Here is a 72,089-nt window from a genome sequence, read left to right as displayed (position 1 = left end):
GAGTGTCGTAATATCCCGAGAACAGGTAGGACAGTATATTAATGTATCTACATTACATTACAGGTATACTTGACTACTTGATACTGCTGTGGCCTGTCGGCGAGAAGAAGCGGAGGATAAGACGTGTTTGCGATGAGGTGTATTATCAACTTGAGCCGCCGTGAAATTGCGTTATAATATTATGCATCGAACATACCTATATTGTGTATACATAACGCAATAACATAATATAATATTATATTATATACGTTTATGCGCGAACCATATTCATATTATTATTGTGTCGACGTCGAGCAATAAAATAATATGATGTTATACATTTTTAGACACTTACAGCCGAGAGAAAGAGAAAAAGACGCCCACTCGAAATCGTTATATTATACGTAACTATATTATATATCCCTGTAATACGTCGTATTTCACGGGTAAACATCATCGGTGTACCATTTTAGGTTGTTATTTGTCTTGCCAAGTATATGTGATATACATGTAAAGGTTATACCTACCACGTCGTTTAATCGACACGATTTTGTTTTATTCGAAAAACGTATACAATATAATATACTCGAAGCTCATTCCTGTAATCATGTCTGAAATATGAGCGACGACTCGTCTTTCACGGGGATTGTCTCCAATCAAAAAACGCATACTCAATGATATTGTTTATTATATATGTAATATGTAGCTCGCGAGAATTACACTTTTTTCGTTGTATACTATTACGCACTATGCGTTTATTTGCGTGTCATTTATGTTATTATAACTATCGTAATTCTTAGAAAAATATAGTTTTATCAATTGGGATGTAACTCAATGAGACATACCGAGTGTATGTAATTTACACCAAGTTTTATCTAGAGAAAAAAAATAAAACTAACATATTAATCAAAACTATTGTAAAGTAGTTTTAATTTAATGCATTTTGTATGATGCATAACATAATTAATCATTAAAATGAAAAAACATGTTTTTAACAAATTATTATTAGTGTTTGACGTTTGTCGCTGTATTTATATATAAAAAAATATTATTATTCGATTGATACTCGTTTAGGTGTAATCAGTATCAAATCGGGTGCTTAAAAAACAAATGATTTCGTATTTTTTAATTTCAATAGTAATGGACTATACATAGGTGCCTGGAAATATTAATACTAATTATTGACGATTAGTTAGATTGTGACAGCGGATAAATCAGCAGTGGCTTTGAGTACATCGAGCTGACCGACTGCCACACCTATATGTCCATAATAATATAATACCTACAAAGATGTAGAGTTATCAATTAAAAAAAAAACCGATCACATCATATCGATTGCAAATCATAAATAATTATCGAATTAGAAAAGTGAACAAATACGCTTACTGCTGTAGGGTAGGTCATTATGATGGGCGGGACCTGCCAAAGGGGCAATCAAGTTTCATCACCGCGAGTATTATTAGTATTACTTATACATTTTAAAATGATTATTATAGAGCAATAGTGTTCTAAAAAAAATTAAGATAAACACTCACTATTTTGAAATATATTATCATTTCTGAAAAAACTTTTTTATTTAATTTGAAATTTGAAAAAAAAATCCAAAATATAACTTCTCATGATAATAAATAACTCAGAGTTAAAAATTGTCTTCAATTTTATTGTATAATGGAAATGATAATATAAACATTTGGTGAAAATTTCAAGTAGGTATCTAATGTTATTTTTTTTTATTATTTTTTTTTTTTAATACAATAAAATATCAAAAAAAAATTTAGGAGAATAAGTTATTTTACTATTGAATATCGAATATAGTAAATATTTGAACTTCAAATGCACATAAAATATAAATTTTCCTTTTCGGTTGAATTTTATAAATTTATAAGTTTAAAACTAATAAAGAATCGTATTAAGAATTGTAAGAATTGTACCTATTAAATGTTTAAATCTTACTTCTTAGGTATAAAAACAAAACATTTTATGAATGTCTAACAACAAAAAATTTACAAATTTTCTCAGTTTTTATGAATTCTATCAAAATTATAAAAAAACAATATCGTGATCACTAACTATAGATTTTTGATATTTTTTTATTTCAATAATTAACAACTCATGAGGTGCTTTGAATTAAATTTTCAAGCATTTCTATCTAACAAATCTAGCCAACTACATAGTATCATTGTTTAAAAAACAAATAAACATTTTTTATACCTATAAATAACTCTAAAATCGTCAAATAATTTTTAAAATTTTATTGTAGATAGAAAATAATAATATAAATATTTGGAAAAATTTCAAGTTTCTCCGGTTATTTGTTTTTGGATAACATCAAAAACACAATATCGATTTTGTCGAAAATCGGATTTGCGTAAAAATTCAAATTTTTTTCTTTAATTTTTTGTTTGTTTTTTCAAATTATAAAAATAATTACTGACAATTTTGTAATTTTACCTCTGTATAGAACAAGTTATAGATCCAATACTGTGCCACTACCCAACGGCCAATGTACAGCAGAACGGTACCCACTTGTTATTTTTTTTTTTAATTTGCACATGTTCATAAATCAGTAACGCTAGTTTTGCTAGATCGACTCGTGTGGTTGAAATTTTAAAGCAACATTGTAGGAACATTGTGGAAATATTGTGAAAATATTGTAATTAAATATATGTAACAGGAACGTATGCACTCTGCAGTAACGTTACTGTCGTCGTCGCCACTAATGTGGTACAGCCGCAGTACAGACGCAAGCCGCAGACGACACATAATTATGCAACCCTGGTACCATGGATTCGTTTTGTTAGTGACATAATACTTATATTGTACGTAAATGCATAGTGTTGCTCACAGGCAACAAACTAAAAATTCGGTTTTTTAGGCATTTAAAATACCAACAAAATTTTTTTTTAGTATTTTTTCCTTAATTAGGAGTTAACATCCCAAAAAAATCATGCATTTTAGGGTTAAATTTGTTTACCTAGTTTTTAGTTTCTCTGATTAACTGATTATATAGGCACACAACTGACCGTAAGCCGTTAAAAATATGAATAATATACCAATATTATACGCATAGGAATATTTTCGAGTCAGGGGACAAAATTAAATTATTTATAGGTTGGTTTTTATGTTGATTATGACTTATGAGAGACAAACTACGCTGTCAATAATAATATTATCTCGTAATATAATAAATAATAAGAACTCGTTAAGAGCCATACATAAGTCACACTTGTAGTATTGAATTAAATTTTACTAAATATAGTTACTAGATTCATCATTTATTTTTCTATCAATAAAACTAAGTAAACAATAATGTTTCTAAATAAAATAATAATATACAAAGTTGTCTCAACTTTCAAGTCCATACTATGATATATTTTGAATTAATTATGTACAACAAAGTAATTAAAATGATTAGAGGAAAAAATCATGTTTTTACATATTGTATCTATCCGATTTCATCAAAATTTGAACTTCAAACGACTATAAGAACAATTAAGAATAATTAATCTCAATATTAGTAAGAATCAAAACATCCAGTATATAGTTACAGAGTATAAGTTATAATTGATTTTTATTTTTTGTTGGTTTATGTTTGCCATATTTTATTATACTCCAGGCTGCAGTTGCATTATTATACTATAAGTGCTATATAGTGCGTGAGTAGATACGTACAAACAAATTTCAGTTATATCTAAATGTAAATATTACACTAATGCGCAGTGTACTCTGCAATTAGCCCTCAACAATAATTCACTCTGCTTATCTATTACACATAAGATGAATTTTAAATAGTTGGATGGACTGTTGCTAACTTGATATTTAGGTTTGGCGTCACTAGTTCTAATAGAACCTATAGTACCGTCTCATGAGTTATAAATTATAATAAATTATAATATATATTTACTGTTATCTGTTAGTAATAATAATAATTACCTATTTTACATTTCTAACATATTATATTACATTCGAGTAGATTATAATAAATTTAAATGTTTATATTACAAATATATTTAATATAGTACACTAACACTTTCTAAATCCTTAATATGAATAATTCAATAAACTATGATGTATTGATTACATACATTTGATATTTTAACAAAGATAAACAAATTACATAATAAAATATTGACAACTGATGAAGACCAGAAAACTGCGACTAATCAACTATAACGATCAATCAATAATATTTCTAACTAGACGAAATGTTGAAACATAAAAATGAACAGAGACAAATCTGTGCACATAAATCATATTTTATGTGAAAATGTCAGATGCCTATGATAGTCCAATACTGTTGGGTTAATAAATCATCGCACAAAACGATGACGCGAAATATCTAGGAATACACCTTAGCTCACGAGATTTGATAATAACTTCCGTTAAAATCGAGACAACTAGATTTGCCAGCAAAGATTGGATCAACTCATCAATCTAGCAGCAACCCAACTACTTGACAACTCTCAAGACATAAGATGTCTCAAACGTCGAAGATCATATGACTTACCTAGTATAAAATATAAGACTAAGACCGGTATACTTCTTTACTTGGAGTGTTAACCCAAACATTTTTTGTATGTATTTATCAAAATGTATTTATGTACACATTTGCAATGTATTGTTAAAGACCATTGATTGTTATAATAAAAATCGTTAGTATAAAATTTATAATATATATTTTAGGTATATATTATATTATAATCAAGTCAAATCTATTTTTTTTTTTTAAAAGCTTTTATTCGTTTTTAGAAAGGCATTTATACATTTTTAATTCCATATTCTGAAGTAAATTATATTTTAAGAATTTGTATGTATAACAATTAACAATCGAATTTCGAACAAGGACTTAATTAGTTACAATTTATAAGTTATATTATGTATTGAGCTTTGACTAATCTACTATTATAATTACCATAATATAAATTATTGACTTATGCTTTAAATATTACTTTACTATTAATGACTTTGCTTTTATTGAATAAAAAATAACAATAATATAAATATAAAGTTTAGCTATACGAAAACCATAGGACGTATAGAGTAGCTGTGAAGTCCTAAGAGGTAATCAATGTTTAACTCTGTTATGTTATAAGATTGAATTAACCAATTGTTAAATTAAAAAGTAAAAATATTACCTAGTAAATCGTTCAGACTTTTTCTATATCTTAATTTTAAAGCAAGTTGTTTTAAATTGATTTGTACATTTTAAAATGCTTATAACTTTTAATCAAATTTTCAAGCTCTTTTACACAGACTAATTATATTTTATTATAAGTACATAAATTTAAAATTATTTCAGTAAATATGAAATTCAGTGCAGATGAAAAGTCTGTGTGTTAATTAATTTATAAAAAAAATGACGTTTGAATTTAAATGATATAAAAAAATAATTTTCCAAATCTTTAATACTTCTCGAGATAATGAGCGTTGACTGATAAAATAATCATTAAGTAATATATAGATATTATATATTATTATTTTTATATATTATATTTGCTATCTACACTATGCTATCCATTATTTAATATAGTAATTAAATTTATCTAGATATTTATATAATACGCATTAGTAGATATTAATCGGTACATTTTTGCACATATATAGTATATAATCCTATATAAGGTATATAATGAATGTACCTATAGTAATATATTTAATTCACATCATAAAAACAATAACAAATAAAAATAGTTTAAAGGTGCACCCACACAGGTTCAGTGCTATATTTACTGCTGTGAACTTGTTTCATTTTATTCATACAGACGACAGATAACGGTGTACGTATAACGTATTTTGCGTAATGTTATTTAATTAGAAGCAAACAACAAATCAACTTGACAGAAAAATTTAAATATTGTGTTCAAAATCATGTTCAGTATTTATTGCCGTTTAAAAATATTTTTGATCTCTAAAAGTCTTAAAAATGTCTACAGATTTGTGTCGATTGTTGTTGTTGTTTTCTGTGAAACTATTTAACCAATCAAAACCTAACCTTAGTACAATCAAGAATTTATATCCGATATTTTAAGAAGCTATATTAAATTATTAAAAAAGTTTCACTAAAGAAACGATTAGCCAAATATCTAAATTATTAGAATTAAAAATATTATATTTATAAAATATATAAGATCAGCTAAGTGTGAATGACTAAAGTAAATATTGTCGAGTAGCCATAATTCTAAAACTTCATGTTTCGTCACATTGTTTAGGTCATGGCAATAATATCTCTGATGAATTAAAATTTTATTATCCGAGATCTTATGTACGATTTCAATATTTACAATATAGCAAACGAATAGTTGAATAATATTAGTCAAAGGAGTAGTAATGACCCTAATACAATAATACATAGTACATACATTCTGCAGAACTATTTATATGCCACATCAGTAGGTATGACTAGGTAATTAGTGCCTATATTCTAACGTGTATAACACAATCTAACCTAGCCATACAGGGCAGGGATAAATGTTTAGTACATTTGTATTGTTTTCTAATGCCATCAAAGCACAATAATCTTACCTACTTTTAAACTGCATTATGTAATATAGGTACATCGTAATTAATAATTATCTATCCCTACTATTGCAGCTAGTCTATACTTCTTGCATCTGTATTTTTTTCCTCTATGAAAAAAATGTATTAAAAAATAATAATGAAATTTGATTTATTTTTATTTTCATTTTAATCCTAATTTAATGCAGACCTATAGGAAACCTGTAGTAAAAACTGTGAACATTTTACAAAAAAAAATTACTCAACAAATCGCTTGCGATGAATAGACAATAAGACGATCCGAAATTCTATTGACTACCTTACAGTATTTGTATCTATTATACTATTATTACGTTCTAGTATCTCGTATACGAAGATGAATCGTCTTAGTTTATACCCTGGGGTATTCACTTTCAATTATTATACTATGAATTTACTTATAATGTATACATATAATATGATAGTAGATAGAGGTATATTATAGTCGTATAGATTATGTGATTTTTATTAGTGCATACAGGTTTTTGTAGACACACAGTTTCTCTGTACAGTGTACACTGTACAGGTACAATGCACTCACAAGTCTGCTGTGATCTACATAATAAAACATATTATAATAGAATAACTAATTTATTACTAAATAATTATAATTATTTTTAATTTAACCCTGTATATATACAGGATTAAATTAAAGAAAAATACATTTGATGGTGCCGAGTTAAACATAATAAAACTCATATAGATTTCTTTTTTCAATGTTAAATTATAATATACGAACAAAATTATTTAAATATGTTAATCATAAATAACTGCTTATAACATAAAAAATAAAAAAAATTATATAGTTTTTATTTGTAATTCATTATTTTTTTTATTAATTATTCTCATTATCTCATTTGGTTTTATTATCCTACTCGATCGGCACCTTATAACTATAGTTTTATTTTATAATTTATATTTTAAAATATTTCCCTTCGTATGATAATATTATTGTGTGTTTTTTAATGGCCTTAAAATATTTTATATACGTTAAAACCAGAATAAATTTTCATGATATAAGAAACCACGAAATACCTGTGTACCTAAATACCTAAATGCAAATATTAATTATTTAAATATTTTAAAAATCAACAAAATGTATATTGCCAAAAACCAAATAAGTCTAAAATATTATTGTAGTCTAAAAATTAGATTATCGTCATACTTTTTTATAATTTTTATTGAATTATTGTATTTGAATTTAATATTAATATACTATGCAGTATAAAAAAACAAGGTATACCTATAATTATTAATAAATGTAAATAGCGAACATTAAAAAAAAAAAATAAGATTCAAGGTTTAATTCGATAATAATGATAGCATAATATTTACTATGATAATAAAAACTAAAAAAATAAATTTAAAAGACTTAAATACTTATTATAATTTATAATTTATTGCTTGTGAAAATCATGAATGAAAAAAAAATAAACTTATACAACTCTCTACACCCATTGTGACATATTATGATATAACAATATTGCACTGGAATGAAATACACCTAATTTTCTATTACATATTATTCTCGGTCTGTCATTATAATTATATCATGATGAGTAATGATGACACACATCCTAACCAAATGCAATATTTTAAACAGGCTGAGACGATTTCTTTCCTTATTTATTAACGTTTTCTGTCTTCCTGAATCCATTTTGCACAAATAATCATAACCAAAAGAATAATATTTTGTTTGTTTTATTTTTTGTGCGGTGGTTGGGTCATCGAAATACAACATAGGTAATACTGTTGGCAGGAAAAAATCATTATGCTACCTGCTAGTAAAAAACTCGACGACCGGACGAAGAACAACGTCCACGTGTGTTGATGATAATTATTATATATGTCTTTTATTCAATACTATAAGGAATAAAATTATGTGCGTAGAAAAAGAAAAGAAACTCGCGGACGAAGCGCGCCATCGCGGTCGATAGTGCAGACGATTACGTGACTGCCGCCGACCGTATACAGAGCTGCACAGACGCACACTTCGAGCCGTCGTGGCCGGTGAAAGTTTACTGCCACTGCTAATTCTTCGTCTGTGCCCTCACAAACATCGAAAAAAATGACACGAAAACACACGTTCAACTGGTTAACCGCGAAACATTGCTGGAACATAATGAACAAAACAGAGTACAAATAAAACTTATTTTATGATTTAATTATTTAGTTTTGTTTCTGCGAGTATACCTATTTGTGAAAAAAGGCCAAAACCTAAGGATAATAAAATGTATATAATATTATATAGTAATCAAACGTGTTGATAATATTTTATTTATTTTTAATAAAAATAACAATGGATACAAATCAAAAATTGGTATTGCGTTTTAGAAAATAATATGATATATTTTATACGATGAGAATTTTAATTTTTGAGCATTAATCTACGATCGATGAAAACGAATTGTCTGAAAAGTCTAATTTAATCGATAAAACGAACAACATATTTTTTAAGCACATTTCATATAATATAATATAATTAAGAAATAATACAACATGTGTTATGTCATTTTATATTATATTTGTATAACAATTATTATAAGAAATTGTAATAAAAACAAATTTTAAAATAAATGAAACTTTTTAATCAAAAATATAAGAACAAGCAATATCAGTTTTAATATGAATTAAATGCCAGCTATCAAAATCAGTAATTCATTCACATAAAAAACGAGGTTATATATTATGTTGAATATTTTCGACGGAAAAGTTAATACGATAGATTTTTAAATATTTAAATATGATAGAAATAATCAGTTGTATTTTATTTAAACTATGTTATCGCAATCGTTTAGAATACAGGGTCATTCACAAAATAAAAAACAAGTATATAGTATACAATCGACTGTCGTATAAAAATAAGTGCGTTTGATCTAGCCATTTATCGACACTGGTAATGGCGTAATCGGATCTAACATTTTTGTAAACCTAAAATTATACAAAAAGCTTATGTTGATTACTTTATTTTTTTATCCACAATAGTTTTGATGATAATAATAAATACTTACATTTTAAGACTCTTAATAATTAACTATTTATATTCTATAGGTACATTAAAAAAATTGTTTTTAGTTAAAATGTATTACTAGTATTTTAAGTTTTAAATGATTTGTCAAATATTTTTCAATATTTAACCGTGTAAATTTGAAGATCGTTCTTGTGTCATGCTAATCCGTAGTCAATATTTTGTTCGTTACATTATAAAAAAAAAAAATAATACACTAGTTTAAGTATATTATAATCAATCAAGTTACATGGGATGCTAACGAGATACTTGACGATGCTATAAGAACTTCCATCTAGTACTGTTATCATAGAAACTGTGTAACTAGATAAATAATTGTACAGTGGTCAGTGACATCAACAGTTGACAGGCAGATAGTCGATAGACAACTGCAGATATAATTGAAGAGTACCTCTAGAAGAGGTAGTGGTTTAGATTAATAAGTTGCTCCAGATAATAATTATTACACGACTTCGCCATTTATATTATATTATATACTTTATACCTACGTATTTCTAGTAATTGTTTATTAGCCGATGAGTTGGCTGTTTACAATAATAAAATTCTTGATTCTTGATTTGATAGAATTTCGACGTTATGTTTAGTGAAAGTTTTGTACTGGAGACTATAATTGATCTTTTCGAAAACCTAGCTGGATAATCTTTCCCTGAACAGAGGATAAAAAAAAAACCGTTTGTCGATTTCCGACCCGCGTAGTTCTACAACTAGAATGGGTTAGTTGCGAGATTGCGTGTTATTGGCGTGTACATAATAATACTTGTCGCAATATCGTTATAATTGTGTGCGTCATTATATTTTCACTAACAATGGACCGCCACAGACCGATCAAAGGTCCGAAAAAAATTTTGCGACCATACGACATTGAGCACAACAATAATATGTTATGCAGAACTGGTAGCCATAATCCTTGCGACGGTTACGCTGTACGCGTGTGTATGAAAACGATGATGGGACGGCATTTTAAATTTATCACCGGATATTCGTCACACACGACTTGGGCAATATCGACATTATTGGCCGAATGCACATAAGTGCTTGTAGACAGCAGTATTCTATAATAGTGTGTAACGTATTTGTCACGAAGATATATACTCGTGACTATTGAATATATTATTATACTATTATTATTATTATTATTTATTAGTTATTACTTATTAACAAAATAATTACCTACATCGAACATAGGTATAAATATCAAATGATACTCTTAGTAAAAGTACGTACCTATATATTAATTATAGGATACATTTAACAAAATTGTTTTGATTATCAGCAGTAACTACGAGGAATATTATATTAGTTTTAGTAATTTTTTTTAAATTTGATGAAAATAAATATTGTACATCAGAAAGTATTTTATTTTTTGTCGATTTTCATATTTTTTTGCGCAAAGAAAACCAACTTCAATTTACGATGCATCAGTTTTTATTTTTCAATGATATCCTTTTTTTTTATTGTTGTTATAACTGTAATAGTAATTTAAAAAAAGTATCATTACTCATGGATTAAATATACTTTATAGTGTATTTAATCTATGCATTACTAGAGTTTTGAAACTCTCGCTTATTATTTACAATAGCATAATATTATATAATATTAATTGTATAGTAATATAATTGACCATTTTTAGTATACGTATAATAATTTAAAATGTTAAAAAAAAATTCATAGATATTTTTATATTCTATTGCGTTTTAAGTCAGAATCATTTTTTTTTTTTTATATACAAATCAAATCAATGATGAATTTTTATTTTTATTCTACAAAAACAACACTCATAATTTATAATGCAAATTTTTGAATAAATCCTACAAAAGATTAATAATAAAATAGACTATTTTATTTATAAACGTATAAATAAAACTTGTTTTTAACAACTTATACTCCATAAATCGTAAAAATGTACATAATATGAGCAAAATTGCATAATATACCTACAATGAATTGACTTGACTATATTTTATCATTTATTTCCTGATAATTAGTGATCACAACAGTCGCAATTAATAACAACACAACGCCGTATTTTATGGTGATGTTTACCATCATTATACTGTTATTGTAGCTGTTCTATGATCTACCGTATATGTTGTTGCCGAACTATACGGCAAACTATTATTGAATACGTATTATTCAGCATTATTTTTAATTTTGATAAATTTTTTTAATATTTAAATTTTAAACAGGTACTTATAAAAAAAGTCACGCTGTTAATTTTTAATATTTTTAAATGCTTATACAATAATATATATACTTCATTAAAATTAACATGAAACCTTGTATTTAATTTTAAGCTTTTTGACTGATCAAAAAAGGTTTAATCAACATTCATTAAAAACCAAAAATGTAAAATGTCTTTAATAGCTCAAACGTTAGAAATATTTTGATTACCTAATTATAATTTAAATATTTGATAAAAATTTTAAATACCTATTTAATATATGGTTTTTCATTTTTGAATTACAAAAAAAAAAAAAAAATCGAAAAGTTTATTAAAGATAACTTTTTATTTTATATGTGAATATCTAATTTCGAATTTTTATAGTTTTAATAAATTTTGTAAACTTAAACGCATAAATGTACTAAATTCTAAAGTTCATAAAATTATTTGTGACTGTATTTTCGATTCATTTTTTTTTAGTATACAAATAACTTGTCTTATATGAAGGCTCACATATTATATTTTCAAGCTTTCTTTTTTTTATATAAAAATATATATATATATATTATAATTAACCTTAAAAAAAAATCAAAAATTATTGGAAATTTTATGTAATAAGGAATAGTATATAACATATTATTTGTGAATAATTATATGTAGGTAATGACTTATATTTATAAATAGCTCAGTGTTCAAAAATGTCAGTTATTCTGTTATTCATTTTTGAATTACGATACAAAAACTTAATGTATTATATAGAGACTGATATTGCGTAAAAAATCCAGTTTTTCCTCTTCAGTATTTTTTTGCTTTCCCTGTTATTTTGAAAATTACATAATATATGGTATATTTTACTTTTGACCCTCTTCCTTCTCCACCCCAAAGTGATAACTTGATTTAATTTCTTGTTGTAAAAACTAAAATTTAACTTTAAAGTTAAATAGGTATCGAAACTTTTTTACACATACACAAATATATTTGTAAAATTAATACATTTATTGCTCTGCTCAGAATCTAAAAGACTAAAATCAAATGAATATATTTCTTGTATTTGGTATTTTTATTGTGCTCACTCTTTAAACATATTTTGGTTGTATCAGTATCTATTAGGCCTTAGGTTTTTTTTACATTAGGTCAGAATAATTATTCGTTTAATGTTCACAATGACTTATAATTGAATTCAAATTTATCACATCTATTACAGAGACTTATTTAATAAAAATGTACTTAGGTATAACAATTTTTTTATTAGTATTAAAAAATTACGTTTTTGTATTGATTTATAGTTTTACAGCATAATCTTCATTCCATAAACCCATAACCAATATATTATTTACTTTTTCAGATGTCTCTTTACGTAGGCATACTACCATACTACACAACAAATACATGTGTATACTATGTAGTATCTTAAATTCTTCAACACAATACAAATTTAAAATCCTGATACTTAAAATATTAAAATCATTCAACAATCACCATAAAATCACCACAGTCCTTAAGAATACTATCGATGAGTACTCATTTTTATAGTATAAGTAGTATAATTATATAAGTATTATTACATAGGACATCGTCGTTATTACATAATATATATTAAATACTTAGCAATAATAATCATAAGTATTTTATAGTTCATTATCATTTGTACATCGTAGAAAAAACGTTCAGTATGAAATACTTTTTAAAAATTGAAAATAAATTTCATACACGTTCATCATTACCACACAGTGTCAAAAAATAATTATGCAAAATATCAACAAGATTTAAATCTATAGTATCAAATTTTGTACCAAAAATAAAATATTGAATCAACTAAAGCACAACGAAATTGCTCAGATTTTTTGGTATCTTGTGAATATTTTTATTAAACTTCATAGGTAATACTTTTGACGAACCAGCGATACACCAGTACGATACAAATGCTTTAAACATTATAAACGAAACAAATGTGCTATAGTTTCTCTTAATTTTAAAGGGATTTTTTTTAACCGTTTAAACAAGGATTAAAGACATTTACAAGAAATCTTGTATTTGTACAACTTACTATTAGTTTGTTATGTAGTAAAAATATGACCATGTCACATTATTATGCCTGATTTATAATACGGTACAATTTAAATATAAAATGAATTAATGTAATAGAGATATTCCTATAAACTTATGTGAATCTTAAAGACAGATGTCCTCATAAATTATACTTGGTTGATAACAAAAAAAGTCAAAATATAAGACTTAATAAATCAATTTCTACATAGAATATGTTTTTAGTTAATCATCATTATAAGATATATAATAGTATAATAAATTAAAAGGATATTATAATATGTCCATAAATTGTTAAAAAATATTTCGTGAAGGTAAACATACCTTATATAGTTTCATGGTAAATAAATCAAATTTTCACCATAAAAATATGGTACTGGCTATGAATTATAATGCAGTATGCTTAAATGAGCCTTGACAAGTCTAATTTTAAATTTTTACAAATTAATACATTAATTTATATCAAATAATGCATTAATACAATAGTTTATATAATAATAATATATATTTAATATTTATATTGGTTTTATATTGATGTGTTTATTATCACGTTTGGGCTTAGAAATTTTTTTTCAATCTTCAACATTGAGTATATAATTTATTTTGAGTAACTGATTTACAAAAGGAGAAAATTCCAATTAATTTTTATAAATCATTAATTAATCTAAAAAAATCTGTTGAAAAACGAGAATATATCTAGGTATGTTTGTTTTCGCCAAAATGTTGTTATATTTGTAGGTATTGTAATTCGTAAAAAAAAGCTGTTGGATTTGTAATTTTCAACAAAAATTTATAGTTTCACTTTTTTATACAATTAAAAATATTTTGGTTCCTTTTAATTTAATTTTCAATGTATGTTGATAATATTTTTCTTCATTCTAAATTAAAAACCTTAAAAATATTATACAATGAGGAGCGTTAAGTTGTTTCGATAGTAGTTGAAAAATATTGAAATTTTTTTTATAGGTATTTAAATTTTGAATGTTAATAAAATTGGATATTTAAACGAGAAATAACGATATTTCTTGTAATGAGTTTAGGTATTTTGTTGTTATTCAAATAATATTAATCAAATGTAACCTATACGGTCTTGATAATTTTTATCATCTATATATAATTATTTTATAATAATGAAATGTTTAAATTATTTATATTAAATTTAATCGATGTTTTTGTTAAAATTATTTCAACGTATTATTTTTCGAATATAATATTGTTTTGTTGAATCCAAATTAGCATTAACATCCATTACCTTTAGTGATAACCTTATCGAAAAGATACATTCAAAATCAAGTATACAGCAGAGCAAGTTTCCATATATTTTTAATTTTAATTATTAGCATAATAAAATTGTATTTAAATTATCTATAAAAAGTGCCCTAAACCAAAAAAACTTTTGTTGAAATAATTTATTCTAACTTTTAACTATCTATTCTGTTACAGTTTATTACATTATTTATTGTATATTGCAAAACTATTTACTACCCCTTTTACATAGATTATTATACACAATGTGATTTTCGAAAATATTTGGATTTTAAGTAATTTTTATAGCTTTCTAAAAATTTCAAATTTGTTTGTGTTTTCTCCTATTATTTTTTATGAACACTTTATGTTTGATCAAAAAGTTTAATCATTTAAAACAAAATTCCTTACAGTATTGTATTTCAACAATTAATAAACATAGAAAATAAATTTTTTCAGATTTTTAGTATTATAGCACTTTAAATTTTTTTATAATCATTTCAAGTTCAAATTTTTATAAAATTTTATAATAAAAAATAATGATTTTAGTTACCTGTTATTTTTTCATAAGTAATTCAAAAAATATTATTCGCAAGGACTTGAAACTTTTTACCTATGATAGTATAATATATTATTATTTATTTATTGTGGTGTATTAATAATATTTTCAAGACATTTATAGAAACCTTAAACTATTTTAACCACGAATTCACAAACTTTAACATAATTCTAGCCTTCTAAGGTAGCCTTCTAGGTACCTATATCATAGTATAGCTGTACTTTCTTATATAAGTTTATGATAGTATAATTTAATTTGTTTTTGGAAAAAAAATTGTTCAACTAACCGAATTACTGATAAAAAAATGAATTACATTATAGCAATTAAAGTTTATTCTATATAAAGCTGAAGAATTCTACGTTTGAACGCGCAAGTCTCAGAACCTATTGAGAAATTTTAATTCAATCAATTTCTTTATAGTATATAAGTTGTTGTAAGATGGCTTACACAGGTTTTTTTATTTCGATTTACGAAAATAAAACTTTCAATTTTTATTGAAGGTTGTCATTGGTTAAGGAAAACGGTGCTACATCAAAACTGAGACGTATCGATATTGCGCCATATTTTATGTGTGTTCAGTTTTTCCTTGACGAAGTCGGGACATACAATTAGTACAATTGTATAATCATTTAGTTGCTGAATATGGTCTCTGCTAGGCTACATTGTTCATCGCATGTACAATAATAAATCGTTTTATTAAAATTGAATACACCTATTACTAAATTATGAGTTGTGACCTACTCTATGTAGACTGACGAGGTACACTATTATTATTATTTTTTTACTACGTTGTTGTTTACGACGTATTAAGTACTAATTTGTTATAACTTTAATAATATTATAATAGTAGTATGATATTACAACAAGAATATAAATTTAAAAAAATATTTTTATTCAATGATTATTTAAAAATTACGTATAAATAATAATAATAATAATAATAGAAAAAAAACGTTGAATATAAAAACTAGCCAGCGGTAGGTACATACGTAATAAACATGCATAGTATTACTATATTACTTAATGCTTTCAATAATATTTTACAGTACTACACATGCATACATAATGAATAATCAATGTTATAGTATGAGTAATAGAAAAACGTTACTATATATGTATATATTATATACTATTACAATAATATGTTATATAATATAAAAATATATGTATATAATAATATGTGGTGTGATTGATTTAACACAAGACACGTCTGTGAACGTGAATTACACGTAGAGGGGCCTGACGTTTAAAAAAAAATCACTACATAGGTTAGGATATACAAAATATATAGTATTGCATACTAAAAAAATAATAATGATAAATAAATATAAAAATAGTATGTACACACAGCACAAAACTACATATAGACTACACGTTACACACTATTGTAATAAATAACATTACAATTATTGATTACAATGCTCTATAACGATGAAGACTGTGTGTGGGCGTGTGTTGTGTGTTCGTATGTGTGTGCGCGAGAAAGAAAGAGAGAGTAGATGTGTGTGTGTGTATGGTTGCGTCGTTGAGCGCCGATTTCAGTGGACACCTCTCATGGCATGGCATGGTAAGTTCTTCGACATCCTTCCAACCACCACCGTCACGATTTGGTTACTGCGACGAGTTAACCGTTCAACAGGTTCTGGACGGATCTCAATGCTGTGATCGGGATCTAAAAATATTAACGAAAACGGTGTAATTTTTCTCAGCGGTAGATATTTTCTATAGCTATAATAATAACGATAACACGACAATGAGGATATTATAATTATTGTATTACGTAATGAGATGATAATTTAAAATGAGAATGATGACGATGATGATGATGATATTACAATTTAAACGACTATAATCGATGCCATCACCATCGGCGTGTGCGTATAAATGCGCATTATATAATATATACGTTAACAGTATAATTGTCAAAATGATTTTAAACTTATATAACTGCAGCAAGTCGAGTTTAGTTATTATTATTTTTATTAGTTGGTTAGAACCAAGTTAGGTGTGTGTGTGTATACTACATCACCACCGTTACACACAACACGTACGTTGAATATATCATTGTAATTTGTTTTTGTGTGTACCATCATTGGAGATCCGGCTTTTCCGTTTACGGACGAAGCTGCAGCAGCAGACTCGTGTCCGTAATCGGCACCGACTGAAGTCGGAGCTTTGTTGTCAGAACTACCGTACCCGGCACTGCCAGATACAGCGGATGCGGATGCGGAGGCGGCAACGCCGTTGTTATTCTGACCGTGAACGGCTCCTGTAGATATTCAAAAAAGAAACGAATAACAATAAGTTGATAATAATAATAAAGATAATAATATAATATACTATAATATTATATCCTATCGAATAACAACGATAATACAAAGACATAATATTTATTTGTAAGCGTACAAAAACCTATTCTTTTTATTATTGCAAATTTATACCTGGTTGTCCTTGATGCATTTGTTTCTGGTTTAAGTACGTATTGACAGACTGTAATACATTGATGGGAATCTATAAACATTAAAATACACATAATCGAATCAAGCGATTTCTATAAGGTAATAATTATATAAATATATATATATATATACATTAGATATTGTATTTAGGTGCACGCGCACGTACACTGCTTAATGCTATGCATATATAAACATTATGTTATTATGTACGCGCAAACTGTTTCCGTTTTCATATACTCATAAATAGTATTTAATGATCGCGTTTACTGCGTTACGCAGTCATCGTATAAGGTACGTGCAGATAATTTTAAATAATTTTTAATTCCACTTTGTAGTATGGTATTGTATACCTTATGGCTTAAACAATATATTAGTATATATTATGAAAACTTACGGCGAAAATTCTGTCGAAGAAACCACCACCGTTGCCGCCGGCTCCGGCTACAACACCTGAGTAGTGACTATCAGGTTTTCCGCTGTTACCATATCCTCCGACGGCCGGTTTCATTGGCACTCCGGTGGACGCGAATTCGCTAGCGCCGATGTATCCGACACCAGCTCCGGCTCCAGCACTTCCCGGACCGTATCCGGAACTGGCGCTAAGACCGTTGCCGCCGGCAGAAGCCACGGCACTACCATCGTCGGCCAGAGAAGCAGCCGCGTGGAAACCTCCCCACGATGCGGACACAGAGTCACCGTTTTTGGTAATAAACGATCCGGATTGAATGATTTCCTGTAAATGAAAATGTTTCTAATGATATAATATGTTTACGTTTAACTATATACTCTATTGAATACGTAATAACTAATAGATTCTTAATTTATAATTAATATTCTCTATTCTTATTACATATTTAAATTGTAGTATCTTCAATGATTTATTTTTAAAAATCAATACTAAGTCAAAACATCAACTAAAATTGTTTAAAATAAACATATACTCGTTGAGGACAAATTACTGCGTTACCTGTTTTAAAATGCCCCCCAAAAATGTGTGGTAATGTTGACGGAATAAAGTGAGTGGATGTGACCGTGATAAGAAACACGAGAGACTTTAACGGCCGTTGAGAATTTTGTAACACGCACTGCATAATAGCATATTATTATTATTAATTATGTAGAAATGAGGTTCGCGTCAACGGCCTCAATGTTACACCCTAATAACTTATTTCTATAAACCTACCATTTATTATAATATTATTGTCGTCATTGTGCAGCGTATAGGAAGGTACAATTAGTGATTGATATACGAACAGATGCGAATTTCTCAACACTGTCAATCGGTCAAATGTGTGAGAATTGTATGAGAAAAACCATACAATGTGATTTAGTAACATCAAGTGTTGTTGAATGTGCACACGTGCGTATATATATATATATTTAATTATACTTTAAGTACTTAGTGGATTTACTTGAGGTACAACGACGTGTAATATGGGAAATCGAGCGTAATAACGAAGAACGCCACAACGGCGACGCGATTAAAATATTATAATAACTATAATATGCGAGCCTTGATGAAGAAATCGTTATAAATAGAATGTATTCGCTTAAAATGCATATACATTTCGTGATATGCGTACGAATTATTTAATAACATAATATTATACGTGTATATATTATATGTAATAATATTTTCGTGGACTAATAAGCATAATTAGCGCGAGTCGACAACCGGAACGATGAGCGTTCGTTGGTGGGTATATAAATCTATTATCTATAGTGTCCATCAGCCTAACGTCCTTGTGCGCTAGTCAGCGGGGTAATCTACGAGTTTATGTGTCGTCCGCAAGGCTATTTTATTGATTATGCAACTAAGAAGAGTTCTTGTGTCTGGAGTTTTGGAACACCTCCCCACCATTTAATCACATTTTAATATTCACTCTAAGTGAAAAACGTAATTTACTTTCAGTTAAATGATGCAGATAAGTACGAAATAAAAAATACATTTTGAAAATTCAGGACATTTTTTACCTATACTCAACTGCGTTGTATCATATTTTATTATAGTGGTGAGATTAGTAGTTCTATGTAGGTTAAATAACTAAAGAATTTATATTTAGAAACTGCTAAAAAAAAAAAAAAAATTAAAAAAATATGGTTCGATATTCATACGTAGATAATAATACACGACACACGTCACCGCGTATATACGTGCATAGATGTATATTATGCCATATACGTTGGTTATAAAATACGTGTATATCGCGAGATATGTGTCAGCGCAGTGGTAACGATATTATAGCAGTTTTCATTTTTCATGATTTATAATTTTTATGTCGATCGTCAGCCGTCGTATTTAAGTTAAATGCTAAGTCCTGTTGATAATATATACACTATACAACATTTATGATTTTCACCATACCTGTCACGAATCACGATATTAATTTTATCGGTACTCACTATAATCTGTAGTATTGGTGAATGTTTTTGTATAACTGTCCTGTGCAGTGTATACTTAGTAGTGGGTTGTGCACCGTTGGTTTATTACGGGGTGTGACGGTGACATTTATTTGGTACTAAAATTTTTAGATCACTCTGGAGAGCACCGTATTCAACTTGTTGAGTAATTAATATAGTGTGCAATTATAAGGCAGAAATCCTAAATATGTACTATCAAGTTTAATCCTAGTTATTATTTATAATTATCTGGTATGGAGTGCAAGTCGTTAAATAAATTTATGTGTCGAAAAAGATCACAACACAAGTATATTATATATTAAGCAAAAAGTATGTGTACGAATATGATTATAATATTACTCACGTTACTCTGTTCAGATTTGTCTGCACTAGGAGCAGCATACGCTACGCCGACAACCACAGCAAGGGTTAACATTGTCTTGAAATTATTGGTAAGAGACATCTTGGTAAAAGTAGTAATTTTCTAAAAATATTGAAAAAAAGGAAAAATATTAAATTTATATAATTGAACTTTTATAATTTAAGGATGTTGTATGTATTTATTTAAAAACAAGAAAAAATATATCGAAATAAATATTCAAATATCTGAAGACTTATTGTTTCTTAATTTTTTTAAAAAAAAAGTTGTAGACAATAATATTACATAATTTATTATTAAAATGTAAAGCAAATATTTATTTTTAATAAAAAAAGTATAATATTATAACATTATTATTGTACTTAAAAATATCGAGGAAAAGAAAATTATAAAAAATATTTTGTTTTTACGTCATTATACGCAAAAAACGATCGCAAAATAAACTTCAATAGATCCAAATAATCTATCAACTAACGCGTAACCTAATGTTTTGTCTCGTAGCAAAATTTAAACAGAATGAAAGAATATATATTATAACACTTAGGTATAATGATTTATGCGTGTTTTATTTTTGTAAATGTCCACACTTTTAACATTTACTTCAAATCAAATAAAAGAAACGAAACGATAGCATGCAAACAGTAATGCAATGTTATATAATATAATACAATAAAACGCCTAGAATACGATGGTCACGAAGATTTGAGTTTGAATCGAAACATTATAACCGATCAACGGACCCTTAAGGCCTTAACAGTTGTGGGGTAAACTTACAATACGGTCGTATAAGAAATTCTCTGCAGTTGACTTGACGCGGAAAGACTATGTATGTGTGTACGACGGAATAATGTCGTGTTCAGGAAACTTCTCTCCGGAAAAATCGTCTAGATCACTGTCGCTGCACTACCGCTACTGAACGCAGTCGACGGTTCCGATGCGCGATCAGGTGTATATAATACATATCAGGCGGCGGCGGACGGCCAATCCGCAACAAGTGCAGGTAAATAGGGACCAGCCACCGCGGGGAGGGGATGGACTCGGCAGTTGCGGGTGGAACGGGCAAAGCTATATACGAGCTCTGCAGACGCCGAGCGCTGTGTTTTTCCGCAGCGGCCAAGGCCAACATTGGCACAAAGCCAGTGGATTAATCTGAAATTCTCAACCTCGCCTCAAGTCGCGTACCTATAACGCCAATTATTTATTACATGTTTACGCGCATATAGGTATACAGGTGATTTGATTTTCTGTACGTACCGAATGATAAATATCTAAACAACAATAATAAAAACAACGCGTCGGCGATCGCATTATTCGCAAAAACGAATTTCATACGCGTACGCGGCGGCGACGGACGGGGAAGTGAAAAACCGGTGCGAAAGTCCCGAGGCGAACGATTTTTGCAAAATTACATACGCGTAGAAACGTGTTATGCGTATAGCTGCCGCGTTATAATTTTATACGAGTCATGACGTGTTCTACAAAATTATAATCGTTTTGGTGGCTCGCGATGACGATTATAAAAATATCGAGGAAACGCGAGCGCACGAATGCAAATACCTTTTAATGTACCTATATTTGAAAACCGAGTTCAAACGAGGAAATGATTATTACACATGGCAATATATTAATATTTCAATCGTATATATAATAACTATGAAATGATAATCGCTAACAATACATATCGATTATGCGCCGGTGTAGATCGAAAATTTAGTATGCTAAACGTGCACGCGATGTGTACAACTCATAATGAATTTAAAAACAAAAATTTTAACCGAAAGTCGCTCTGCCGTATTAGGTTTTCATTGTTTTGAGTGTAGTATCTTGTTATTGAATAGACAATATAGCTGTTTTAAGTTTGAAAATGGAATGATATTTATATACCGAAAAAATATACTGAACGGAGATGACGAGACAACCTCGTCGTCAGAAAATATTCTGTTCCAGGACATTTTATAATTAATTTTCGTCATGTACCTACAATTTACAATATTATAAACATGGTACTTACTGCTTAGTATATTATGCTTAACTAATTTTTGAAAAAAAAATAATAATAATAATAAATAAATAAAACATCGAACAACGTAGGTAATTTTAAGCCGTTAAACGGTGTAAATAAGTTTGAGATATAATAATAGCTAAATATATGATGTTAAATAAAATTCTACAATTAATATTTTTTTATAATGACTAAATAACAAAAATCTTTAAGGATAGTCATTTTTCATATTATTTTTTTGTACCTATGTATACAATTTTGTCAACATTTTAATTTAAATCATTCATGAAAAATGTACATAGACTAATGGTATGTTTTTTCAATTTCTTAGAAAGATAAAAGCCTCTAGGTCCTAGGATCACCGTATATTAATTTTTAAGCTTTTTTTCACAAATAAAAATATTATTAAATGTAAATATAAAAAAATGGCAATTTCAAATGCCTGTATACAAATAGTACAAAAAAAGTCAAAATAATTTTAAAATTGTGTCATTATATGTCTAGAAATTTCTAATGTAGTCAAATATTTATTAGTAATTAATTTTATAATAATTATAAGAAAAATTTGTTTTAAAGTTTTTTGTCAAAAAATTATGTGTAATTAATAATCCCGCTTTTTAGTAGTTTTTAATATTTTTATTTTTATTTTTTTTTACTATATTTAATCTAAAGTATTAATAATTTAAAGACAATTTTAACTACTTCTAATGTCGATGTCAAACTAAAAAAATCTACTAACACATACTCCACACGTAATAGTAAAACTATATGACTATTACTCAGAATTTAAAAATCGGGCGAAATTATTGCCTCATTGTATTTTTATAACATCAAAACAACGTTAATATATTAAAACACAATTGATTATTATACTTTGTGAATAAATTATTACGGTGACTGTAGATGTTATAATGCTCGAGGTGTCGATGTCTTCACTCGTGACAACACTCGTGCCTTGAGGAAATTTCACTTTACCCACTAATGTCAAGCTTTCGGCGTTTCTTATTCGTACTTAATAACATTAAACATTAATTTAAATACTATAATGCTGTTGTTGAATTTAGAATAGGTACAATAACCACTTAATGTGAACATCTACTATGATGATGATGAAATGTTTGTGAAATTCGCAATGGGAAAATATAGGTGTTAATATTTGGTTTAATGTAAGTTACTAAATGGGACTTTCATATTTTATTTTCATAATTTTATTAATATATTTTATTTTATATAACTTATAAATAGTTGCGAGCTTAAAATTAAAAATAATTTCCGTTGTCAGTCGTCATATCTCTTCGGTGTGCATTCTCAGCACCATTGCAATTTAGTTTAACAAATTAACATCTGAGAAGGAAAATAATCTATGATGTATACTCGTAGATACCGACTACCGTGCAATATTTTTTGGCTCTGTCGATAACACCTGCTATAAGATCTTAAGTTGTTCGGTTACCTATACTTAATATCTCTTTGTAGTACAATTCGATCCCATGGGACATTTTACATTCCTTTGTCTAACTTTTCTGTTAATGCACTTATCCTAAGAATGATGTACATACATAATTCAAAAACTATATGACAATTTCGTACCTAGGCTATTTATCTATTTTAATCTTATTGTTACGGTCATATCACTCTTATACATTGATTTAATAATTAATTATCTATTTATAGACCACTGAAATTTTCGATTTTCGAGTTGTTCTTATTGTAGCTAAAAAAAATTAAAAATCGTTGTCACAATTTTTTTTTATAAGTGTTTATAGTTCAAATGTTTACGAAATCTGTCGAAAACGCGAAAATTTGCAAGTAATTTTGAAATTGAAAAATCATAAAATTTTTTGTGTTGGTAACTAAGGATTGAAAATACAACACTAAGTTTTTCATAAATTTTCCTTCAAGTATCTATAGAGAAAATTCGAAACATCATTATAGGAAAAATTTTAAGTGGCGTTTGAATTTTAAGTTTTTACGAAATATCGTAACGATAACGATTTATCCTCAAACGATTTTAAATATTTGTTATTATTCAAAAAATATAAGTCATAGATACTTGAAAACTTCACCAGTTATTAAGATTGGCATTTTCTTTACATGATTTAATTTTCAAAATATTTTGACTTTTTTTGAGCTATTTTTAGACAACTGAAATTTTCAATTTTTCTGAAAATTTTTTTTTGAAGTGTCGATAAAATTTTTTTGGCCCAATAAAAATACCTGAAAATTTAATACAAAGTTTCTCATAAGTTACTCTTATAGTGATTAAAAAATTATAAGAATACATAGGCACAATTTTATTTTATTAGCATTTGAAGTTAAAATATTGACAAAAATAAATTCGTTAAAATCATGAATATTAGCAAATTATTTTATACGTATAATTCATAAAAAAATTGCATAAGTAGCTAAGAGTTGAAAATTTAATACAAGACTTTTCATAAGTTTAGCATACAATAATTATGAAAGAACTTAAATTTTGGTGTATTCAGGCCATTAAAACATAAACCACCTTTTTCACCAACCACTGGAAATTATATCCTAGGCTGACAAATCATCTTCGTTCAGAATCGTTTTTCGTATACAATGATAACTATCATTTGATTCAAATTTAATACTCCTATAATATATAATAGTGATCCACACGGTACCTAATGTATAGCAGAGCGGTACCCACTTACCTGCTTTTTTATTTTATTTTTATTAAATATATGGCATAAACTCTTAAAAACACATTATATACAATATACAGTAGAAATCACTATAACGAGCATCGCTTAGAACGAGATACTGCTTACAACAAGCAAAACGTTAGGTCCCGGCACGAGCGCATATGATTGTATGTTAAAATATACGTTTACAACGAGTATGGTTATTACGAATTATCGGCTATAACGAGTAAAATAAAGCTAACTTGACTAACGACCTTCCGGTTACTACGAACAAGTACCTGCAAGATATGAACTATTTTCGTATTTAGATCGATTAATCATTGATATATTATCTTTAATTGTGTAGATATGGACTACATACTTATTAATAATAAACATTTTTCTTACAAATTCTGGTGTTTTAAAGTTAATAAAATTACAAATAGCGTCAGTTGTGTGTAGACGTTCCACCATGTCGCGTCGTCAGTTTACGTTGGACGAAAAAATAGGTATAATCGGGCGTTTAGAAAATGGTGAGAAAAACAGCGTAATTTCAAAAGAATTCGGCACCTGTTCGTCGACAATTTCGACCATATGGAAGAACCGGGATAAATTGAAAAATATGTTTCAAACCACTTCACTTAACGCAAAACGATTGCGCACTGCACAGCATAAGGACCTTGAAGAAGCTGCACTAGTATGGTTCAAACAACAACGGTCATTGAATGTGCCTATAAGTGGTCCTATTTTGCAAACAAAAATTGACCAACTAGCTGAAAAAATGAAAATAGAAAATTTCAAATGCTCTGCATCTTGGATTCAGCGTTTCCGACAGAGGCACAACATTGGTTTCGGCAAGATCTCAGGTGAGTCGTCTGCAGTTAATACTGATATCTGCTCTAACTGGTTGGCTAACGTTTGGCCGTCCCTTCGAGCAGGTTACTGTGATGATGAAATTTATAATGCCGATGAAGCGGGCCTTTTTTTCAAATTAACTCCGGATAAAACTCTTCGCTTCAAAGGGGAAAATTGCTCGGGTGGAAAATTATCCAAAGACAGAATTACAGTTTTAGTGGCAGCCAACATGACCGGAACTGACAAAAGAAAACTCCTTGTTATTGGAAAATCGAAAAGTCCTAGGTGTTTTAAAGGAGTTTCATCACTTCCCGTGTTTTATGAAAATAACACCAAAGCTTGGATGACCTCAGCAATTTTTGAAAAGACTCTTAATTATTGGGATGATGAATTACGCCGTAAGAAAAAAAAAATTCTACTATTGGTGGACAACTGTCCAGCACACCCATCATTGCAGCATTTGAAATTTATTAAACTCGTATTTTTGCCCGCCAATACTACTGCTGTACTTCAACCGATGGACCAGGGCGTTATAAGGAACATTAAAGCTCATTACCGGAATCAGTTGGTACTAAAAATGATTGAGGATATCGAAAATCAAATAGAATCAAAAGTAACTGTTTTGGATGCCATAATAATGCTGGATAAAGCTTGGCGTAATGTAACATCGACGGGGATTGCTAATTGTTTTCGGCATGCAGGTTTTTGTGACGTTACGACCGATACTACACAGCTACAAACAGACAGTGGATTGATTAATAACATCGACGAGGACTACTTACAGATTGATGACGACCTAATAACGTCAGAAATTCAAACAGATGAAGATATAGTCAACAATGTCATAGCTAGTCAACAAGTTGAGCTAGATAATGATACTGATATTGATGAGCTTGATGATGAGTTTGAAACTGTGCCGTCAATATCCGAAGCTCGTGCTGCATTGAGGACACTAGAAAGATTTTATTACACAAAATATGAAGGTACAGATGCTGAAAGAAAAGCGTTGTCTTTATTAGAAACATCGATCAACTCTAACACGAAGCAAAGTTCGATCAAAGATTATTTTAAGAAATTAAATAAAAATTAAATCAATTCAAATGTTTTATAATTATGTATGTATTAAATCTTCAATTATAATAATTAATAATAAATGTATAAATAATGTATGTAGGTGCATGTATAAATTAATCTCAAATAAAAATTTTTTATCTAAAATAAAAAAAGACGGTTTTATTTTTGTATTTCTGCTTTTAATCGGTTTCAACGAATGTTCGTTCTAACCGCATATAACGAGTTACCGGTTATAATGAGAAAAACTAGTTGGCCCTTGAAACTCGTTATAACCGATTTCTACTGTACATCACATTAATTGTACAGTTTTAGCTCGACAGTAATTTATAGGTTCCTATATTAGTAAGAAGAGGGTCTACATTGGCATTTTACTCATATTACTTGCGTCTTTGATTAATATTAAACCTATATTTTATTCCTGTATTCATCGAATACATCACAAGCCAAACCTGGAAATGAAATAATAAGAGTAAGTTAATTTAATATATAACAAAATCCTTTTAGGAATATATGCGTAATCAAAATTATACATATAAGAGGGTAGTAATTGTATTCAGACCGTAGCGCAGTATGTATGACTGGTAGATTACATATAAGTGAAAAGAAGGTAAATACATAATATATACTTCGTCTATTTCGCTTTACTACAATACATAAGATAGGTAACTAATGAATATAATTCAATTTTATCATACAGAAAAATTTGGGTCGAAAATAATTTTATGATAAAAAATATATTATATAATATTTTTTAAAGTATGTAATAGTGATCGTGTATAATTTGATTTAGTATATCTGCAATCATAAGTAAATATTATTATAATATTGAATACAGTGCTTTCATTGGTTCTTCAGTTTTTGTTACCACTTATAGATATAATATTATTAAAATCTATATTATATAACCAGGTCTTGTAGCCTACAACTATTAAACTACTCGTATAATAGTGGCAGTAGTGTTGTAGCAGAGAAGTGGTACATTATCGAGCCTATCATTGCCAGTAGAAGTGTAGTATGTGTTATATTATGTAGGTTTTTAAACCTAACTACTATATAGAACATAATATTATACTTATCTATTTATATATAATATGTTTGTTGATATGTTTTTGTGGTAGTTTGTGCGAAATCCGGTTTATCTGGTATACGGCAAGAGTCGCGGAGGTCATCACGACATACCACACTCCCCGTGCCACTGCCTTAGATAGTTACCATCAGGGAAAACCGTGATAACAACGAAAATCAGTGAATTACCTAGTACGTCATGGTCGTCGCTGTACATCACGATGCTCAATAATGTTCTGTATTATAATAATAATATACAATTTATTATTTTAATCTTTATTTTTTAAACGCATAAAGTGCCAATGTGGCAGGTTATTATACTTATTATTTCAATTGGAACACGACCATTGCCGATTATTTTTTAGTAGAACTGACCCTGTATATTATAGCCACACCACATTTCAATAGTTTTACTCTAAATACTGCTAAAGGAATGTACTGAAAATATTTTTCGAATTCCGAAGAAGAAAAAATATGTTAATATACAAGTATAAGGTAAAATTTACTTTATTTTATAGCCGTATAGGTACAAAAGAATATAAATTATATCGTATATTTATACGAATACAGAATAAAATATCTTAGGCCAGAGCCCAGACGGAGGCTTCCAGGTGGACTTATTTGTATAGTTATCGTAGGTAAATATCATAAAAATAAACAATTATATATATATATATATTAAGTGTGAAATATATTTATATTTCATTTAGTTGGAGAAAAAATCAATTGTTTAATTCTACCGATTGTATGCTTTTACAGTATAATGACTATCCCATGTATGTATTATATCTACATGTACCATATCCATGTAGGTAACACTATAAAGTATAGTGAGTAAAAGGCAATCGAACGTCCTCTCGCCGTAAACTAACGATTTTTAAATTAAATAAAAATCAATGTAAAACTTAAAACCATCATTTATGTTAATAAATTATAATGATTATTAATCGCGGTTAGTTTTCAGCATATTTCGTGCGTCACCAATTACACTCGTCATACTATTAATCATTGTTATTATAGTCGTGAATTTTATAAAACGAGTATATTACCTATTTAATTTAATTAAACCAATGGCAGTGACGCAATGAATGTCAGAGCAGTATAATTATATTATATATTAAAACCTAATCCAAAGTGTTATTGAGAAACTTATTTTCGTACAAAAACTCATTGGTATTTTTGTATATCAGAGTACACTGGTAACCGCTAACCTGACTCTCGAAAACTGAAAACATATAAACCTGAAGCCACCTACAGTGTAATATTATAATGTATGGTAAATGGAAGTATAAAGACGTATGCGTGTAACAATAGTTATTAGCACTACGGTCTATTAATACGTTTATCGCTTAAATTCATCTCGTGCAAATCGCCAGCTCGATTTGCCAGAGAAACTATATTAACGATATTTTTAGTTACTTATATTTTCTGAGAACCGATTTACTACAAACACTATAGCCATCGCCGCGGAAATAATGTATTCCGAGAAAAAAAAAATTAAGCTACCGACCGGCAACCACTCATTATTACCACAGCGCCGCTCACCGACGGCGATGTGTTTCCACCAGCAGTGGTTTTCACATAGATCAGACAATAATATGACGTAGGTACGTGCGCTTGTCCTTGTGCAGTTTTGTCTGCAGCCAGACGTTCAATCCGTAAGAGATAAACCTAGAGCTTTTTTGCTTTTAAATCAAAACATTTATTTTTTTTTAGTTTTTGGTATTGTACACATTCAAACCAAATTTAACGAAACATTGCTTCGTAAATAGTAATGGACAACGCATAACATATAATATCATGTTATTTTATAGAATAAAAAACGGAATAGTGACCAGGATGAACTTAAAAAAAATATAATTATAATAGGTATAATATAATGATGGTTAAAAAATAATAATATATGTTTATGTGTATAGCATAATATTATTGGGTCAAAAGAGGGATATTGGAGTTAAATCTCTTTAAGGGCTTTTATTTTATTTGTAACATGGTCAAAATAAAAAATCAAAAATTCTTTAAGGAGAAGAGGTCATGATTTTTAATAAAACCTTAAAAATATAATTTTGCTATTTACGTCATAATATCGTAACAGATTTTAATTTAAATTGTTTAAAATTTAAAATAAATTTAGGTGACTTATTAAGTTTCACTTAAAATTATTTTTTCATAGATTTATGAATTTTTTTGAGAGGGCATAATAACATTTCATACATACATAGTGGTGTATTCAAGCCGGGATCACAAGGACATAGCCCTCAGGGCAATAAGGTATGTCCAAGTTGGCACAAGACCATTATCATTACATATAAAAAATATTTAACATTTCTTTAGATTCTGAACGAGGTTGAATGTATTGATTTTACAATGATGTGTGTTTTTTTTGTCTGTGTACAGAATAACTGGTCGAAATAATGCTTTAATTTAAATTTCGGTGGTGGTTACCGATGGCAAAGTGAATATCATTGGTGTAGAGGTCAAAAGAAAGAATTTGCTTAACAGCTTTCAAAAAAATCGAGAAAAACAAAAAAAAAAGTGACTGAAAAACGAGAACTTTTACGCAAAACCAGGTTTTGACCAAATCGATAATTTTATATGATTTTAATCAAAAACTAATCACTGTAAATACTTGAAATTTTCACAAATGTATTAGTGTTATCTATATAAAGTTAAATTTTCAAAATATTTTAACTTTTTGAGCAATTTATAGAAAACTGAAATTTCGATTTTTCTGAGAATTTTTTTTTGAAGTGTTGATAAAAAAATGTTTGTTGTCCTAAAAAACTTGAAAATTTAATACAAGGTTTCTTATGACTACATATTTAAAACTACTACCATTAGTTTTAAAATTTAATTCCCCTTTACTATAATATTACTTAATGCATGATAAGTTTATTTGAGATTTAAAAAAATGATATAACCTTATTGTATAATATAATAACAGTGAATTAAATAATTTATTTGTTTATTTTACTAGTATAAAACACTCAATATTGATCTCACACACTATTATAAGTTGTTCTTGTTGTAGTTAAAAAGAAATTTTAAAGCATTTATAGTTTAAACTTTTACGAAATATGTCAAAATTACGAAAATATGCAAGTAATTTTGTAGTTGAAAAAGTATAAAAATGTTTGTGTTTATATCTAAGGTTAAAAAATTTCAACACTAAGTTTTCCATAAGTTTTTCTTCAAATAACTATAGAGAAAACTCGAAACGTCATTATAGGAAAAATGCTATGTGCGTTTGAATTTTAAATTTTAACGAAATTTCGTATCATGTATACTTTGCAGTTCTATAATTTATTGATGAAAATATTGTGATTTATAATATGTTGTATGTCATGTTGTCTTCGTCTCTTTACATATATAATATGTAATATTTATATATGCATAAATTATTATATAAATTACTTGAATTTATATTTTCAATCATTATTAATATTTCGTTTATCAATAATAAACAAACTTGTACATTTTAGTGGAAGTTTAAAATTAAAATGTTTAATATAGGTAGATGTTCTTGAAAATAATTCATATATAAATGGTACGACTGTAAAAATCTACATCTACGGGAACAAACGATATTGTAAGTAGATTAAAATTTCCGTCTATAATCGTTAAAATAAAATAAATGTTATACTAAAATGCAAAATCAAATTATTAATTTATTTCAATTTGGCATTTTTTTTTTCTAAATTTAACGTTTTCATATATTCACAGAAGTTGGTTGCAGTAGACATAAACGTGAGCAACAAACGAAATAAGTATAGTTTTAAGCCGTCATTGCTACACGTCATTGCAACGTGGGCTGCTCACGCGGCTAATAAATATTTCGAGCTTTATTAATCGTTTAAATGTCTGTTGTTGCTCTTTTGACATAAGTCGAAAGAATCGATAAAGTGAACGTGTTTTTGTATTATAGCTTAGAAGCAAAACATTTTTTTTCTTACTAGTAGCGAAATTATTTCATCTACGTTTATTTCAACTATTCAAATTTCTTATAAACATAAACATTTCGAAATAACAACTGTACTTAGTTTAAATTATGAAATTAAATGTTTTATTTACTCAGATTTATCAAAAGCGATACAGTCAACTATCAAATGACAAAGATTTTTTTACAAACATCACATTGAATACATCGGGTAAAATTTTTATTACCATACCAATCAAATGGCCCATTTCTGAAAAAATATAATTGATAACAAATATCGTTCATTTTCTACTGTACGTTATGAAAGAGGCTTCTGTTTTTTATGACCATAGCCACAAAGTTTCTCACTATGCCACTGAAAGTACCTATTTTTTTTACACTGATTCCTCGACGGGCCACTCATACAACACTTATGTATACACGCCGCTATCAATAGTAAAAATACAAAATACAATTTTAAACTTTAATTTAAGACTAAATTAAATTGGGAATGACAGACAAATAAATTATCATCGTTTTAAAGACACATCATGCGAATAACACCAGATGAGTGATTAGATGACTTTTTAAATATCTGGTCGTAACATGATGAATAGGAAATGAAAAATAAAGACAAGTTTCGAGTTCACGACCTTTAAGATAATTAGTACTAACAAACAAAGAAAGTCTACAATACTAGAAAGATGTTTATGGTCCATAAGTTATGGAGAAAAGAAAGATTATGTTAGAAAAGTTTTTAGCAGTTTCTCGAGTTTTTGTTGTGAAATTAGGTATAATTGTTTATTTATAAATCAATTAATATGATAATGACTGTATGAAGATTAATAATTAACATGACGTATCTACTTCCTAATTGTTTTCAAAAATTAAAACACGAAGGTTAAGAATTCTAGGAATGACTAAATTACAAAATATATGTACTACCTATTCTAAACCTATTAGTTTTCTTCTGTAATTACTAATTTTATGAAACTATTATTTAGTAAGGATTATAAAATAATTATATTGAGTACAATGTACTTAGTACATATATTGCGGTTGAATGTACAAGTTTTCCTCAATTATAAAATGTAAGGAAATCTATAAAGCTAGATAGATAATAGAGATAATGCTTGTAATCTATCTAAAATTATATATATTTTAAATTTAATATTTTAATATTATAATTAAAAAACACTAATAACATCATATTTAATGATTAAGTTTTAAATATTAATATAATATTAGGTGTGCTGCATGTTACAAAAAAAAAAAAAAAATTACCGTAAAATAACACATATTAGTATATTACCTATTACACACACATCACATGACGTATTCATTAATATTTAACGACCTAATGATTTTTTTTTTAACTTAAAATTTATAGGAATCCGTTATTTTACATATGTATAAGTAAAAGTAAATGACACATATTTTGTGTATTTAAATTTTTAAAAAGCCACTAAATTGGAAGAATCAACAGGATATGTGAGTAGAAAAAAAAATATTTACACACACAAATAAAATAGCAAATAACAATAACAACGTCAACAGTATGAGTGTAATTTATTCTGTAGGTAAAATCAATTCTACTGTCTTGGTCTTGACCAGTTCTGTAACTACTAGGTATTTTTTATACCTATACAACTACCTATGTCTAGTAATAAGTAATAATAATGATTTATTATGTTTATTGGGAATTAACTCATTAAAGTGTTTGATTTTATTTTACGTGACGTAATTGATAAAGTAGGTGTATACCTATACACATAAATATATAATTATGTACTTATACTTTAGTAATGTGCTGTGGTGTAAATAAATTGTCATTATCATTAATAAATAATAAATAACCATAGTGACGCAGCAATATTACTATTAGTTATATTATAGTGCGGTACTCGTATTTTAAGAAAATAATGGTAATGTACGCATTGAACTGAGCTTCTTATTCATATCTTATACCATGAATTTACGATATTATGATATACGTAAATTTCATCACGAAATCAATAATATTTAAACTAATTAGTTAATCATTGAATTTGGAAATCCATTGCAATAAGTTATTGATCATTTTTCATTCCTCTTTGTCTTCAGTACATACTTACACATAAAAAATAATACCTGGCAATGACGATAAAAAGAACAATGGTTTAGAAACTTGCTTCGTTGATAATTTGGATTGATACATGAAAGTTAAGCATCAAAGTTAATTATTGGGAAATGGTTTTACAATTATGTAATTTATAACAAAACAAGCTATAAGCCTATAATATATTATCCATAATCACGTATTTGGTTATATGAATTCCTTCGTATGACTTATTACACGAGTATTTGAAACAAATTTAACACTAACAATGTTTAAAAAAAAATACATTTTCGAGTAATATAATATTTATCCGTAATTAAAAAATATATAAAATATTTATTTCCATAAGAGAAGGTCAATGTTTTATAATGAGTGTGCATTATAATTTTCCACAATAATGAGTATGTATTTATGTAATTTTAATGAATTTAGAACTGTATCATTTACATTCAAAACAACTTTTTTTAAAGGAAAAACGTGTTTGTTTTGTTTCAATTTGTTCCGCTTTACTCGGTTTTAAGAGGTATAGGTGATTTAAATTTACTACACGACGCTACGATGTAGAGTGTTCCACTTAAATAATCATTCGCTACTAGAATCCATTTACTAAAACCTGAAATCTTGAACTAAGTCATATAATAAAATTATAACATTAAAATAATTGTATTATAAAATTACGACATCCCGAATAATATTAATTATTGTCTCTTATTGTTTGTTCTAACTTTAAGGTTATGTTGAATTGTAATTGTAATTAATTTTTTGTTTTAATCTTTATATAAAAGGTACCTAGGTGCAGTCATTGGCGTAAATTGGCCTCAATTTCTAGTGGTGTAGAGAAATATTTTAATTTCTAACCCTCCATACTAACTTCATTTGAAAATTTCAGCCCAATAAACATTTCTCTTATTATGTTAAATTAATAAATAAGCATTGAATTATTTTAGTAGTAAAAGCATTATTATTGTATAATATTAAAAAAAAACTACAAATATTTTTTATTTTAAACTGAGTCGATGTCCTCTTTCAAAACATGTTGCATCAAACTCATTAATTACTTGGTTAAAATTAATGCAATAACTTGTGACTATGTAGATCATGGTGATTGGTGGACAAGATGATAAATTTAATAATTGATATTATCGTTGAAAAAATATTTACCAAGTTTTACCGTTGAAGCAATATTGAAGATATAAATACAAAACGGCACTTGTACAAAAATTACAATTTTACGAGTATAAGAGTACAATGAGTACCTACATACTTGTAATTTTTAAAACAAATGTATAATTTTGAAAATTAAAATTATAGGTGTACGCATTTTTACGATTTTCTGGTAGTGCAATTCTAAATTTGCACCATCCAATTTACGCCATTGGGTACAGTATTTTTTCTCATTTTTGAGTTAAAACAAATCATTTATCATCATGAACTTTCAAATTTTTTTTAGACTTTAAACTATCAATTATCAAATATTTTTAATGCACCTACATAATATTTGAAAATGTGAGTTATTTTGTAAAAAAAAATAGGCGAGTGGGTATTGTTCTGTAAAATAGTAGAAGTCGAGTGGGTTACTGTTATAGACATTAGAAGTGATATATACTTATAATTTGTATTTAATGATACATCGCCTGAACAGAGACTTGACAGACATGCCAGCGTAAATATATTTCATAATATGTTTATTGATATTGACATTAAAGCAACTTAACTTAATTTGATTTTTCCGTAAACATTACATATTTTATCATATTATTAGTTATTACTATTTAATTATTATAATAATATATACTTATTTATACCATAATACTTAATTTTTTATAACCTATAATCGGTTTACTATAACATATTGTACAGTTTCATTTTCTTGAATTAAATACTCGACTTTCTGTTTGTAAAACTTAATAGAAATTTTGTAAACATTTTGATAAAAAACGTTTAGACCAAACGACATGTTTTTAATTGGTATTTAAAAAAACCAATTTTGTCAAAAACTGGTTCATCAAAAAAATTCCCATTTTTTCTTATTTTTTGTTGTTTTTTCCAATAATCAAGATAATCACAGAAATTTTTTTTCAATTAGATCAAATTTGGTATCGCATAAACCACTCCTAAAGCTGAAAATCGAAGCATTTTTACTGCTTTATAAGATGATTATAGATACAATAAAAAACCATATAAAATCAATACATTCATCGTCCCACTTAAACCCTAAAATATATATATTTTTATATCAACCTTAAAGTAATTTTATTTTTACTGGAAACAAAATAGTAAAATTTCAAGTAAGTTTTTAAAATCGATTACAAAAATCAGGATATTATTATCTATAACTAAATAATAATGGTATCAATCTTAGTATATACATTTTAAGACAATCCGATTTTAAATTATATTATACTTTTGTAAATTTTACTTGTTTATTTAATTAATAGCTAAAACTACAGAAACTAATTTCAGAACATTTATTTTGAATTCAATTTCAATGTTGTAAAATCATTACTGTTTACATTTATTTAGATAGGTAGGTACTACAATTATTTTTTTAAATAGTGTTTGAACTTGTTTGTGTACATATCCTTATTGTATCTAATTATGTTTCCTTATTATTTTTTCATTAGTGCTCAATGAAATGAAATCTTCCACAGTTAAGAATTAAATAAAAACAATTTATTACTTTAGTATTTAAACTTGTTGCCATTTTTTCGAATGATATTATGGTTACAGTTTTACCAGAGTTGTTATAAGAATAAATACTGGTCTTGCTCTATTAAAATAAATAATTATGTATATTAATAAACATTTTATTGTAAATGTTAATGTGTAATGATGCTGAATGTTATATGTCAAGTTAATTAATAAGTACTAGTTCAGTAAATTTAATTCTAAGCAAATGAATGGTAAACGTCAAATGCAATAATAATAACGATTCAAATTACAAATTATAAAGAAAAAATTCAAGTATAGCTGCTATCTGAACATCTTTTCTTATGATTAAAAAAAAAAATGTATTAATTAATACATTGAATGATCATTTAAATAATAATATTTAAATTGTTATGAATTATAACATTTATTAATTAATTATATATTTTACTTAAATACTTTAAAATATTTAGTGTAGATAACGCGGGAAAATATTGCTCAAGAACTATATTTACTAGGAATAGGTTTATGTTGGAAATAAACATCATAGAAATCGATTAATATTTATCTAAAATAAAAAGAAAAGTACCTATTTGAAATTCAGTAAATTATTATTATAGGGGAAATAACATACTTATGGTTTAATTGCATACAAGAATATTATTTTTGATAGAAATTCTCATTATTGAATTCAAATTTAATACATCGATTTAGTTCGATAATCACAAATGCCAACCGTTTTTCGTGTCAAGTATTTAACGATTGATGCTATTTTTGGGCTATACTCAATAAGCACAAAATATAACCCAAACTACGTAACATAAAAAACCCAAAAATAAAATCTCATATGCTCAATAAATAATAATAATAAATATGAAGTTGTTTTACATTTAATATTTAATATATAGTAAATACTTATTATTAGGTAAGTATAGTATTATAATTATAATAATTATTATATAATTATAATTTTTTGAAAGTTTAATTAAAAGATAAAGTTTTGTTTTTTTTAGTGCTATAATGATATGATAGTCGATGCAAGTCAGGTATATTTTTATTATTTTTTAAAAGTATAGAAAGTCGTGTTTGAATGTTTGATTATCAAATGTAAATCGGAATTAATATTCAGGTCCTTCAATGATGTGTTGTAAGTAGATTTCATTATATCTATTTTTGTTTAGGTGTAACCCTGTTTAAGTTCAAAGTTTAGATGTAGAAGGCGGAAGAATAGAAATTATGTTAGTATATTTCACGAGCATAAATTAAACTAGCTTCTAAATATTAAAACAAACAAACACAAGGTGTGTGTTATATACTAATAAGTATAATAACCAATAGGTAATATTAAATATTATAGCGTACGTAACTCATACTAAACATTATAATGTATTCGAACAATAGTACATGCATGTATTTATTGACTATAGTATAACGTAATTTTATTAAGTACAAAACAATGCATCATATAGATTTAAATTTATTCGGTAGTTATTATTTGTTGGGAAAATGTATTTTTAATGTAAGACAAAGCAACCAAACAGTTACATTAAAAAAAAAAACGGTTTTATCGATAATGAAACTATTTAATAATTAATATAAATCTTTTAAAACTAAAACAATCGTTCTATTTAAAGTTATTAATTACTTTTCTACATAAATGTCATAACTTAAAAAATTTAGTTTTTTTTTATATGATTATAATTAATTAAATTTTGACTAGAAATTAGATTCATATTCACTCAATACATATTCGGGAATTTTAAATGACGATACTGATGGAGAGTATTAAACTAGTCTGGTATTTTATTTTTTATTTTAATTTTGAGCTACCACCTGATTTTTATATATTTTTGCCATTTTAGATTAATTTTTTTCTATCGTTGTTTATAATACTATATGTGCAATAACACATCATTTTCTTACACTTTCAACTGTAACATATTAAGTTAGTATCATTTTTTCGAATGTGATTCTATAAGAACGTTCTAAAATTCATTTTTATCATAGTTGACGTGACTTATAGTTGAATAGGTTTTGTTTTTACAACCATGTATGTTTCCAGAGATACCATGAATCTATACAATTAAATCCTAATTATTGTAATACAATAATTGTATCAATAAAATTCCAAAATTATTATTACCACATATAAGTACTATATACTAATGAATTATTTTTTACATTTTTTTAACTGTACCATATATTTTGAATTTAATCTACCCCTCTATGGTTTACTATCATTATTTGTTTGTCCATCGATCTCTCAGTTTCTAGAGCATGGGCGTGGGTATGGCTACGTGTTTATCAGTCCTGACATAGAATTTTTGAAGCACCGAATAAAAAAAAATGGACTTATTATTATAAATCGTTAGTTAAATTATAGTAATTAATAAATATAGGTAATAACAATAACCATTCAATGCTTAGTAGTAGGTAAAGCAAATTAAGTAATATTTGAATATAGGTATAACAAAATCTTCACAATTTTTATAATTTTTTGTTATGTTAATTCATCATCATCAATAACTTTTTAATTACAAACATTTATGAATCATTTCATGCAAAACTTAATTCATTGTTTATAAAATCATAACCAAATATTTATTTATTCATACAGTTTTAAACACAAGCGCCCAAACAGGACAATTTTCAACATTAAATATAATAGAAAGTCTCATTCACAGGTTTTCTATGGGCTAGTATAGCTAAAATTTAACCCACTCCCACCCAAAAAAAAAAATTAAACATAGATGCTTGACGTTACCAACCATTTGCCACGATTCCTATATGTTAATGATACAACAATCCTTTTAAAAATTAATTTTAATTTAAAATTATATAACTGCACTGTACATTGGATTCAATCAATATCTTTATAAATTGCTGTAACTTTGTACATAAAAAACCTTATCGAAGCGTAGCTACGCATTTTCCGTCGTTTAGTGGTACGTTGCTGCCGTATCATCAGAGTACATTAAAACGGTCGTCATTCAAAAATAATATCCGCAGACGAAAGAATAAAATATAAAATATGTAATATAATATATTTTGGTCTCTTTTACAGACCATAAAACGATTTTAAAGGTTTTAAGTTTAAACACGATATCACGATATAGGTACAAGAATTAATAGAAAAATGGACGTGTGCTTAATTGAAGACAAATTTTTACACCTATAGTATCAGTGGTATCTACATAGGGAATCTAGTAGAGTAATTTTCACTAATTTTACGTAGCACCCGAGGCCTATGTGTACATTTGGGAGTGTTCTGGAAAAAATCAATTTTTCTTGTTTCAACTTCAAACCTTTTTACTAAAAAAAAAAAAAAAAATGTTAGAAACTAAAGAACTAAGGAACTATTCTATCATTAAAATCGAGAAATTAAAATTGACAAAAAGTCGTGGTTGGCAACATCAAGCATTTAAGATGAATTTTTTTTTTTTGAAAGAATCAAGTTAAAGTTATAGCTACACAGGTTCATAGAAAATCGGTGAGTTCCATTTTCTAGTAGTATTGATATTTCATTAAGTACATAATATCTCCTATACGCAAAGTGACAGTCAAATTTCGGAATTTAACGAAAATAAAGTAACTTAAGATCTGTCATCATTTATCGGTGTGTGATTTGTTCTTTTTTTTTGTCATACATTGTATACTACAAAGGTGGAAATATGTGTCATGCGCGTAATTTTTGTTCAATGTCAAGCGTCGAGTAATGGTGAATAGGATAGTAAATTGAATAAAAGTGATTGAAAAAAAAACAGAAAGTCGTTCTGTTTTAAAGTAGGTTTCGAGTGTCATTGATTGATGCATAATATTTTAAAGTTTTATTAAATGATAAATCATCACATATAAAAAACGATTAAGAGTAATGTGTTAATAATTAGCGTAATATTATCCTATATATGTTTTTTAAGGATATCTTTTAATCAGTGGTGAATTCTCCGGGCATGCTCAGCATGCACTGCACGCTTAAGAATATAATAAAAATAATTAGTAAAAATACAAAAATAATTTTGTCACCAATTAAATATTATTATGTTTTTAAGAAAATTATAATATAATATGTATGACAACAATTTTATCTATTTTTATTGTATACTTATCTGTGTATATCTTGATCGTAACATTTATTCCAAAACGCTGTTACACTAGCAGCCGCGGTATTAATCACCCAGGGTATAATACTCATTGTTTTGCGTCTCGTCAATAGTTAATAGAATTTACGAGTGTAAGAAGATTTATTAATTTTTATTTATTTATAAATAAATACAAATTTGAATACTTTTTATAAATTAAATAAACTATAATACGTCATGATAAATAAACATTGCTCATACTTTGGAGTCAGCATTTGCCACAGCTTGTAATTAATTTATATTATTATTAATTAGTTACACCCTGTTTACTAATTTAAGTAGTTAAAACTAATTTTTCAGTATACTTAATTAGTTATTGGTATTTAGATATTAATGTATTATAATTTGACATAATTTGTAGGTACTGAAATACAAAGCGTAATATTACTGATTATCCTGAACTTCTATATTTCATAAATAAATCAATATTTTATAAAAACAAAATTTGTGTAATAGATTTGCGTGAACGTTTTTATGTTTGCGTAAAACTTAAATAATAATAAAGACTTATTTAATATATTATACCATAAAATTAGTCAAATACCTTATTTATTTAAAATTATTATTATATATTCAATTTCAACTAATCGTTTTATTACATATAACTCTTAGTTAATTTAAATAGTATGTAGGTATTCAACATTATTTTATAACTTATAATTTATATAATTCTTATAATTGTATACTTTATATAAAATACTATATGAATAGTATTATTATAGTAATGATCTAGTATTCAGGTATTTATAAAGTTATATCTATTACAAATATCTATTGTCTAACTATTATTTTTTATGGTGAGGGGCGATATTGACATACATAGTTAATAAGAATAATTTAATGTATGCCACCAAAATTGAACAAATTTCAAAATTAAGTTAATATTGTGTAGGTAGATTTAGTATGATTGATAGACCAGATAATGGCTATTGGATATTATATTAAATTTTAATTTAATCATTAAATTATAATGATAAAAATGATTAATAAGTGTAAAATGTTTTCAGTTTCTATCCATAAGAATAATTCTTAATTTATTTATTTAAATAAATAAAAATTACATTCAAATGTCTATATTATAAAATGTTTTTGTAGTTGTATAATTCTCAAATACCAACTAATAGAGACAAACTATTGGTATCAAAAGCTTAAAATCTCAAATACTGTATGAATTTTTAATTACAAAATATTTTGCATTATCTTAATATTGTTAACATTTTGAATTCCAGTCCTATAACAAATCGTTGCCTAACAACTTATTCTTGTCTTGTATTAAGTTAAAAAAAATAAAATTATAAAATTCAATTACATATAAAAAATGAATATTTAAATTCCAGTTTTATTTTTTTTTCTTACAAAAAAAAAGCTTGTAAAACTTGTATTAAAATTTCAAGCTTATAAGTTAGGTAAAAATAAATTATAATATTTAAATGCTTGAACACAAAAGAATTTAAAATGTTTGTAATTTTTAATTTTAAATTTTTTAACCATAATGATGACGTATTGCACAAAAAATACACAATTGAGTTTAAAGACTAAAATATGATCTTCGAGAGAGGCTGTCTCGTATTGATAAGGCTATTAACTAGTTTGATATTACAATTAATATTTAAAATATAACTTCAATAGTATTATAAAAAATTTTATCGAATATTTTAAATACTAATGATATGAAAAATATCTATTATTTTTTTTTTTTTTGAAAATGTTAATGATACATAATAGGTCTTGTAAAATGTGTACCTATAATTATTTTTTTTTAAAAAAGTATGTTTGTCGATTCGTTATTTTTATCCGTTTGATTAAATTTACATCATTATTGTTAGGTACATGTATTCAGTGTTTAACAATTATTAAATACCGCACGTTTATTATAACATAGAGTAAAAATAATTAAATTGTTTATTATTTTCATTGTGTGGATTATATTATATTAGTGTAGGCTATTATTAATATTAATGATAAACAAAAAAAAAAAAATAAATAAAGTACCTACTAGTAAATAATATGATTTTACCTTTAATTATAATAGGTTTATAAGATTTGAGAAAATATTTTTTACAACTAAAGATGTAGGAAGCTACATAATGAACTAAACTAATTTTAGAGTAGATAAATGGAAAAAAAAAACGATGCTAAAACTAGGTAACCAAGCTGAAATAAACGAAACGACTTCTCTACCTCATGCTCGTGACCTTGTAGTGTTTATAAAAAAAGTATACGATATCATTTATCATAAAAGTTGTTTTGAATATAGTTAAAATAAGTAATAACAATAAAAAATTACAACACATTTAGTGTTCATCATAATATTATGTTTAATTATTTTTGTAATTACTTACCTACCTATCATCTTGTTACATTAAAAAAAAAAAAAAAACGATGTATATTGTACATTGTTTTTCAACGCGTATAACGTTTGTTCATTAGCATTTATTTTAACTCGAGTTTCGTCTTTAATAGATATTTTTTTCTAAAATTTTATCTTAAGAATATATTTTTTTTCGGATTTGAGTATTTGACGTGTAGGTACGGGTGCGTACAGCCTTAGCGAACATTTCACACATTCGGATATAATTTTAATTTTAAATTATCAATACTCAAATCGTCTTGATTCACTGTGTACCACACACAGGTATGCCGAATATAAATACGGATGTGATTGTAAGTTTGCGAATGAGAGTGTTCCAGAATATTGGAAAACCGGCGGCGAGGTTACTATAATAAGGCACAGATGACTTTCGCCGACTGCGGCGGCTCGGCAGGGTACGACGACGGTGACGGCCGACGGGCCAAGGATTTTCCGCTCGCCCGCTGCCGATAATTATATCATCAACGACTTACGATAATTGTGACAATTCGCCGGTGCCGAGGACAATGATTACTAGAAAGAAACAATACAAATATCGAAGCCATTGTCTGTATAGTTATATCAGTCATAACTCTTGATATTTGAATATAATAATAATAATAATACCTTAAAGTAATAAACAATAGTACATAATAAATAGTCCTAGAATGCGAAATGAATTATTATATGATCGACGATCACTGCACACCGTTCTCGCTGTCGACCAATTATTATGGTAATACGGACAGAGTCATAGGTAAGTATTTATATCTACTTATGTCATAATGACGTGATATCTTTGTCGTGTTTAATAGCCCGATTAATTCATTATTCGCATTCGACTATAATATTGTACAACATTTCTATGAAAAAATGTAAAACCGTCGACACAGTTATGATAAACGCGTGGGAAGTATTTCAGTGACGTTTTAATGTTGTCTGTTAAATGAGTTTTATATATCATTGTAATGTATAGGCTTATGCAAGAACTTGGAGTGCGCTCGTACACGTATACAGTCCTAATTTGTGGACGAGATTTTCATCAAATCTTATTTTTCATTACGATATTTAGCTTGTTTGGTTGTTGAATTTATGAAAATCCATTTTGACACTCCTTTCTCGTCACTTTAATTTTATATATTAACGCTTCGTTTAAGCCACTGCGCGGTGTCCGGTTAAGCGAGGTGACGGTCACGATTGCGTGCAAGATGTCGTTTCCGCGAATGGTCCTCGTTTGAATATCGTGTGCGATTTTATGCGAATGGCCGTTGCAGTAATCCTTAGCCGCGGTCGTCGTGATCATAGGCCGTCATCTCGGTCGTCCATTCGCGGTTTATTATAACGGCGTTTACCGGTTTCCCGAGTCAGCGATACATTTGCGTGGTCCACCACGGACAGGCCAACGAACCCATTAGGTTCTCTACCTACTAAACCGTTACCCCGAATCAGATGTTGGTCACTATCGATCCACAAAATCACACTATACCGTTATATGAATTTAAAAAAAATTGACTGGCTCTGCCAACGTGAAATTTGTTATCCGTAAATTTGTAGTATTGCTCGTATAATAATATATAACCTGCTTTTAGAATTCACGCAACGTGTCCAAGTCCCATCACGTATCAATCCGAATCGTGCTACCATTTCCTTGAGTAAATTGCACGAGAGTGTCTTAGTTTCCCAGGTTTCAAAATTTAAGAACATCATGAAGTTTCAGAGCATAAAGTGTTTCAATTTTATACGTAAGTGTTGAATTACTTTATACTGTAATCTTTCTATTCGATTATGTTTTATAATCTTAGTCACTGTAGAATTTATATTCTAGTCCGCACTACGTGTCCTGCCAAATTTTTCTGAAACTAGTTCTATATTCGTCAGTTCAATACATTCTCAAGCATAATATTTTGAAAGTTATTAAACTTTTTAGAGTTTATTTCGGCCACAACGCAAATGTATGTCTATCATAGATGTCCGAAAACCAGACACTTGAATATTTATTATAGACTGTCTGAAAATATCTTTTAAAATTAACATTTAATAGTCGTCATTCGATAAATAATATTCAAATAATAAAATATGTAGATCGCGATTGCATCGACAGTCTTTCTAGCGAGTTAATATTGTGAACACATTTGTCGATCGTTTCAAAGCTACGGCTTAATATATTACAATGAAACACGATGAGTTGCGTCGTTCGCCGTTAAACGCAAGATTTTTATAATAAAACAACGATGATTGCTTTCGAAAATAAAAAACTATACCTAACAATTGATTGTAGCTGATCGAACAACCAAAACACCTGTAGACCAATCTATTTTTGTTTTTATTATTATGGAAATAGATTTAAATTCTTCGTACACCTTTGGAAGATTTTTACACAGGTGATCTTAATAATATTATACTCTTATTAAAATAATAAAATAAATAATACTCGTGAGATTTCGTATTTGATATCGGGTCACTTGCCCGTCACCATTTCCCCGTTCATCACACTATAATATTATACAATATAATCTCAAATAATAAATTTTTTAAAAAATTAAAAAAATTACGGGAAAATGTCCGATGGCGAGATTTATTACGAGGATCTGTCCATGAATCTCGTATTTTATACATCGTTAATTCAATTTTAATTTTGTACGAAAAATTGAGTAGGTTGATTTTTTTTTTTTTTTGTTCGATAGTGATAAATTTTTATTATTTTAAACAAGTACGCAAGTATCTCATATAAAATATAATGAAAAATTTTTTTTCATCAATAACATAAAAACAAACTTTTTAAATATTATATATGTTAACGCATTTGACTTAGAAATTATATAAATATATTTCATACAAATAATACCTATATAGTATATTGTACTTATCGTGTCTTCGATGTAATGAAAGATAGAATTAAAGTAGCGTGAGATAAATGCAAAATTGTCTATAACTTTTTTTAAACGGTCTATTTTTCATTTTAATCATTGTACTTAAATTTGTTCACTTCTACATATTGTATAATGTTTATAAATACGTATCATATAAAGCAGCGGTTCCCAAACTTTTTTTAGTTTACACCACCCTAAAAATAAAAAATAAAAATTACGCCTCCCATGAATAAATAAATAACAAATTTATAGTATTTAAATATACAAATATTTTTATTATTATGACAAAATAACACGACTCGCATCTCCCTTGTCAAGCGCCTCCTAAGGGAAGCGGGCCTCACAGTTTGGGAACTGCTGATATAAAGAATATGCAAATTACGAGGAAAAGGAAGATTTTAATTTGGAATTGGGTTTACGAAAAAACAAAACACATTTCATACTTCGAATAAATACATGTGTTCATGCACAAACATATATATATATATATTAATAATTATAGTTGAATAGAATTACACTTCATCTGTAAATATAATTTTTTTTTAAATTGTAAACATTTGATAGCTGTGACATTAACATTAATTTTAATAATAGTAATTATTTTAGAGAACGCCACGGCCGTATAATATTGTAATTTATATAATATTTAGTGTTTAGGTAAATGGTTACATACCACATTGATACATAATAATAATTAGATATAAAGTAATAAATTGTTGTACAAACCTTGATAAAAAAAATCACTATACACCACTCATATAAAATTTAAAAAACAAAATTCAATTCAATTATAATATTAAATTGTTGTATAGTTAATGATGAGCTCGTAAAAAGTTGTAGGAAGAGGTATTTTTAACGTAAATATTGGTTCATAGGTTGCGTTTGTATAATATTTTACAGATTATAAACGAATTTCAATTCGAAATTTAATAATATAATATTACAGATAAATATTCAATATTAGGTATAATATTATATTTTGGAAATATAGATTTAGCAAGCGATTCAGTGCCAGTGGAAGATTTGGGTCTGATGATGCGGTGTACGACTATATATACGATCTACGATCTGTTTCGGGCACCCACCAAAAACTTATCAAGATTTAGGGTGTGAGTGTTTTTTTCAATCTACCGAAGTCTTGAAATTCCCAACGATTTCTTTTCGAAGAGAAGTAGAGAGCCCGACCGTAAGGTACAGTATTTCGTGAACATGAAATTTGAGATGTATTAAGGTTATTACGGTTTACCATGTCAACTCGAAATTCGGAAGAAAGTTTAAAAATTTTTTTTAGGATTTATAGAAAAAAAATTATAATATTAATATTTCAAAATTCAATAACCTTTTTATGGTTTTAAAAAAAAAGTATATTTATATATATTTTTTTATAGTGGCCGCGGTAGTCTACAATTTAAGTAATTAAATGCAAATTTATTTTTTTCAAATACCTTCGATCGAAATTATCGATACTCGACGACAGTATTTAATCACTATTTTTTTTTCAATATTATTATGTGAAGGTTTAAGATTTAAGAGATAGTATATTATCTATTATTAACTATTATGTAATTACATAAAACGTTATCAGACTAATGTGTTTATTTAATTATCTAGTTGTTGAATTATAACTAATTTTTTAATTAAATACGTAGTGTAATAATAAAGTCATACTATCATCTACCGTACTTACATCTAAAGCATCGACATCCGTATACATTTTGCGATGGAAGGGGTGATAAAAACAAGCCTGGGCATAAACGAGTTAAAAAGTTAAAGTTAAGTTAATTTTAACTTTTTTTAATTTAATTTTCATTAACTTAATTTTTAACTTAATTGATGTTTACTGATATTAACTTAATAAATAACGAGTTATATTTAATAAAATCTAAGTTACATTATTTTATAAATAATTAAATTTTAAATAAACCTAACCTAACGCTAACATATAAAAAAATAACTTTTTTTTAACTTTTAACTTAACTGAGTTAACCAAAAATTTTATTAACTTTTAACTTTTAACTTTTTCTTATTGATGCATATTAACTTAACTTAACTAAGTTAAAAAAAATAATTAACTTGCCCAGCCTTGGATAAAAATATCTGTTTTTATTATATTATAGTAAGTGCCGGATATATAGGTACAGCCTATATACATAATATTGTGTTTGTTGGAGATGAGTTATTTAGCTGGTCAATGAAGAATATATTTATATTAATACGCACGATTTCATAAATCTGGTAATTGCATGTATATTAAGTTTACTTCAAGAATTATTCATTTTAAAATTTTAAATATAGGTATTATACCGTGGCATTAACAATAATAAAGACTAATAAGTCTGATATAAGTTTGAGAACTGTTAGATATGGTCAAACGTCTACTATAATTTGTGTTCCTTCATCAGTATTTTGGATGTCCTTGCTATTTAACTATATTTTACCTAAACATATATGAATATATTCTTTTTTTTTTTAATTTAAACATTTAAATATTTAATAGTTGTAATAATAATTATTAATTTTAATACTTAACCTCCGTAGAATTTAGATTTTAGACTATAGTTACACACAATAAAAATACCCGACGACACTTTATTTTAAATATAAGCTACTATTCAATTATTATTTAAAAAAGTAATTTTACGTTTTGGCCAAAAATAAAATTATAATATATTTTTTGTTTTGATTATTTTGATCTTATTATTTTTTTTCTTATTGACTTGTTTTTTTTTTTATTTACTGTCATTACCTATTAGTTTATATATTATTATAAACTGTACATATAGATTTTAAAAGGTTTTAGACATTTTTTGTACAAAATTAATCATCAGGTGAGTTTTTATATAAGTGTTAGTGTTGTAATGCTGCTTACAACATATTTTAGTTTAATAAAATCTATTATAGTTTTCACTATAATTACAATCATTGTTTTTATGCTTTTTATTTTATTTATAAATAACTTTATTTACTTTTATTTTATTGTTGGTAAGTTTGATAATGTCGACTAAAACAAAAAAAAACCCCATTAGAGTTAAGTTATGTTTTACAGAGTGAGAGACCAATATATTTTTTTAATCGATATAGTTTTCAATATTTTTTATCTTTAAAACATTTGAATGAGTAAACATTATAAACTATATCCCATTAAACATTTTATTTCCTGGATGTGAGCTAATACAATTACAATTTGATAATCAATACTGATTAACTGCACAATTTTTTTACGAAATCTGTTATGTTCTGAATTTTTTTACAATTGACGCTTATGATATATATGTTAAGAGCTGTCTGATGTTTGTTTGACCAATGTTTTTAAAAATGTATTTATTGATGGTCTATATGTATTAAAATGGTATTTATGACAACTGAGGGAAGACAAAAGTCTTCATCTGAGTACTGTAATAATTGAGTGCGCGATAATTAAGAAGCTGAGACAATTAAGTCTCGTTTAAACATCACTATAAGTCATAGCAGTATATTAAAATATCAACATTTATAAAAATTATTTTAAAAAATAAACTAAGTCGTAGTATTTTTAATAAATAATAATACATTATGAGTCAAGACAAAATATCAACAAAATATTAAATTCGATTATTAAATATTTTGAGCAATGCCTTTAAAAAGTGTTTTGTTAATCTTGAATTAAATTGTTCACAAATACATTATTAATCCTGGATTTTTTGTTTTTTGGTTTTGCGTCATTATCCGCACAAAACTGGTGAATTTTTAAGCGATATAACTTTTCCTCTTTTTTTAGAGCGTCGATAAATTTTCAAATTGATGGTTGAACTGAATTTAATATCGACTTAAATGAATTATGCCATCCTTCAATAGCATTGTTAATCCTTGGTATGTAATCTTTTACCAAATCATTACGGTTTCATAATTGTATTATGTGTGAGAAGTGTCAGTATTAATTTATGTTCTTTATAAAAATCAGTAGATATATGTCTTCGAATGCAAAAATAACACACTCTTAAGGGAACATATATGTAATATAATATACTAATGTATTAAGCATTTAAATATTTAATGCAAACTCTGAATTTTATGATATTTTACAAGAAGTCTTGTGTTTTAATTTTTTTTGCCATTAGGTTAGGTTCGCATCAAATTTTGCATATACCTACTGTGTATAGCTAATAGATAATATTGTAACACTGAATTATCGCGCGTTGAATTGTCGAGACACCATTAAAATGACTATTAAATTTAAATGGAATATTCATTTGAGTCCTCCCTTATTTATTAAGTCACATAGACAATTTTCTAAATATTATATTTTTATTTTTTATAATAATCACAATGTTTAATTATCTATTTTTTTTTATATACTTATCACTTCAATAGTATGATTGTGATATAAATTAAATACGAAATTAATATATTTATTCCTAGATTTATATAGGTAGTGAATTGATGTGGTTTGTATATGGTATTGTTATACTGGTCACTAGTGTGTTGTCATTGTATAATACTTAATGAATTATGATACTAATTAAATTGCTATTTTGACCAAAACGATGAACTTTAAAATCTATTGTCTTAGTCGTTGCAATAGATATAGGTATAGTTTTTTTTTTTTTTTGGTTTTTAGTTTAATAAAAAATGATAAGATAATCACGGCTCAAATGAAAATCTAACATTTTTGGATGAAATGATAAACACCATAATTATTGTATAAAGTATTCTTAGTAATTTGTTATTCTTATATTATATGAATAATAAAAAGTCATGATTTAAATATATGTACGATAAATTTACGTACAAGTATACAAAAACATCGAATAAAATGTATACAAGTACATAATATTTTAACGATTTATAAATATTTATTAATATTAAGTGATTAAACTGAAAACGTCTATTCTATTTAGTTTATAATGGCAGCCATTACGGCACTTTCCATTATCTTAATAAATAATCAGCTTCCGATTTAGTTTAACTTCATTTTTTAGGTAGAACGATTAATATTAAATAATAATATGTATATTTAATTTTTTTAATATATTATTATTATATATTATCTTTATAGTTATATTTTTATATTTAAATTATAATATTATTTATATTAATTAATAAACATTCTATTAACTGCATTGTTATTGTAATTTTTTAAGCTAATTTTTTTAAAGATTACTTTGTATTTGTGTACACAATTATAGGTTTATGAAATCATAGGTTTATATAAACAGTGTTTATTTTTTTTTATATAAGTAGAATTATTGTACCATTCATTTAAGATATAGTTTACTTGATGAACTACAAATCAAATTGAATTTATGAGATCCCTACCATTCACTTAAGATTATTTTATTCTTATTAATTAATACTTCATTAATACTACATGTCTACACCTTAAACCTTATAAGTAATAGGCGTGTGGATAAGGGTGCCGAGGGTACCTGAGTAGGTACCCTCAATCATTCGTCCAAAATTTCCAATTATTATATTTATAGTAATAATTTATATGTTTAAATTTTAAAAGTTTTAATCGTGCCTAACAAAAAGAATTTATAGTTAATCATGACTGTAGAAATTTTTTTGACATCGGAATTAAATTACTGTTCTCAGAATATTTTATTAAAGTTATTATATGATATTTTAATTAGCGAAATCAAGAATGAAATAAATATTCTCAAACATATGTCTGACTTATTTAATTCAGTGAATCTATACGTGAGAATTCAGACTGATTAAAATAAATTGGAAGGTTAGACATGTTTAACAATACGTAAGTACATCATGATATTATAATATGATCTAACATTAAAAATGTTTAGCACAATACTAGTCACAAGTTGTTTTAAGATATTTTCCGAATCAATCACAGATAAAATAAAGTATTATTATATAAAATATATTGGAATTTTATTATTAATATTTCCAGAACATGAAATAACGTAAAATTTAAATTGTAATGACATAATTGATGAATTTAGAAGTTGTATTTTTATTGAATGTAGTTTGTCATTAGGTATACATTTCCAGCACATTATTTATTAATATTAATTGTCATTATGTATCTTATTATAAAGAATAATTATATGTGGTTGCTATATTATATTATTACAATAAATAGAACAAAAATTATTTTAGACGTTTACAATGAACACCCCCGAACTAAAAAGTTCTCGCACGCCTATTTTTTCTAGCTACAGTATTAAGGATTATATAACATATTCATCAATATTCATTGTCCATTGATGTTACTTATAAATATTAATATTAATATTAATATTAAATTATTTAATAAATATTTTTTCTTATTAATACTTAAAAATAAATTTTTTTTTTTAATTAAACCTAATAGATTATTCTATTATTATTATTATTATTATTATTTATGTACGACTAGACTTAATTATATTTAATATACCTACTTATATTAATCAGGGCTGAGGAGAGATAACTTCTATAGTTTTTTTTTCAAATTTGTTTAGAAAGGTCGTATTTGAGCAATGTACAAATTTGTTTCATAATGCACAGATGTTATATTTGAAATTGTATTTTACTTATTTTATTGTTATTGTATATATAAACGTATATTTGAATATTAAATAAAATAAATTGAGAGTATATTGACAATTAGAACATTTTGATATTAAGTACAAATATTAAGTACTCTATTAATTTTCTAGTTTAAGTTAATTTTAAATCATACTAATTTATTATCAAATATGGTTTTTTGGCTTTGTCGAGCAATTTATTATTAACTTTTTATTATTTAATGTCTTTTGAATACGAGCACTATATATAAATAATTTATTACTAAAACAACTAGAAACCAGATTTTTTATTATTATTATTTTTATTATTTAGCAATAAAGAGGCTAATTTTGAATATCATTTTTGTATTTTAGCAAATGTTGCATAGGTTTCAGTATCTAGATAAGATATTATAAAACATAAGAATCTGTATAATATTGTTAGGACTGTTAAGAGAGAGACACTAGTTTCAATTTGTCGTTCAATATAAAATTAAAGATAGCCTATAAACAGTTTAGTTTCATATTCATATTTATGTGCGGAAGTTGTTTAACAAAATAAATTAATATTATTTTAAAATGAACGAGAAGAATACGATGAACAAGAAGTAATAAAATGGTTTTTCAAGTTTTTATTAATTAATAATTTTTTTCATATAAATATTTTAATTTAGGTGTTATATTTTATATATTAAATATGTAATATGCAATTTTAGAACTTATTTTTTACTTTTAAAATTCATGAGTGCATTTATACTTTAAAGTTTTTAAGTATAAGAAATTTAAAAGTCCTCAGCCCTACTTATGAGTAAATAAGAAATATGAAATACGAACTGATATAATATTATAAAAAACGCGTTTTATTGTAAAACCCAGAACTATTAAATTTATGAATATAGCTCATTTTTGTGAATATCACAGAAACGAGAAAACAGAAATTATATTTTTTTAAATTGGCAATGAATACATATTTATTTTTTGAATACGAGAAAATTGAACCACTGATAAAAACTGTATTATTTTAAGATTATTATAATAATTGGGTAGGTAGTGTGTGTTTAATTTTTATCTGTACTTAAGTACATTGAGAGCCTTTTAATTTAAATACTTTAACAATATTTACGGAGTTATATTTAATAATGACTGTGAAACATAATATTATATCAGCTTTTTGTAGTTTTTCAAATAATGTCAAATTGATAGTGACTGTATTTTTAATTAATTAAATTAAATTAAAATAAACCGATTATAGATATAATCAGAAAACTTATATTATCATTATATTATATTAGGTATTTGATTATACATATAGTTCTATGTATAATCAATGTTTATAGCTAATTGAAATGATTATTAACATTAATATTCCGTAATAATTGTTACTATTGTTGCTATATAAGTATAGTTAAAATGATTTTTTTTACCATTTTATCATTTAAATCATACTGTAAACATATTAGACTTGGTTATGTGGAAATACTAATATACATGTTCATTTTATTCATTGTTTTATATATAATATATTTTTGAACATATGAGTAAAACTTGAGGTAGGTATTGAATTGGTGGATTTTAATCATTTTGTAAATTTCAATAGGCATGGTTGGTATAGGTAAGCTAGGCACCTGCCTAGAGCGGCATTTTAGAAGGGGTGGCATTTTTAAAATTTACTCATACATTTTTTTTATTTCTATCGGTGTTATATATTTATACAAGGAAAATATTTTAAAACATTTATTTGCGATCAAATCTATCTCAAGACCAATTAGTAGGATTAGCCACTCTCTCTATTGAAAGCGAAATTGTTGAAGAATTAGACATGGATGAACTTATAGACAGAGCTTTGCTTCACTAAAAGCAAGAAAAGTCGGTTTTAAATGAAATTAAGTTTGTTTTATTTTATTTTATCAATATTATTATTATAATAATTTGTTTGATTTTTTAAGATTATTATAAAGGTTTAATAATTTGTAAGATTAAAAGTGAAAAATATTTTAAAAAGCAATAAATATATGAATATATTATGAATTCTTTAAATATAAATATGTGTACCTAATGAATTTATAATCAATTATATAACTGTACAAATATGACATTAAAATAGAAAATATATAAAAATAACCCGATAGTATCCCGTTTTACTTAATTACTTGCTATTTCTTTAAAACAAAAAATAATAATATTTTCCATGCAGGTAAAAATAATATATTTATTCAACATAAAAAAAATAGAGGGAGGGGCTAAGTTTAAATTAGAGCTTAATTTTTTTTAAGAGGCGGCAAAATTAGGTTTTGCCTAGTGCACTATTTTTGCTTGAGGCGGCTCTGTTAATAGGTAAGAGGAAAAAATTTTTATATTGTTCTTATAGATGGATTATTTAATTTTGGCGTTAAGACCAAAGAAGTAGTAGGTCAGTAGATAATTTAGAAACAGAGTAATAATTTGGAGTGTGTTTAATCTACCTACAATTAATTTATCAAGCATTGAGATTGCGACCGATCACTTATGATTATATTATTCTTATTAATTAATACTTATCATTAATACTACACGTCTACACCTTATAAGTTATAATAGGCGTGTGGATAAGGGTGCCGAGGGTACCTGAGTAGGTACCCTCAATCATTCGTCCAAAATTTCCAATTATTATATTTATAGTAATAATTTATATGTTTAAATTTTAAAAGTTTTAATCGTGCCTAACAAAAAGAATTTATAGTTAATCATGACTGTAGAAATTTTTTTGACATCGGAATTAAGACACTGTTCTCAGAATATTTTATCAAAGTTATTATATAATATTTTAATGAGCGAAATCAAGAATGAAATAAATATTCTCAAACATATGTCTGATGTATTTAATTCAGTGAATCTATACGTGAGAAATCAGACTAATTAAAATAAATCGGAAGATTAGACATGTTTAACAATACGTAAGTACATCATGATATTATAATATGTTCTAACATTAAAAATGTTTAGCACAATACCAGTCACAAGTTGTTTTAAGCTATTTTCCGAATCAATCACAGATAAAATAAAGTATTATTATATAAAATATATTGGAATTTTATTATTAATATTTCCAGAACATGAAATAACATAAAATTTAAATTGTAATGACATAATTGATGAATTTAGAAGTTGTATTTTTATTGAATGTAGTTTGTCATTAGGTATACATTTTCAGCACATTATTTATTAATATTAATTGTCATTATGTATCTTATTATAAAGAATAATTATATGTGGTTACTATATTATATTATTACAATAAATAGAACAAAAATTATTTTAGACGTTTACAATGAACACCCCCGAACTAAAAAGTTCTCGCACGCCTATTTTTTCTAGCTACAGTATTAAGGATTATATAACATATTCATCAATATTCATTGTCCATTGATGTTACTTATAAATAATAATATTAATATTAAATTATTTAATAAATATTTTTTCTTATTAATACTTAAATATAAATTATTTTTTTTAATTAAACCTAATAGATTATGCTATTATTATTATTATTATTATTATTATTTATATACGACTAGACTTAATTATATTTAATATACCTACTTATATTAATCAGGGCTGAGGAGAGATGACTTCTATAGTTTTTTTTTAAATTTGTTTAGAAAGGTCGTATTTGAGCAAAGTACAAATTTGTTTCATAATACACAGATGTTATATTTAAAATTGTATTTTACATATTTTATTGTTATTATACATAAACGTATATTTGAATATTATATAAAATAAATTAAGAGCATATTGATATTTAGAAAAAATTTTTATTTTTATTATTTTTCCTTTTTTTAGAAGTGATTTTACTTTTACAGTTAGATAGATTTGATTCTATACTAACAAAATAATTGACATCTGAATGAGTTTAATAAAGATATTTATATCTTTATGATATTCCACTTTTCCACTTTAAAAATTAAAAATCCCAGAATTTTATTGTTAAAACTGTGCTTTGTTAATAAGACGTCTTATTTGAAATAAATGAATGTTCTATTTGGGTATTAATTGAAGCAACTACGGATTCCCAAGGTGTCGCATTGGTTTTCTATTTTTTGAAAATTTATCTGTCGTTAGTTTTACATTTATATAAAATATATTAATTTTAATTGTATAGTTTTTTTTATTATCATACATTTTATTATTATTTTTAAGATGTTAACTCCTTTTTACCGAGCAATTAAGAGGCTTATTTTGAATATCATTTTTGTAATTTAGCAAATATTGAATAAGTTTCAGTACCTAGATATGATAATATAAAACAATAAAACATATGAATATATATAATATTGTTAGGACTGTTAAGAGACAGATACTCGTTTCAATTTGTCCTTTAAAGCAAAATTAATGATAATAAACAATTTAGTTTCATATTAGTACCTACTACCTACGTGTTAGTGTGCGGAAAAAGTTTTACAAAAAAAATGTATATTATTTTAAAATAAACGAGAAGAATACGATGAACAAGAAGTAATAAAATGGTTTTTCAAGTTTTTATTAATTAATAATTTATTTCATAGAAATATTTTAATTTAGGTGTTATATTTTATATACTAAATATGTAATATGTAATTTTAGAATTTTTTTTTTATTTTTAAAATGCATGATTGCATATATATTTTAAAGTTTTTAAGTATTAGAAATTTGAAAGTCCTCAGCCCTACTTATGAGTAAATAAGAAATATGAAATACGAACTGATATAATATTATAAAAAACGCGTTTTATTGTAAAACCCAGAACTATTTTAAATTTGTGAATATAGCTCATTTTTGTGAATATCACAGAAACGAGAAAACAGAATTTATATTTTTTTAAATTGGCAATGAATACATATTTATTTTTTGAATACGAGAAAATTGAACCACTGATAAAAACTGTATTATTTTAAGATTATTATAATAATTGGATAGGTAGTGTGTGTTTAATTTTTATCTGTACTTAAGTACATTGAGAGCCTTTTAATTTAAATACTTTAATAATATTTACGGAGTTATACTTAATAATAACTGTGAAACATAATATTATATCAGGTTTTTGTAGTTTTTCAAATAATGTCAAATTGATAGTGACTGTATTTTTAATTAATTAAATTAAATTAAAATAATCCGATTATAGATATAATCAGAAAACTTATATTATCATTATATTATATTAGGTATTTGATTATACATATAGTACTATGTATAATCAATGTTTATAGCTAATTGAAATGATTATCAACATTAATATTCCGTTATAATTGTTACTACCTATTCTTACTATACAAGTATAGTTAAAATGATTTTTTTTATCATTTTATCATTTGAATCATACTGCAAACATATTAAACTCGGTTATATGAAATACTAGTATTCTTGTTCATTTTATTCATAGTATTATTTTATATATTTTTGAACATATGAGTAAAACTTGAGGTAGGTATTTAATAAATTGGCGAGTTTAAATCATTTTGTAAATTTAATAGGTATTAGAAAACAATATTTATGTTGTTCTAACAGATGGATTATTAAAGTTTGACATTAAGACCAAAGAATTAGTAAGTCAGTAGATCATTTAGAAACGGAGTAACAATTTGTAACGTGTTTTATCTACCTACGGTTAATTTATCAAGCATTCCTCGAAAATTGTAAAAAAAAAAAAAAAAAAAAAACAAAATCAAAATAAAATAAAATACTTAGTGCATTATAATAAACGTAAAAGAAGAAAATCACACATGACCTAATCCTAATGTGATAATGTATAAATTATAATATAATATGCTTATCGTGACTCATTATAACATTAAATTTAGGTAGGTATAGCAAATCATAAATGTTGAATTTGCATTTTTTAGAGAAAGAAATACAAAATGTGCTAAAACATATAAAAAAAAAAAAACAAAACAAAAATCGTGCAGTGTAGGAATAAGCCAGTGATTTGCGTAAAAATATCGAAGAAAATCGTCTCAAGATATTCAAAAGTCGATTCGCAACAAGACTCCTATACAAATCGCAGGAAATATTAGAAAAAGTCGAATTTTTAATTAATGCTAGATTGCAAGACCACAATAGACGGCTTCGTCCGCTTCGGCTGATCTTCCACTTGTACTTGGCGTGATTGCCGTCCTAGTCTGTTGTACTGCTGACTATAGTAGTTGTAGCTCTGCAGACCGTTGCTGCTTTGCTGTTGACCATAATAGTTGTAGTTCTGCTGACCATTGCTGTATTGCTGCTGACCGTTGCTGTTTTGCTGCTGACCGTTGCTGTAATACTGCTGGATGCGTTGGCGGGTCCTGCGCACCAGAGGCCGAACGTTCTTAATTAACGTACCGACGGCGTCCAGCGTTTTGATAGGAATCTACAAAAATATATCATTATAATCGATGTGAATATCGAGCAACTCGTGTTCATGACCAAACAGTGTAATGTGTAATAATATGAGAGAGTATCATAACATTCCTAACCCATCAGTGTTTTATAAAGGAGTTTAGTATAGGCAACTTAAACGACATCTGAAATAAATAAGTTTAAAAATTAAATATTTCAATAAACCAAACTTGATGCTCCCGAGTCTCAACTTCTGTCGACTATTATGTGATTTCTCAATAATGTAAAAAAAAAAAAAACTCTAAATCATCGTGACGCACATTAGTGATTTTAGCATATTTTGAGTCGTGCCCGTCTTTATATTAATACTAATTGTTATTATTGCTCTAAAAGCGATCGAACTGCATTATCGTGTTTATGCGACAAAAAATAATGACGAAAGGACACGAAAATATAATAATATTATTATATTCTATTACACAACGATCGCTTAAAATGATACAATGTCAGAAACGATATATAGGTAGATACGAGTCTAATACATAATAATTATATTATTAGTCTGATTATATCTAAAAATTACTTATATCATGCAAATCTACAGTTTTCGACTAATTGATACCGATCATTTTCCACACATACTATATTGAGATCTCGGAAAAATCGCATTAGAATAGAAACCACGGAAAACAACTACCTATATTAATATATTACATATAAAAGACTTAAAGACATTATAACAAGTGTATGAAGTGTATGGTTGGAATTAAAAAATAATCGATTGATTTTTGACAATTCGAGTCAAGTTGAGATAATAGATAGAACCAATTTTAATAGAGTAGTGTTTACATGCTATAATCACAATAATATCCAAGTAATATAACTACGGGGTATTCGTTTATTTCTGCTGACAATTAGTAAGAGTGAAGAAAAAAGTCACTTATTACTGTTCATCGCGATTGAATTGCCCGTCCTGTAGGTTTCATTCGTCTTCACGTAATATAATAGAGCTTTTGATAGATCGATAAGACGATGTGATAATATTTCACGTACGGGACGATTTGAGATAATGATAACATGATAACATGGTTGTCCGACAAATGAAGTTATGTCCTTATCACAACGACCATTGAAAGTGCTAGAGCGAACTTCAGCTGTTTAACAAACTTTAAGCGCGCTCTATCAATATTATTATGAACTCGTATTTCATATATACAGCACAATTTCAATACTTTATTTTATATATATATATACACATTAAAATAACAAAACCTCAAGTGAAATAAAGTGAAAAACTTTCAGAGGTCATAAATATAAGTTTCCAAATATCAAATCAAAATATCTATTGAAACGGTATCATAATAATTATCTAGGTAAAGTATATATAACGGACGATAATAGATTCATCGCTAATTTCCGATCGGTATCGGACAAACCCATACAATATTAAACACGATATATATATATAATATATTAATAAATTATTATTAACGTTTTAAATCGCAGAACTACTCACCTGAAATATATTATCGATCACCACGTTACCCTGCTCGATGGGCGGCAACTGTCTTTTGACCAAGCACTTCTCGTCGGAATTGTCGCGGCCGATCTCAAGACCTGCCACGCCGATCCCAAATGTGACGTCCGCGATCACCTTGGTCATCAGGACGAGGACGGCCAGTACAATGAACGCCCGGACGGCCATGGTGCTGTTGTTATCGTGATAATGATAGCGTATGACTACGCGCCGCTTGGTCGAGTGAAAGACTTCGCACGACACGTACTTGGATGCTTTCAATAGAGCGTCGTCGTCTTGGTCGTCTTCGCCGTCTTCCGAATCGACCGAGGACGAGAATTCCGACGTGGACGACGAAAGTCGCGCTACGGGGTAACGGTGCTCGTGCGTTAACGGTGACGGCGGCGGCGATTCCGGCGAGTCTGGGATGTTCGGATCCGAGTTGATGTCTAGGTACGGTCTGTCGGGTTTGCGGGGCATGCATTTGCTGGGTATGCACATGATCGGATCGTTGGTCTGGCGAGTGGGGACCGACGACTTTACGTTACGTAAATCGCGAGCGTAGGGCGGGTCGGCGGCTGCGGCGGTTGCACAACTCTCGCGTTGGCGGAGGAGAAAACTGTGACCCGGCGGGATCCCACGCTATCGGTACAGCGGCGGCTACTCGACGCGTTTCGGTGGGGAGGGGAGGATTACTTAAGGCTGACCGCCACGATCTGGTTGCCCCCGAATGTGCTTAATATAGAATACGCCAGTACCAACAAGTGCAGTAAAATGGTCATCAATATGCACGGTCCAATAGTAAATTGCTCTCTGGAGATCAAGTAGACCAAAGTCATCGCCAAAATGCCAAGCATTTATCCGTTTGGGACCAGACCAGTCGCCCGACAATGTGTACCTACCTCGAAACCGTGAGGTGATTGCACAACGACCGTTATTATTATGACGTATACGATGTTTTTGTTGTTGTTGTTGTTGTTGTTTTGGAAGTGGGTCCTTTACTGGTCTGGTTCGTTCGCTGCCCCGCGTGGGAAAGACGACCGCGGGTACGGGTTATTAACCACGCACCCACTCTTCGATCTCCGACTGTATAATATTATAATATATTAAATAGTTACGCAATACGTAATAGCGCGAATGTAATAAACGCATCTGCGTCGTCTCGAAATACCGAAATCGCGGTTACGCGGCCGTACGGTTATGCAAACGAAGGCGTTTGATGATGATTGTGACTCGACGAATGTTTGCGTAGGTCGCTTATTCGGACGAGGAGGCGAGCGGATCTGTGCGAAACACTGTTTTCGCGGAAGCTTTGTCTATTCTACCGTATGGTATGTACTACAAAACTACCAAGCGCTAAGCTACTCGAGTGCGCGAACGGTTAGGTGCGTCTGAACGGGCGTCGAGAGTCTGCAGGACTGTCGATCGAACGGTAAGTTCGTAACGCCCGGCCGGGCGCGATTCCCGGGCCGCGCCCAGGTTTTCCCGGCTCGCTGCGCTTGCGTTTGCCACCCGCATCCGTTAGGTACAAGCGGGGCACGACAGGTCTGCGCAGATGCGATCCGCGAGCTCGTAAATTTCCGGGAAACTTTCACCCGACGGGATGAAAAAACGGTGGCGAAGCGGTGTGTCCGCGGGGTCGAGGCACCGCCGTCGAAGGCGAATGTGCCGGGTTGACTTGATCGCGGCGAGGCGAATGAAATAGAAAGGGGTGGGTGAGAGTTTGGCGGTGGTGGCGACACGACTTGCTGATCGATCAAGCTCGGCGTTGACTTATGGATGGGCCGGCGGGTACGCGACAACGGCGAGGTGAGCAGTTGGAAAACGGCGACCCTGGAATATATTATTACTGCGCAGCGGGTTGACGAGCTTTCCCGGGAGAAAGTTGATTATGTTTCGTGGAAGGATATTATTGACGTTTGGCAGAATATTATAAAATGAAAAGTCGTACAAAATAAAACTCTGTGAAATGTTTCTACTAGCGTTTATACAACGAGTAGCTTATGAAAATAAAGTATTTATAATTAATAAATACATATTATACTAATGTATATTTTACTGTAGGCGTAATTTATTGAATACTTGTTATAAGTTATTAAAAAAAAAAAATTATCTTGCACATTTATTTTAACGATCATTAATTTTAAAAATTCCAAAAGTATAAAATAAAATAGGTATCGGTATTTTACATAGTTAAAAATAATATACATCTTAAAATTGAATGCAAATGCAATACTAGATAATAACCTATATTATATAAGTAGTATAAGTTACCACCGTATATATACGCTGAATTCAAAATTCATGTACCTATAATATTATATCGATTCAAAAATTTAAAATATATTGTCATTAAAGAATATATATATTATACGTTTACTGTAAAATATATTTTAAATAATAATTTAATTTAATTGTCAAAATAAAATTTTGAATACTATAAAAACATATAATAGACATTTATATAATAAATATAAAATAGTAATAGTAGTAATATTGCATTACTTACTAATATTATAGTATGACGAATTATTGATAATAATTTAGCTGCATATCTTTATATTGTGTTATTTAACCATATAATGACTTTATACATAATACTACATTATATATATATAAAAAAAAATTTCTAATAATATATATTTAGTGATGTGTGAGAAAAATATATTGCATTTATATAATTTAATTTGCATTTTAAGGTGTGAATTCGTAGTCCAAAACATAAACATATGTTTAAAAAAAATAATACACACACACACACACACACACACACATATATATATATATATATATATAATATATATATATATATATGTATAGATTCTCCTGTCCAATGTACTCGTAAATATAATATATATGACTACTAATTAATAATTTTATTAGATATGACGCATATTATATACACTATCGCTTCTCAAACTTGGCGGAATTATTTCCACGTTAACATTTTTTCCAAATTGTACTTAAATATTGTTTTTTCGATTTACATTAGCGATTGTCAATTAAAAACTCACACGTCATGGTTTATGCGAATAAGTGCAAACCACCGGTAGTAGAACATTTCGTTTTTTGTAATTTTCGCAAACAACCAAACAATTGAAAGTTGATTATTTACATCAAAATAAATAATATTATACAGCAAATTGTTTGTATGTTCTACACACCCCTGAGCTGTCATCAACCCGATCGATAAAGCAACCCCATATTGTTACCATGGCTACGGAGGGGTTACGACTGACGGATACTTGATGCTTCTTCGAAATGAACTCAACGCAATATTATATTATGTTGTGAAATAATAACCTTTTTAGAATGTTAAGTCGTAAATTTGAAAAAAATATTTAACCTGTTGCAATACATCTCTTTCACATAATATAATATTGTATTGTTATAATGTGATGTATATGTATATCATGTCGTAGACCATATGGAAAAATAGTTTTTTTTTGCATGCGGTAGACCGTTTGCGAATTATTTATTACTTTTCCGAATAGCCACCTGTTTTTAGGCTTAAGGATAACAGCAATCAGGCCGTTAAACTACTTATTATATAGGTACTAATTTTAATGTACAAAAGTACAATACTAAAAGTACATTATTACTAGTACAAAACAGAAAAACAAAAGAATTATAATATGTAAATTGTACTTATAATATATATTTAGTGAAGTCGTATTTTATTGTAATGAAATTATTGACTATTTTATAAATTTATATTTTCCATATTACAACTGAAAGAATAATAGCCAAACGAGCACTATTTTGCAGTCGAGAAAAAAATGTACTGTGTAGCGCAATATGCCACGAAAAAATAACGTGCAAAATAAAAAAAACACACACACACACACATCATTGTAAAATCAATACATTCATCACTCCGTTCAGAATCTAATAGTATACCATTTTTATCAGAATAATATAAATCGTGGAAATTACTCATTAAAACACTATTTGGATGTAGCAAAGAAAACATGTTTTGCATACAAAATCTTAGCCCTGTTATTAACTCTCACTCTTCAAACAATTTTTGTTTTTTGTGGTAAATCTATAACGACTTACAGAAGATATTTGAAATTTTCATCAAAAGGTTAGGTTAAAATGCACGGTATCATTTTTGAGTTATTTACAGGTTTGAAAAATATTCAATGTGTGAATATGTTTGAATATTTAATGCAAGATCTCTTGCCTATTTATATTTTGTTATAAAATTTACTATATGCAATGATATTAAGTAGGTAGACATCTCAAGTTTGATTTTTTGTTCATTTTATCTGAGATTATTTTTCCGCCTTCAAAGTATACCTTCCTCTCGAGCAATTTCCCGCCGGTACTCCTCAAAACTGGCTCTAAGCTGTATACCTACAATAAAACTGAAAAAAACAATTGGAATTGGAATTTATTTCCGTAATAAAGAAATATTATCATTATTATTATTATTATTATAAGCATGAAGACTATTTTTTTTATATGGCAAACGATATATATTACGATTTATGACCAACTATAAAAGGTTTACTATAGAAATAGAGCGTTATTTATCTATACACTTAGCTTATTGAATAAAATCTATAAACTATAAATATATAACAGTTGTGTAGTGAATTTATATATTTATAAACATGCGACGCCATTCAATTTAATATACGTATTTTACTTTACTTTATTGACATTTACGATACTGTGTACTCGTATATTACGCTATCGCAAGCAGTGATGTTGTCCAGAAATTAGTCGAGGAAAAGGGTCCCACTGAACTTTAATACATATATATATATATATGTACATATAAAGTGACAACGTCACTATACTTGCGATAATGTACACATTGTATATGTGTGTGTATATTAATGTACTATGGTATATTGGTATTTTATAAGACCATAAAAACAAATTCGATGTCATCCATAAACTATAAAAAGACTAAAGAGGAGCAAAAGCCTTTAAATACTCTTCTCATCGGCTATGCCACAACAATAATCAATAGTGAAAAATATTAATTACTTAAATTTATAAAACCTATTTTCTTGTTTATATTTAGTGTCGTAGTGTTTAATACGATTGTATTGAATAAATCAACAATTTTTTTTTTAATCGTTTTTGATTGGTTGATCTAAAACAATAATAAAAAAAAGAAAGAAGAAAAATAAGTAACCACTTTTATAGTGTGTACATTTTTTCAAAAAATATTGCATTTATTATATTATAAAATATATATATAATATATATATTATATATATTTGTATATTATTGTTAAAATATTATGTATATTTTATAAAATCATTAGTAACTTTGAGTAGAACTTTACTCTAGAACTGTGTGAATAGGTCCAAAATATAAATAAATAATTACATACAATTAATTTTAATGTTTTGAAAATATAATTTATTTATTTAATAACATATTATAATAGTTTTTGACAAAAAAAAAACATTCTTTTAAACAATTATTGAAAACAAATATCAACATTTTACGTGTCTTTATAAATATTTTAAAACTTGCCAAAATATTTTGACTAACAATATCACATTTTAACAAAACATTCACTAAAATAGTTTTACTATAATTAAAAATAACAGTTTTAGGTATAATTCACGAAAATCATCAATCGATGTTATCTATCGAATTCAGAAAATTAAATTCCAACCATTTTTATGGAGTTAAGTATAGGCAATTTTCAAACAATTAGGTAATATTATACCTATAAAAAAAAAAAAATCGCATTGCACATATTTGAGAGTGTGTGTGTTGTATTTAAATTAAAATTACCATTTAAATGTTCAATGATTAGACGAAGGTGGATACTTTCCCACACACGTGTGCAAGTCAACATCATATTGACCACTGTATGTTGCGCACTTAACTAATATTGTAGGTAGTGTTAATTTTGTTTGCAACCAATTGCATTGTCTACAACCTAGTTAACCGAAAAAATTATTGAAACTTCATTTAAATTTACTTTAAAATAAAATTCCTTTATTCTTGAATATTTTGAGTGGCAGCTACACCATTTGTCTGATACGCGGATAAAAACATAAATACCTATATTATTGTAACAAATATTATTTGAAAAAACAAAATAAATAATTTACGTTATTCAGATGTTGTGTGAAACAATTTTACAATATTTTTTTTTTTTTTTTGTAACACGATAAATAGTTGATAAAATGTTTTAATCTAACTTTGAGGACAGTTTCTCATAGGAAATTGAATCTAGTTCGTATTTTTAAGAGGTCAATATTAAAAAATGTTTTCTTAAATAATCAATAAAAACGAATAAAAAATAAACGAAAAATGAATTTTTGTAAACCCCGTTTTCAATAAAATGTTTTCTCTTTTAAAATTTTAATTTACTTTTAATCCATTTCCTAGTTATTACTATTATTTAAAAATTTCAATTGTAAAATTAGTATAATATTATCATGTAATAGCATTGTTTGTTTGTAATACACTGAAGATCAATATGATCCTCCTCGGATTTCAAAAATAGCAGAAAACCTCTTTGTTAGTTATTTTTTGTCTCCGTCATTTATGTCTTATGTGCTTATAATAATTTATTCTTGCAATCTATTTTAGTCATTTTATAAGCGCTACAGATGTTAGAATAATTTATACTAAATATACTCTTACATTGATAACAAAAAATGAAAAGGAGTTCCTTCGTCAAAATAATTTAAACAATTAATTAAAAAAAAAAAATTTAAATACAATTTTAAAAGTATAAAATACTTTGATATTTTGAATATCTAGGATTTTATTAATGATAACTACACTAATTAACATACAATTAAATGTTTAATGCATATTATCGTAACTATAGATAAATACTAAATTTTAAACTAAAATGCTAATACTTGTAGACTATAGTTCTAAATTCTAATCTTAAATACGTTTGTGTATTTACTACATTAAGTGTACAATAAATTATAATATTAAATATATACTAATACTAGGTATATACTATATAGAATATTATGATGCAGAATAAAAAGCAATACTATTTTATGTGTCTCGCATTAAATTGTTTTTACGCATTTTTCTTTTAAGAGTGTCTATAAGGCTACATAATTATATTATAAAATTAACTAAACATATAATATCTTAATATGCTTAATAAATAAATATAGTATTATTATTTTTTATAAACCGTAAAGTATTGTAACAAAATTTATCAATGTTACATACGTATAAAAATCAATAACTAGCATGGTATAGGAACTAAAAAGAAGGAAAAATATGCAAAAAACTTATTCAAAATTTTGAAATAAAAACATTAAATGTTATTAATAATCTACACACAAACAAAAATAAAATATGAAAAAAATTAATTTATATGAAAGAAAACTATTTAGAATTTTTAAATTTTACTAAACTGAAAAATAGTTAACAATGTTATTGTAAAATTGCTATCATGTATAAACTAACTAATAAAATTAACAATCAATAAATATATTTAACATGAGTTATCGACTTAACAATAAGATATAATTTCAACATATTAACGAGATAGAAATTAAATAATAAATACGCAAGCACTGTTGTCACTAAATTAATATTTTTTAAACTATAATGTTGACAATAAATACTTATCGATTATAATATTAAGTATTTAAAATACTAAAATACATGAGCTATAAGAAAGAGTTCAAATACAACTTATGTTACACCTACAATATTAGTGCCCTAGAGCTAAATGTTTTTGACTAAAATTAAATAAAACCAATAATTTTATTTTGGCATCAACCGTGCCTAAATTAAAAAGTTGTTGTTAAAACACTTATTACGAATATATTGTATCAATAATTGATTCAATATATAAAAATGCATAATGACATTAATGTTATAAGTAATTAATTTAATTTATGTTATACAAACATTAATAAATTATAAAGTACTTCAATATTAGAATAATGTATCTTATAAAATTTTTATTCTATCTAAGATATTAAACTTGTACTGTATGTTTGATAAATAATATACAATATTTTATTTTTTTTGACTAGAATATTTTTGTAAATGTTTTTTGGGGTCTTTATAACACTTAAGTTTTTGATTTCTGTAATCATTAACTTATTGAATTCGATTTCTATATCTTTTTATTTCCTTGGTACCTATTTATTTAGAATAATTTCATATTTTTATAATTTATATTTAATTATGTAGTATTGTGTACATAATGACCGGGACGATAGTAAACTCTCTCAAATGTATTGAATGTATATTCAATTTAACTACTGATTTTTATTTTGTTTGTACTTCGACTATAACAATTATAGTTCACAGCTATAATTAAAAATTTATTTTTTTTTTTTTTATAATATTAGTACTTGACATTTTTTAAATTTATATTTTTTTATTATTATAAACATTAAATTATTGATACAAACATAATGTACAAACGAAGTTTTACTTTGGAGAATTTACATTCGTCCGTTGGCCAGTAGCTCGGATCACTTTTATTTCTATTAAGTTATGTTTTATTTCATATTTATATCATAGTTTCATTATGATAATTTAAAATTATTTACGTGTTAAAACTTTTTAAAACATATTCTATTAAATCGATTTGAACATGGTATATTTTTTTATTTTTATTATTATAATTTATTTAAAACCTAAAACCAAATAAAAGTGAGTCTTATAGTTCTTATACACAACTATAAATTCACTTTTAATGGATTTAGTTTTTTTTTTGTCCCAATATTCGGACTGTATTTATGTTTGTTTTTATGGTAAAAAATTGACTATAGGTGATTATTGATTAATAGGTTATTCTGATATAATATAAGTTAATTTCACTTATTCAGAGGTATATTAGCGTTTGTTTTGTTTTGAATGGTTATAATAATATTTTGATGACGTTTGTAGTACGTATATGACAATTGACAAACACACACACACAACACAAATAAGCAATTTATCGTGATTGGGTATACCGAGAGGAATTATAATGCAATTAATAATATCATGATATACTTGAAGCATGTATAGGCCCAGCCCATTATTTGGGAGAAAGAAAAAGAAGAGTTTTCCGACCGGTTGGTTAGGTTGATTAATTCGGTCTCGAAGTCATTTAAGATTTCCTTAGGCGTCTTGGGCGTCCAGCAGAATCTAAATTTCTCGAAATGCCGCGTGATCGTCAGAATCCGCGGAGGGACGTTCCAACGAACCATCTTCGGAGTTAGATCAGTCTTGCGTTGGGCCACGTACAATATGTCGGCCAGCTGTACGTTTTTGACCCACAGCACCGCGATGTTCGGATCCACCACCGCACCATTGGTTAACCGACACTTGCCCGGAAACGCTTTCAGATAATGGTAATCTAAATCTTCGGTCACGCCTGCAGTCAACGTCCAGTTGGCCTTCGGATCTTCGTGGTCGATTTTCAATCTGATGTCCGGCGTGAGTATGGCGTACGTGCAGCACAAATCCTTCAACGCCCTCATCAAGACAGTCCTCGCTCCCCTGTGACTGGACACAAAGTTGTACTGGTTATTGTCGTCGATCCTCACGGTGGGAACAGCGTACAGCAGAGTACAGCCCTTGACTCCGATCTGGTGACTCAAAATCTTGTACTCTTTGTAGTTTCTGCGCAAACGTTTTCTTATCGCATAGACAAGCCTTTCCATGGTCACGTTATTCACCCTTACGTGCGGGTCTACATCGTCTGGCAAGGTTCTCGTAAATCTGATGATCTGTTGAGATAACGGTCCGCGGAGTTCCAGTTCGTGTTTTGACAAAATAAACGAAGCGTAAATAGTAATGGCGGGAATGGACATTTTCGAATTTTTTTTTGTTTTTGTTTAAATCACACAATAATATCCACTACCTATGTAACGAAATTTTCAGGTTGTTTTGCTTGGACTTTAATTGTCGGAGAGCTTCCGTGTCTAGTGATCCAGTATGTGTAATCCAAAACACGGTTATGCAATTCTGTATAAAACAAAAATAAAACGTAATGTTAGTACAATAAAATATTACAATATACGTAATTATTAATTGAACGTTTAATAGCAATTACCTAATTAGACTAATAAACTATTATTATATTTCAATAAATTAGCGAATTATTAGAAGTATCTAATACAAATACAAACTTTTAGAGTTTTTATTTTACGTTTTAAAAAATATTTTAAATTATAATCACTATCAATGGCTAAATTAAAAAAATTATTGTCTCAAATGCAAAAAGTTATTTTTATTAATTTAATATAGTATTTAGGTGCTATAGGCTTAAATATCGTGAATCACAATCAATGTTGAAAACAGGTAAATTTATTATACATCTATATTATGTATAATATATACATGTATACATATATTCTGATTTTGTCATTGTTACAATTATTATACCATTAATTATTGATTATATTATCTTGGCGTTCAAAAATAAATAGTTTTTATATGACCGTTTTAAATACTTCGTTTTTAATAAATATTATTTTATCTTTTGGATTGGTATTTATAGTTCATAAATCTAAAAGTAAAAACAGGTAAAAACAATATTTAACCTATAAGATGAAGTTTTATTTTAAAACTTCAACAATTGAGTATTTATTTTGCCATCAGCTGCTACATTATTGTATAATGATTGAAATTACATAATGTGTCTGTTGCGTTGCAAATATATTTATTATTCGCACATTAGTTTATAGTTGTTCCACTAACTATAATACCCACATAAAAAATAGGTGCAGCCACTATTGATGTTTATATAGCGAAGAAAGTGAGATGCGTACCAATATTGTCCACTCAAAAATATAGATATTTTGCGCAATCCAAGCTGTTCTTGGTTACGTTAGGGAAACAAATATACTGTCACTATACACCTCTGTAAATTATTCCGAAAACATGAGAATAAAATTACTAAAACCACAACAATGTTTCAAGTTGTAACATTTAGTATTTACCATATATAATATATATATGTGTGTGTGTACACTAAAACTAATTAATATTGAGGTAACACTTATTACTTAAACAGTGATTTGTTTTGAAACAATATAAATATTCATAATGGATAGGTTAGATATCTTAAAAATAATACAATTGCACTATGAATATTTTTATTATTTCTTTAGACGACGACGCGTGCAGGTAAAACGTGTATTATATATTTATGTATTTTAGTATACAAGTGCGCGTCATATTGCATTCATTTTGAATGACCAAACTTTTTATCGTAAATAGAAATAAACCTTATCTGTGATTTGACGTTTCTATTTTATCTATAGTTTGAAAGTTTAACTCGATAATTTTGAGCGAAATCCATCTTAAGTTTGCAATGTACCTAGTTATTTGA

General features: G+C 27.0%; 4 protein-coding genes and 1 long non-coding RNA gene across 6 annotated transcripts in view; 2 read left to right on the top strand and 3 right to left on the bottom strand.

Annotated features, from left to right (window-relative positions):
- Positions 1-16,423: 16,423 nt before the first annotated feature.
- LOC114128914 (PE-PGRS family protein PE_PGRS33-like) lies at positions 16,424-21,736 on the bottom strand. Of its 2 annotated transcripts, none has more exons than XM_027993521.2 (6): positions 21,565-21,736; positions 20,776-20,895; positions 18,406-18,744; positions 17,994-18,063; positions 17,604-17,821; positions 16,424-17,224 (listed from the first exon to the last, which is right to left on the bottom strand). In XM_027993521.2, exons 2-6 carry the CDS (start codon positions 20,872-20,874, stop codon positions 17,177-17,179), a joined length of 774 nt encoding a protein of 257 aa, XP_027849322.2. In that variant the 5' UTR covers positions 20,875-20,895; positions 21,565-21,736; the 3' UTR covers positions 16,424-17,176. The 2 variants fall into 2 exon arrangements, with proteins under 2 accessions (XP_027849322.2, XP_027849323.2); XM_027993522.2 differs by having other exon boundaries at positions 17,640-17,821; positions 21,565-21,735.
- Positions 21,737-25,559: 3,823 nt separating this feature from the next.
- On the top strand, positions 25,560-27,464 carry LOC126552173 (tigger transposable element-derived protein 4-like). The gene has a single exon (XM_050206817.1). It carries the CDS (start codon positions 25,913-25,915, stop codon positions 27,383-27,385), a length of 1,473 nt encoding a protein of 490 aa, XP_050062774.1. The 5' UTR covers positions 25,560-25,912; the 3' UTR covers positions 27,386-27,464.
- Positions 27,465-43,649: 16,185 nt separating this feature from the next.
- LOC126551953 (uncharacterized) lies at positions 43,650-49,532 on the top strand. The gene is made up of 3 exons (XR_007605809.1): positions 43,650-44,343; positions 45,176-45,328; positions 47,448-49,532. It is a non-coding gene; the product is annotated as an uncharacterized LOC126551953 (long non-coding RNA).
- Positions 49,533-58,630: 9,098 nt separating this feature from the next.
- LOC114119181 (uncharacterized) lies at positions 58,631-62,206 on the bottom strand. The gene is made up of 2 exons (XM_027980673.2): positions 60,791-62,206; positions 58,631-59,305 (listed from the first exon to the last, which is right to left on the bottom strand). Exons 1-2 carry the CDS (start codon positions 61,289-61,291, stop codon positions 58,988-58,990), a joined length of 819 nt encoding a protein of 272 aa, XP_027836474.2. The 5' UTR covers positions 61,292-62,206; the 3' UTR covers positions 58,631-58,987.
- A 6,053-nt stretch (positions 62,207-68,259) lies between these two features.
- The window catches only part of LOC114119193 (uncharacterized), a 4,703-nt gene continuing 873 nt past the window's right edge, over positions 68,260-72,089 (bottom strand). Inside the window, exon 3 of the mRNA XM_050206120.1 lies at positions 68,260-70,720. Coding sequence (XP_050062077.1) covers positions 69,733-70,566 — 834 coding nt within the window. The 5' untranslated portion in view covers positions 70,567-70,720 and the 3' untranslated portion in view covers positions 68,260-69,732. The remainder of the gene's footprint in view (positions 70,721-72,089) is intronic.

The sequence above is a fragment of the Aphis gossypii genome, chromosome X (assembly GCF_020184175.1).
Source record: "Aphis gossypii isolate Hap1 chromosome X, ASM2018417v2, whole genome shotgun sequence".
In the NCBI taxonomy this organism is placed as follows: domain Eukaryota; kingdom Metazoa; phylum Arthropoda; class Insecta; order Hemiptera; family Aphididae; genus Aphis; species Aphis gossypii.
Note: the sequence above shows the minus strand (reverse complement) of the source record. Positions and strands in the feature narration are given on the sequence as shown.

Bases quoted from the DNA above. Each gene is read 5' to 3' on its own strand.
- LOC114119181 (XM_027980673.2), bottom strand. From the start codon at position 61,291: ATGTGCATACCCAGCAAATGCATGCCCCGCAAACCCGACAGACCGTAC. The intron at 59,306-60,790 runs GTGAGTAGTTCT...ATATTTTTGTAG, and splicing joins TGATCGATAATATATTTCAG to ATTCCTATCAAAACGCTGGA.
- LOC126552173 (XM_050206817.1), top strand. From the start codon at position 25,913: ATGTCGCGTCGTCAGTTTACGTTGGACGAAAAAATAGGTATAATCGGG.
- LOC114128914 (XM_027993521.2), bottom strand. From the start codon at position 20,874: ATGTCTCTTACCAATAATTTCAAGACAATGTTAACCCTTGCTGTGGTT. The intron at 18,745-20,775 runs GTGAGTAATATT...TTTCATTTACAG, and splicing joins ACAAATCTGAACAGAGTAAC to GAAATCATTCAATCCGGATC. The intron at 17,225-17,603 runs GTACGTGTTGTG...TAATATTTTTAG, and splicing joins ATTACAATGATATATTCAAC to ATCCCGATCACAGCATTGAG.